This window comes from Cydia pomonella, chromosome 17, assembly GCF_033807575.1.
Source record: "Cydia pomonella isolate Wapato2018A chromosome 17, ilCydPomo1, whole genome shotgun sequence".
NCBI lineage: Eukaryota > Metazoa > Arthropoda > Insecta > Lepidoptera > Tortricidae > Cydia > Cydia pomonella.
In genome coordinates this window covers 14,919,578-14,991,666 of record NC_084719.1, presented here as the reverse complement: position 1 = coordinate 14,991,666, position 72,089 = coordinate 14,919,578, and the positions used below count along the sequence as shown (strand labels likewise).

Genomic DNA, 72,089 nt, shown 5'->3' with positions numbered 1-72,089 from the left:
CTGAGGTCAAATTTGTAGAAAACGCACGCCATTTTTGATTTCGGCATTTAAGCTCAGATTGAGATGAAAATCGATATCTGAGGATCCCAGAGGACTTTTATTTTGATTCTGAGGTCAAATTTGTAGAAAACGCACGCCATTTTTGATTTCGGCATTAAAGCTCAGATTGAGATGAAAATCGATATCTGAGGATCCCAGGGGACCTTTATTATGATTCTGAGGTCAAATTTGTAGAAAACGCACGGCTTTTTTTATTTCGGGATTTGAGCTCAGATTGAGATGAACATCGATATCTGAGGATCCCAGAGGACCTTTATTATGATTCCGAGGTCAAATTTTTAGAAAACGCACGCCATTTTAAATTTCGTTATTTAAGCTCAGATTGAGATAAAAATCGATATCTGAGGATCCCCGAGGACCTTTATTATGATTCTGAGGTCAAATTTGTAGAAAACGCACGCCATTTTTGATTTGGGCATTTAAGCTCAGATTCAGATGAAAATCGATATCTGAGGATCCCAGAGGACCTTTATTATGATTCTGAGGTCAAATTTGTAGAAAACGCACGCCATTTTTGATTTGGGCATTTAAGCTCAGATTCAGATGAAAATCGATATCTGAGGATCCCAGAAGACCTTTATTATGATTCTGAGGTCAAATTTGTAGAAAACGCACGCCATTTTTGATTTCGGCATTTAAGCTCAGATTGAGATGAAAATCGATATCTGAGGATCCCAGAGGACCTTTATTATGATTCTGAGGTCAAATTTGTAGAAAACGCACGCCATTTTTGATTTGGGCATTTAAGCTCAGATTCAGATGAAAATCGATATCTGAGGATCCCAGGGGACCTTTATTATGAATCTGAGGTCAAATTTTTAGAAAACGCACGCCATTTTATATTTCGGCATTTAAGGTCCAATTAAGATGAAAAACGATATCTGAGGATCCCAGGGGATCTTTATTATGATTCTGAGGTCAAATTTTTAGACAACGCACGCCTTTTTTGATTTCGGCATTTAAGCTCAGATTCAGATGTAAATCGATATCTGAGGATCCCAGAGGACCTTTATTATGATTCTGAGGTAAAATTTTTAGAAAACGCACGCCATTTTAAATTTCGGCATTTAAGCTCAGATTGAGATGAAAATCGATATCTGAGGATCCTAGAGGACCTTTATTATGATTCTGAGGTCAAATTTTTAGAAAACGCACGCCATTTTATATTTCGGCATTTAAGGTCCAATTAAGATGAAAAACGATATCTGAGGATCCCAGGGGATCTTTATTATGATTCTGATGTCAAATTTTTAGAAAACGCACACCTTTTTTGAATTCGGCATTTAAGCTCAGATTCAGATGTAAATCGATATCTGAGGATCCCAGAGGACCTTTATTATGATTCTGAGGTCAAATTTTTAGAAAACGCACGCCATTTTAAATTTCGGCATTTAAGCTCAGATTGAGATGAAAATCGATATCTGAGGATCCTAGATAACCTTTATTATGATTCCGAGGTCAAATTTTTAGAAAACGCACGCCATTTTAAATTTCGTTATTTAAGCTCAGATTGAGATAAAAATCGATATCTGAGGATCCCAGAGGACCTTTATTATGATTCTGAGGTCAAATTTGTAGAAAACGCACGCCATTTTTGATTTCGGCATTAAAGCTCAGATTGAGATGAAAATCGATATCTGAGGATCCCAGAGGACCTTTATTATGATTCTGAGGTCAAAGTTTTAGAAAACGCACGCCATTTTTTATTTCGGCATTTATGCTCAGATTCAGATGTAAATCGATATCTGTGGATCCCAGAGGACCTTTATTGTGAATCTGAGGTCAAATTTTTAGAAAACGCACGTCATTTTTGGTTTCGGCATTTAACCGTAATATCCTGACAGATGATTTTAAAACCAATTATTCTTGATTTTTCCACATAATTAGATTTTTCCTACAGGGTGCACTTTTTTTTTAAATCGATGTATTTTTTTATTGTAATACGGTTATACTTGTTACTTTGACTACAAAAAATTAATTTGAGTTTGATCGAACCAGTAAAACAGTGAAAATATATATATCGATTTAATAAAAAAGTGCACCCCGTAGGAAAATTCTAATTATATGGAAAAATCAAGAATAATTGGTTTTAAAATCATCTGTCAGGATATTGGAGAAAACTCGCTTTTTCTGATACGCGCCATACAAAGATTTTGAAAAAAAAAAATATAATTAATTATTTTTCCAACCAAATTAGCTAAGATTAATTTTTGGACATAATAAAACCCAACAAAAGCTATTCCAATAAAAAAAGGTCAAAATTAATACTTCGGTTTCTATTTCTATGAAGGCCGATTTTCAGCCCACCGTGCGGCCGCCATCTTAGATTCCAAAATGGTCATCATTTTCGAAATCTGCACTCCCTAAAACCTATGAAACGATATCCATGGCGACTTTTATGACATAGTGCACCGCCGCCATCTTGGATTCCAAAATGGTCATCAATTTCGAAATCTGCACTCCCTAAAACCTATAAAACGATATCCATGACTTTTATGACATAGTGCACGGCTGCCATCTTGGATTCCAAAATGGTCATCATTTTCGAAATCTGCACTCCCTAAAACCTATAAAACGATATCCATGATGACTTATATGACAGAATGCACGGCCGCCATCTTGGATTCCAAAATGGTCATCATTTTCGAAATCTGCACTCCCTAAAACCTATGAAACGATATCCATGATGACTTTTATGACAGAATGCACGGCCGCCATCTTGGATTCCAAAATGGTCATCATTTTCGAAATCTGCACTCCCTAAAACCTATAAAACGATATCCATGACGACTTTTTTGACAGAATGCACGGCTGCCATCTTGGATTCCAAAATGGTCATCATTTTCGAAATCTGCACACCCTAAAACCTATAAAACGATATCCATGACGACTTTTATGACAGAATGCACGGCCGCCATCTTGGATTCCAAAATAGTCATCCTTTTCGAAATCTGCACTCCCTAAAACCTATAAAACGATATCCATGACGACTTTTATGACAGAGTGCACGGCCGCCATCTTGGATTCCAAAATGGTCATCATTTTCGAAATCTGCACTCCCTAAAACCTATAAAACGATATCCATGACGACTTTTTTGACAGAGTGCACGGTCGCCATCTTGGATTCCAAAATGGTCATCATTTTCGAAATCTGCACTCCCTAAAACCTATAAAACGATATCCATGACGACTTTTTTGACAGAATGCACGGCCGCCATCTTGGATTCCAAAATGGTCATCATTTTCGAAATCTGCACTCCCTAAAACCTATAAAACGATATCCATGACGACTTTTTTGACAGAATGCACGGCTGCCATCTTGGATTCCAAAATGGTCATCATTTTCGAAATCTGCACCCCCTAAAACCTATGAAACGATATCCATGATGACTTTTATGACAGAATGCACGGCCGCCATCTTGGATTCCAAAATGGTCATCATTTTCGAAATCTGCACTCCCTAAAACCTATAAAACGATATCCATGACGACTTTTTTGACAGAATGCACGGCTGCCATCTTGGATTCCAAAATGGTCATCATTTTCGAAATCTGCACTCCCTAAAACCTATAAAACGATATCCATGACGACTTTTATGACAGAATGCACGGCCGCCATCTTGGATTCCAAAATGGTCATCATTTTCGAAATCTGCACTCCCTAAAACCTATAAAACGATATCCATGACGACTTTTATGACATAGTGTACCACCGCCATCTTGGATTCCAAAATGGTCATCATTTTCGAAATCTGCACTCCCTTAAACCTATAAAACGATATCCATGACGACTTTTTTGACAGAGTGCACGGCCGCCATCTTGGATTCCAAAATGGTCATCATTTTCGAAATCTGCACTCCCTAAAACCTATAAAACGATATCCATGACGACTTTTATGACAGAATGCACGGCCGCCATCTTGGATTCCAAAATGGTCATCATTTTCGAAATCTGCACCCCCTAAAACCTATGAAACGATATCCATGATGACTTTTATGACAGAATGCACGGCCGCCATCTTGGATTCCAAAATGGTCATCATTTTCGAAATCTGCACCCCCTAAAACCTATGAAACGATATCCATGATGACTTTTATGACAGAATGCACGGCCGCCATCTTGGATTCCAAAATGGTCATCATTTTCGAAATGTGCACTCCCTAAAACCTATAAAACGATATCCATGATGACTTTTATGACAGAATGCACGGCCGCCATCTTGGATTCCAAAATGGTCATCATTTTCGAAATCTGCACTCCCTAAAACTTACAAAACGATATCCATGACGACTTTTATGACGAGTGCACGGCCGCCATCTTGGATTCCAAAGTAGAAGTCTACTTGAAACGGTACCGTACGGTACCCTTTCAACTGTAGCGGTACCGTTTGAAAAATGTACCTATTACATTTTATTTATTCGGGTACCGTTACAGTTGTATAGCTTTTCAATTGATACCCGTAGTTTAGGTATCGGTCTTGTGCGATTTTATTCGGGTACCGTTAGCTTTGGATACCTATTCAATTGATACCCTTTGTTTAGGTATCGGTCGTTTGCGATTTTATTCGGGTACCGTTACAGTTGTATAGCTTTTCAATTGATACCCTTAGTATAGGTATCGGTCTTTTGCGATTTTATTCGGGTACCCTTAGCTTTGGATACCTATTCAATTGATACCTTTATTTTAGGTTACCGGTCTTTTGCGGTTTTTCAGTCCCTGGCCATAATTTAGTTTTTCTCAGAAACGCGTAACTTTTCAGGATTGCCATAAAATAAACCTAACATAACCTAACCTATCTATAGGATAACCTAAGGAAATTCCTAAAGAGGGATTAAGTGTGATTGTAAAGAATGAATTATTTATTGTTATGTTATTAATGATGAAATTGATAATTCAATGTATATATATACCGTATTTTTTGACATTTAGATTTTATTCTAGAAAGGTTCTAGACTAGTATTTTTATACAATTTTGATGTTTGACGATCTTTTTGTGAAATTATTATTATTAAGTTTACCATATCTATAATAGTTCAATGTTTTTTTAGAACAATAATAACTGCATCAATAAATTGCTCTGATATTTAGATTAAGATGATATTTGTAAAATTTGACGATTTAAAAGTGCTTGTTGCTAGGCCTATTTGAATAAAGAATATTTTGACTTTGACTTTGACTTTGACTAACGGTTTCAGAGTTATGACTAATGATAATATGACTATCATTACATTACGACTTTCAATAATTATGCCAAACAAAGGGATCCGGATTTAATCTTTATTAATTAAAATTGTCCCCATCAAAAAGTTACAAAATAGGACATAGGTGTGATTGTTTCACTTACATACGATGGTGAACGATTAATTAACATTTTCAGGTTTAGTCCTGCCACGTCCTCCTCACGTCTCATAAATTATTCGGTACTTACGCCTTATAATCGAACGAGCGAAGCGAAGCGAAGTTCTTACATTCAACTTGGATCACACGCCTGGCTAGGGGCACCTCCCGGCATTTCGATGTTTAAGATGAACAATCAGAGGATAATTTGATGGACTTAGTACATTTCTTCAAATTTAAATAAAATTGGGTAAATTTGTAGTTGAGGGCATTAAATTTTAGTCATTAAATTATGAGGAGGCTCGATCAAGGGGTTATAGAGCTAGAAGAGCCTAAAAGGCCAAAAATCTATTTGGTAGGGGTCTTGCTATTCTAGGTATTTAACAAGAAAGATTACGGCTTACCACAGAGATAGAGTTTATTTTAATATCTATGGTGACTTAAACCTAACAGTTAAGGGCTCCACAGACCTTGAAATAAATCGCCCGCGGTTTCCGATCCTTTGCCGATGCCGACTAAGTAGGTGCATTCAATTGATCTACTTGTATCTTTTTGACGAACCGCGAGTTCTCGATTCGGGGCGAACTACAAGTATAATTTCTATGTAGGTAATACGACTGTGACATTACGTACTAAACGTGTTCCATTTTGATTTTGGAACCATAATTAGGTTATTCCAGAGGCATGTATTTATTCATAGGCTACAGCCAGCTTAGTACAGGAGCGCCCCGACAGTCTTGCCTGCAAGATGATCTACGCGACTTTTTTTACGTATATTAATTAGAGAGGGACACGGCGGGTCAGATACTGACGCAGCGCTCCTGTGCTAAGCCCATTGTTCTATTAAATGGTATGTAGACTGCGAATTGATGACGTGGCTCACGGCCGGCATTACTTATCTAGGTATTTTATACCTAATTATGATGAATGAGCCAGTCTTCGTAAAATATTAAATAGTTAATTACGCGGGATTTAAGGGATGTATTCCGCGCGTCATGTAGATGAAAGTAAAACTTAGAGCATAATAAGGGACAGCGTCGAAACTGACAAAAGCTTTGAACTCCCAAAGCCAATAGCAGAACAGCGCCACCGGGCTCCGCTTGTTCCAAGTTGAAAGGGAAACTTTGTTTGATACTTTGTAGCCATTTCTTAAACTCAGGGCACTTCCTGTATCCGGAAACAATCGGTTATAAATTGAATTCTAACAAAAATATAACCGCTTAAATTGTTCTGGGAAAAACGATCTGTTTAAGTACAGTTGCGTAAAGGTGCTGGCTAATTAAGATCACGCGGATGGAAGGTAGAGGCAAGGAACAGAAACTCCTTAAGCAGAATTGTTGCACAACTGTCCAGCTGTCAGCTATAAATAATAGTTACAAATCTCTCCAGAGTAGCTAAGAACCTAGGCGTTATTGACGGAGTGAAGTGGGCTGTCTATGATTAGATTTTTTTCTCAAGTATTCTAGGTATTGTAGCGCCACCTTTTTATGGTTTTTGACACTTTTTGATATATGGAGATTTTGTTCCTTGTATCTACCTTCCATAATCACGCGTTTATATCATCTGTCATCCTGGTTGTCACGTTCTAACCGGTATATATGTAAGTGAAAGTGATGTGTGACACAAATATACAAGTGCAAGCATCATAGCTGAATATTTAGTGGTCAAACTGCCCATCAAATCCATAAGGCTAACCTAATGTGAAGTAAAATAATCTATTAAACATAAGTAAAGATAAAATATTGACTATTGTTCGAATAGCAATGATCCTTCAACGATAAAATTAGTCAATCATTAAGAATATAATATATTATAGTGAAAATATAAACAGCTCTAATTATACTACACAAAAATTGCTACTTTTACGTTGGTTACCTGCTTACTAGGTTAATAGGATTGTATTAGGATAATAAACCTACTTACGGTATCAATTCGGTACAACAATTGTACCATTTGTACCCTTCACACGTATAATGGACTCCACTGGTATTCCTATCCAAAACCGTCATTTTCTTGCCAATGGCTATCGATACCGATAGACTAGCGGTCGTGAGCATATGTTCATACATCCACATCCTCCAAATATTTATTAAATCTCCTCTCAAAGTTTTCTACAAAGTTCAGATACTTGATACTTTTACAGCACAAGTTTTTCTTATCCCCTCCAACTTTAACGTCAACTCCCTGTAATCTCTGCAAACTGTAATCAATTTCGCACCTCCCTGTCGCCGGTGAGACACAGTTTTAAACTTAGTTGGTCGTTGTCCAAGCTTATGAGTTGACGTCGCGAAGTCACCAAGTTGCAGCGTGTTGCGACACGGAGTCGGCGAGCCCCGGTTAGTGCAGTATGGGGTACAAAATTTGAAGAATCTTAACTATTAAATACCTGTAGAAGATAGTGTGATTAATTTACAGTTCACAAATGACGTTAGGGAAAGTTATATACCCAATAGCAATTTACTTCCCGTTTCCTCAGGTCCTGAATCTACGGACTCCTAACATGAAATATATGTGACAAGTAAATTCTGATGGTTTGGCAAATCCAGGCACGCTTTTATATCGATCATTTGCTTATGACGGACTCTTCAGTACTTCTGATTCGTGGCCAGATGGGAGCCAGATAGCTTATAAAAGGCTATCGTGGTCGGCCACGTTAAACGTTATCTTATCCTATTTGATAATTTGAGGGGCCTTGAGGATACACTTCGATCCATAGGGATCTTTTGTGCAATTACCCCCTTAAGAATGATTCGGCAACTACTCAAGATCAAGACCATCGACCAATTCCATTCGACCATCTCTATGTGCCGGTTGATGGTGCACATGGGTAGAATTTTTAATTCCTTGGATTCCAGATAGCCTGCTCCAAAGTCCTGCATTCTTTGTCTGGCGTGGGCGTGAAATTCACACATTAAATGTCTTACTGTCTCATGCTTTTCGCCACACATTCGAAAATCGGTGTTGTCAGTGCCCTATCTTGGCTAAACAGCTTTGATCCCGTAATGGCCAGTTAACACCCCTTTGTTATAATTTGGAGTTGTCAACCGGAGTCTACTCTTTGCATAAAGAGGTTTGACTGTGTTAAACCCGTCAGACTGTCCCATTCTTTTTGATGTTTGGTCTTAGTATGGTCTTTGATAGCCGTTATAATGGTTCCCTGTGACAGCCCCACGAATGGTGCGGACCTACAAGGTTGGTTACAGGTTCGGCTCTGGCAAATTCATCTACATTTTCATTGCCTACGAAGCCTTCGCGCCCTGGGAACCGTACCAGTTTCATTTTCTTTTGCTTTCCAAGATTGTTCAGACCTTGGACACCACTGTATACCAGTCTAGAGTCCACTCTGCTCGCCTTGAGCGCTTTGAGTTCAGCCTGAGTATATATGTAGCTGGCTATATATGTAGATATTCTTCCCTTGGGTCTACTTAACTATATTCTCATGTACACAGGCAATTATAGCGTATGTCTGGGCTTGGAAGACAGTGGTATAATTGCCATGCTTATATTATAGCTAAAATCATTTGCATAAATGCCTACCCCCGTACCAGATACTGACTTGGACTCGTCTGTGTATCATATAATGTCGTTGCCATCAGAAATTGATGCTTCAAGACCTTCAAGTTCAATCAGCATTTGTTGGAACTTTAACTTTAAAATTCTTGCAGAAACCTGTTAGACCGCTGAAGTAAAAATGCCTGTTTAAGATCTAGAGCTATATCGGCATATATCCGGAAGGAAGAATAGGAAGAAATACCTAAGAAAACTCAGACCGAACGTATACTGATCAACGGCGTAGATACCAGTGAACGTAGAATCGGCTCGGTTCGACGGCAGAATAGAGGAAATACCCTCGCTTACAAATCAGACCGAACGCCACCATACCTCCGCTGAGCACTCTTTACGTCACATAATTATTTAAAAAATCGGCTTTGGATAACTTACTAGATAGTTATAGACGGTTTTAGGAGTAACTGAATACTCCTTAAACCGTCTATACGTTTTACCTGCCGTGCCTATTAACTTAATTTCCTAATTGACTCAAATCGCAGACCGGGTTGTATCTACTTGGTAAACTTTATTATATCTTAACTAGTGCCTCTATTACTGAGACGAGCTTGTGCCCAAAACTTCAGCGTCGGCAGCGAAACCTTGTCACGTCATGGGGCCAAACATGTTAACCAATTTTTAACTGGTTCTGGACCGATGATGTTCGCTATATTTTCATTGAAAGTACTTCGTAAGTTTTGTTTTAAGATTTTTTCATATTTTTGGACCCAAGGTTGAAAAGTTAGCGGGGGGGGGGGGGGGGGTTAACACCCTAAACTTTTAGTTTTTATTTTACCATTCTATCGCCATGCATGATTTTTGTATCCATGCCGTATTGCAGCTTTCTAGCGCTAACGATCACGGAGCAAAGCCGGCGACGGACGGACAGACGGACAAGGTGAAGCGAAAATATAAGGGCTTCTTATTGACGACGGAACCCTAAAAACGCTGCCAGTCTTTTGGGCACCATAACACAAACATGTCAGTGACCCATCTACACGATCGTTAAATCTGATGTACCTGTGATATATATTGTTACCTAATGTATAGTATAGAATAAGCAATTAGCAAAAATTACATGTAATTTTTTTTTTAATTTATCAATAAATGATCTATCTATCATGATGGGGACCTGGAGAACATTTTTTATTTACAAGGTTATTTTAAGTTTTTATAATAGACGTATAACAGGTAGATTCGTTTTTTTATATACTACGTCGGTGGCAAACAAGCATACGGCCCGCCTGATGATAAGCAGTCTCCGTAGCCTATGGACGCCTGCAACTCCAGAGGAAGAAAAGAGAAGACGAGGGAGAGAGTAAATTTAAATGATTACCTAGTTGGTTTATTTAATTTTTATTCAAGCTTTATGTACCTACTGTGTATTGTCGTTTTATGGTGTTCGAATAAAATAAGCCTCATTCAAAAATAAATTAACATTAATATTGTTACTCGATGGGTAAGTGTGGCTGCGGGTTAAGTCTTCATATCGGACTCTACTTACACTATGGTTAGTGTTTAGTGCGATTTCATACATTTAACGCTTTTTTCTGTTTGGGACTGTACTTTGAGCTTTGAGGCCGGACCACATTGGTCTGTAAGCCGGGCTATGAGTGCTTTGATTAATCAAAATAGATGGAATTTTAAGTTCGTCATGATTCCACAGTCTATGTGAATTTTAATTCCTCGTGGTTCGATGATCGAACTAATTGTAGTTTTAGAACTTCTCGTGGTTCGGTTCGGTCGAAAAAAGTGGAATATAAATTTCCTTATAGTCCGAGTGGTCGGAGAGCGAAAAAAATTAAAATTCCTTGTCCTCCGACATGTCGGACAAGACTGTCGGACCACGTGGTCGAAGGGGAATTTACACGTGTGCGCATGCACGGATAAACTCATTTCAAATTCCAAGTCTCTCACACTTGATTCGGTTGAACAAGTAAAGTGTATCGCTCTAGCATGTACGAGTTCGTACGACAAGTTAAACTATACACTAATGTCTTAGTCATGCTGAATCAAATCGAGACAGGTTCATATTCACACTAATACGATGAGTAATATGACCTAATAGTTAGGTGAATCCTGACACATTGATTGTACTGTTTAGAAGAAAAAGAAACTTTTATTGGAAACCTACTTTACGTTCAAAACTTTATTTTAACCTCATGTTGACATCACAGTGTATTTTACTTGCGTAATAACATATAATATACACATATACTATATATAAAATAAAAAAAGACTATATATATGAAGCTAATAAATAAATACATTAAGAATCTTTCATTCTGCTAGCAAAGAAAGCACGTAATGATTTTTTGAAAGCGAACTTATTTTGCGCATTTTTGATGTTTAATTAAAAGTCCATTCCAAAGACGCGCCGCGCCACCTTCACGTCGTCATCGTTATTTTTATTGCTTGTTAAATAACTTGACGTGTAAATGTGCTCTTGTTTGCTAAATGCACTTTTGAGTTTTTGAAGCAGCCTTATATGTTCACGTTACCATCAGTCACTACATCAAGTCGAAATAAGCTCACCAGAAGTAACAGCTAAAATTAATTCTGATAGCTCTTCAAAGTTTTAAATCAGATTGTAAACTGACGTTAACTATATAAGATATATCATAAGTTCCTGTGTTGCCGGCACTTGTTTCCTCCGACCGCGATGTCGATGTTGGCTACGTTTACATCATAAGTTTCCTCTCATAAGATCCCGCATTATTGTTTTTAAACAGTGACAAACAAAGTGTACGAATCGTTTAATAGTCACCTTATCATATACACACTAGGTGTCACAAGCGCTTTGCGTACATTTTGTATAAGAGGATCTACTTACTGTTTTGAAAGGAATAAATGCATTCTTATTTCTATTACTAATCGCCGATATAAATAAATTTATACATTTTTATCGACGGGAAAAAGTGATATGAACGCGAAAATCAATGTCTGCATATTATTTACAATTATGTATTTACATCTTACTGTTAAACACACGCGTACACAGTGTTTTGACTTTCCCCAGTACGATGCAGATTTAACCTCAACACAGATGTTTGAATAACTATCACTGGACTTGAGAGATATCAATGTATTTTATTTACAAGACACCTACCTACTTTAATTCTAGCTACTTTATAGCATTTTATGAACTCAAGCGCGAGTTCTTTTATCCTCTATCTAGAGGGAGTTAGTCGATGGGAAAGCCCACACACTTTAGATTTTATGTACGATAATAAATTGAACTCGTAGCTAATGTTAATTAAATTTCCTTAAGGCCTGTTCTAGATTAGACGGAATTTTAACTTTGTTGGGGTTTACGGGTGTTCTTAAATCCTGCGTTATGGCAGTCGCATACAATATTGTATGTTTGATATTAAGTTTTTATGAGATTTTGGACTTGAAATGTAAACTTTACGATTTTAATTTAAAATTAAGCATCTACTACTTTGACTTGAGAAAATATTAGCACAAAATTACGCGGTAAGTAATCATATACAAGTTGTAACAAAAATAGCGGGGATCCCTTTAAGGGCATTTTCAGTCTCGCGTTCTGATTAGGAAAAAGTAGAAGAAAAATATATATGAAGCGAAAAAAATATTTTTTTCTATGGGGCAAGTCTTCCAAGTCGGCCAACCGTCCATATATGTTTCTTCTACTTTTTCCTAATCGGAACACGATACTAAATATGCCGTTAAACGGATCCCCAATATTTTTGTTACACCTTGTAGGTATGAAATCGCAACTTTGTTGATAGATAGCGATGCCATCACTGAACTGTCAAATTTTGCAAGATCATATATGGTTTTTATATCGCATCCACGTCACTTTCTGTCTCGTTCTCGACTCGAATTAGTCCCCCGACGTGCAACCACAGAACAGTTGCTGAACAGAAGGCCCTTTACAACTTAAAACGATATAGAAAGCTAAAAGCGTATAATAAATAATAGTACTACCGTATAGAAACGACACTACCTATATATAAGCGAAGTTTGACTGCGATTTAGGTACAAATCATGCTCTCTCTTTCTAATCTATGGCGCTATCCCTTTCGGCTCTTTAGGGTTGTCAAAATTCAAGTCATTATGTTATCTGTGGTTATGTACACAAAGGGACGTCAAGTTGTGCCAACCCTAATAATTGGTCGGGGCGATACTGAGCTGAGCTGAACTGAGCCGAGAATGCCCGAACGCTCTAGTGTCTCCCTACTGTTATAAGTCACTTGTTAGTGCAAAAAAGATTTAGCTAAACATAATAATCCCATTTGTCTTCTATTACTCGTATGTTTGAAACTATATTACGGTTTTTTTAATACCACGTCGGTGGCAAACAAGCATACGGCCCGCCTGATGGTAAGCAGTCACCGTAGCCTATGGACGCCCGCAACTCCAGAGGTGTTACATGCGCGTTGCCGACCCTAATTCTTACGTCGGTTCTTACGTCTGTTAGTAACTTTTGCATGCATAACTGCGGGGGAAGCTTTTATTTAACTAGCCAATTTTGATTTAACTACGTATGAAAGTTGTATTTAAAATTTGCAGATCATTTTCCGATTCCTTTACCTACCTAATACCTCCTTCCTTCCTTCCTTTTTAGGTGCATAAAAATGTAAAAAATGAGCGCTGTCTCGCCAACAAACCGCATAAGCAGTTTGGCGAGTAACTTTAAAATTGATTATGCCTTTGAAAAATAAATGAAAAAAAAAAAAATTACTTGTTGATATTCATATGAGCTGTGGCTTACTTATGAAAGACCGACCGGTGGCGATGGGGATGGGGACCATAGGAACTCTATGTTGAAACAATGCAACCTCATTAAGTTTTTTGGTCTGTTAGAATCCTTTCGACGAGTAAGGGTCTCCCCAAACCAGTCGACGCGGAGTCGGCTTTCGCCGAGTGTTTTACACCACACTATTCGCATTTAGCCGATCGACCGTCTCCGCGGTTGGACACCTGCGTTTAGCAGTCTCATCCTCCTTGCGGCCGTAGAGACGCCCGATCGCCTGCGACTTGCTATCGCAACAGTTGTAAAGCGACGGTCGGCTCTCCCGTGCTCCGTCTTGCTGTCGAGACGTCAGACAGCACACGTACAGCCGTTGAGTCCGACGAACAGATGTAGGACAGCGGGTGATCGGCAATCGTAAATCTCATTTTTGGAGACTGGTTGTTAGTAACAACCTGAGTTTGAAATTGAACATACCTGTAAGATTATTTTCCTTGGTAATTGTTACATATTATATAATAACCTGTGATGATGGATATTTTACGTAGACGGGCATGGAAAAAAAGGCTTACCAGCATTTTTACCGTCATCGGCTCTGTTCGGCCGTCGTCAGCTATGTTCGGCCGTCGAAGACGCTGAACGGCTTCCGCCAGCTCTGACCGGTCCTTATCGTAGGTACTCGGCCGTGATCGGAGCCGTTCAACTCTTTCCGGCACCGTACGGCGGTATAAGGAGATTTATGAATGCGAACGTGTGCGGTAGGCTGCAAACAGCGTCGTACGAATGCGAACAGCTTTACGGCAAAACGCCGTTTTCCCGTCGAAAGACGTCGTTTTGCGTGGGCCGAGCCGATTTACGACTTATTCGCTCTTATTGCGTTGACATAAAGCTTTTTCCGTACGCGATTTGCCGAAACGGCGTCGACTAGTTTGGGGAGACCCTAACAGATTAATGTTGAAAGAAAAGTACAGTCGGTTATAAAAACTTACGAGTATGGAGACGTGTACAGTGATTACAGTCAGGTCACGAAAGTGACATTTTTGACAAAACCTTTTCTAAAACGAATTCACTGTATCCAATAGTATCTCCAAGATATAAAACTAGTTATTTTCGCGAAAGCAACATTTTCTAATGTACAGTCTAGACGATATAAAGTATCCTCGCTCAAGAACATAAACCGGACAGCGGACCCTACGTCCAAAATTTAATGAAACAAAGCCTCTTCTACCCTCCGGTAAATTATAGACGAATAAAATATTGGTGACAAGAAAGAAAAAGTAACGGCCCCTAAAGGGGCCGAGGGACGTCGCACCAGATTTTATTACGCGAGACACAAAGGACAACCCGCCATGGCCCTCTTGAGGGACAGAAATACAAAAAAATGCAGTGACATGAAAAATGCCCTTCCTGATAGGTGATATGAAAAGGCAAAGGACGTCCTTTTCTGCAGATTTGAGGTTTGATTGTGCAAATATTAGTGTGTACAGATATTATATTATTCAATTCAGTCTTGCAATTTCGGCTTACCTAACAAATTTTGGTGAAATAGGGCGTATATATATTTTAGAAACTGGATTAGATATACGTATTATTGTAACGCCACTCGCCAACTGATGGCGCTAGTAGCACAGTAACACTATTGTATAAGTGATAGTTAAGGTGATGTTCAGATGTCAACTGTAGCTGAATTACCGCTGCGGTCTCATTGTTGCTGCCACTGTTTGTCAAGTTCTTTAATGAGTGACGGAATAAACGTCATAATCGTGGCAGTCATGTGGCGACGAACGTGACACATTCGCCGCTGATCACAGATAAATGTCTCTGTCCGTCTTCTACCAACCAATATCTCACTGAGTACATCGCTTTAAACTAGTACAATCAAACAAATATACTCGTACGTGTACGTACAGTAGTCCCGATGCGTGCTGTTCCTCTCTCTCCGAGTTGATTGGACCGACTATCTTTTCTACATTGGTGGTTAATTAAATTCCACCAAAGTACATATGACAACGTTGACGGTTTTTCAGTATAGTCCGGTCGGCTGCACGCACTGCTCACTATGCACTATTTTTGGACCTGCACATGTACTTATACTACACAAGCCTACGTATCTTTCAAATAAACACATTATGTAGACAGAGTTTTCAGGGTACGTGATCTTGATTGTGACCCTGAAGTGAAGTAGCGGTAGCCGATAAATTGTGCTAGCCCTCGAGTGGAGTACCCTTCGAGAGATTGTGATATATTTCTTTTTGATCTCCCTCACTTTATAATAATCTCATCTTGATTTTATATTGATCGAATGCACCTCGCATATATTCGTATTTTTCAGTTGTTTACCGTAAGCAAAGGCTTAGAACGCACTGCGATAATTTTTTTGCGGTTTCAGAATCGCAAAAAGTGTGACGTGCGGCATGCGTCATAAGCGCATGCAGTTGCAAGGATGTAACCGCAACAAATTAATCGCAGTACGTTCTAAGCCTCAAACTGAAATATATGTCATATACTCACGAAACAAAGTAAACAAGGCATTAAAATAACACAAATCAAATTATTTTTGTAAAATGTTGTTTATAAGGGAGATAGGGCGGCGAGCTAGGGAGAGGGGGTGTGATGCCCTCGTGGGTTCTTTCCTGGCGCAAAGGCTATCCATCGCAATTCAACGCGGTAACGCAGCGAGTGTGATGGGCACCTTTGCGCCGGGAACAACTCGCGGGGGCCTCTTTGAGTAGTTTGTTAGTTTAGTTTAGCTTAAGCTTAATTTGTAATGAATGACATAATTATCTATTGACGTAATACGAGTGTATTGTTGACTATTGTAATCCTTGAATAAGTTTGAATAAATGTTTTGTAAAATAATTTGATTTGTTTCCTATTTTTATGTGCGCAAAGCAGCTTATGTCTGCGAAAAATTTAGGCATTGCGTTAAAGTTCCTATTTGTCTAAGTAGCCTAGGTCTAGAGTGGATACTGTATATAGCTAATAGGTCGGGGAAATAGTTATTTGTACAACAAGAAAGCAAAGTTTGATATTTCTTCGAGTGCTTGTTTTGAGTCCCGTGCAAGCGAAAGATTCTATAATAATTTTGAATCTTGAGCGTAGTAAGGGACTCAAAAGCGCACGAGATGTAAATAACTTTGATCTCGTTTAGTACACAAAATTTTTCACGTTAGTCAGCCATCAAAAAATACAACCTGAAAACATGTAATCCAGACGGACGGATCACTATTTCACTCATGTTTTCTGAAGGTATTCTAACAATTAACTTTATAATATACCGCAATAAAACAAAACGAAAGAAATTTCAATAAAATAATACGAAAATAATGAATTAACGAACATCAATTGACAGTTCAATCGACAACTTTATTTTGGTAAAAAAAAACTTTGTAAGATCCGGTCCGAATTGCGGATACTACTAGTTGTCAACTATAGTAGAGATCGTTAAAAGTAGTTAAGTAGAATTATTTACTGCGTAATAATTGCGTAAATTTGTACAAGTTCATTGTTTTCATTGTATAATAAAATACGTAAAATATGGTGTTGTTATTAAATTCTAAACTTTTATTTCATTAATTAATTATTACGAATGAAGACTCGTAGGGTGTTTTGGAACGATGCGGTCGGACTTATTTCGGGGGTCTATTATAAACTGTCAATATACCGTTGAATTACGTATGCACTTTTTTGTCTCTTTCTTTTTGCTAATGACGTGAAAGGGATAAAGACAATAGAATCCAAATATTTCCAACTTGTATTAGGCCCCGCACGTTGAAATGACATTCGAATCTAAAGGTCACTTCAATGTTATTTTGTCTCACTCGGTGAGCAAAATGCGATTTTGCTCACTGTTTTTAAGCAGAAAATTACCCTTGTTAGAGCTGCTGACGTGAAAACGCTTTTTCCTATTTTATACAGAAAATCAAAGCATTTTTAATAAATATATTGTTCGATGACTTGTTGCTATTTTTAAACGACTTCAAGATTTCAAAAGGAGGAGGTTATTAATTAGGTTGTGTTTTTTTAATGCTTCATAACTCGTCCATTTCTGAACCAATTTTGAATATTATTTTTTTGATTGAATTTGTATATATACTGATTGGTCCCGTTTTAGTCAAAACTCAGTTCTGATGATGAGATCCATGAGGAATCGAGGGAACTCTTCAAATGTGAAAGGTATACATATAGTGATTTTTATGTATTTTCATCAACAAATCAAGCATTTACATTTAAAAAAAGTGCAACAGAAGTGGCGTTTGAAGTTTAAAAATATGTTGTATTAAACAGAGCTGTCTACTAATAGAGTAGGTAACCAAATTAAAATTTAATTTAGTAAAATGTTTCTCGCGGATTAGCAAAGTAATATTTCTTGTTTGAATTAGTAAAATGCACCGCTTCTTCGTGTAAGATTCGAATCTGGTATCTTTTACAACACTTTGAAACTTTATGGAATTTGAAATTTGAATTTAATATGACACTCAATGACACTAGGTTAATTTTTGGCAGTGTGTATATCGCTCGTAGTTGTATACCGATGCTCATTTTAACCCCCATTTCAACTTATAGTGATCAAATAATGCTGTATGTATGGTACATACTATATCTGTATTCGAAGAATCCAAATCTGTATAGCCATTTTTGCTTTGAATACTTCTACAAATTCATACATAAATACTTTCACATTTATTATAATTTTCAGTGGGATACGGTGAAGTCAGAGTTCAAGCAACCTTCAAGACGTCTAACGGCTTACACAAATTTAATATCAGACTGTTCATCACGGTCCATTCGTATTCAAATTAATACCGAAGCGGAGCTGGAGATGTGGATAAATTGTACATGATAAGTGTTACTACCTATGTGGCAAAGTTGAAATGAAATATTTAAAGAAGTTTCAAATTTGATGACGTATTTCTTAGGGTTCCGTATCTCAAATGGAAAAAATGGAACTCTTATAGGATCACTTTGTTATCCATCCGTCCGAGCATAATATCTATACTCGCCGGTAACATACGATACAATAAAAGAAATTCAGTCCAAAGGGATTATAATGCACTGAACTAACCTGCAGCTATTGCGGTATTGGTTCTTCTTTCAGTCAACACCTTCTTCTTTCGGTCCCACGCCGGCCGGCGGTAGGGTTAACAGTCTCTTCGGTCACGTCGCGCTTAAAACTTAGTTTTGGAGGTTTAATCCATAATAAAAGATTTCAATCGATAGCAGTCCATCCGCACACCTTGTGCGTTTTGTTAGTTCTCTCTTTCGCCACTAAGGCGCTGCTGACGGATGTCCTCGCATGTCGTCCGATCATTTTCGGGCGATCCTATTGGCTAAAATTGTATCGCTTAAAGTGTTTCTTGACCTTGCATCGATAAACAGTATATGATTAATTCTTTAAAAACTATACGTTAGGAACGGGACAGTTTGAAAATATCGATACTGACAAAGTGCCAAAAATATGTATACACTACCATAATATACGGGCAATAAGGTCGTGTATACATACTTTTGGCACTTATACCGTATCGATATTTTCAGACGTGACTGTACCTATAGATAGTAAATAGTTTACCGGAAAAATGAATATGGATCAGCTGCTAGCAAATAGGTATATTATTGTCATAAAGAATCCTTTATTGTAAGCCTCCTTTGGAATTAACAGTGTCCGTAAACACCTTTCCTTAAACTCATATTTGTCTAAAAAATCGACAGACTTCAAAAACCCCTCAAGTCACATCTCCCATGACTCCCATTTTATCATTTAAGTATTTCCACAAGTGCGCCCGCGAGCAAAAACCAGTTAATAATAAAAATATATGAACGACAAATCTACTTATCTAGAATTGAAATCATTCGCTGCGCCGGGGCCTCAAGATCCTCCCGATCCAATGGGAGGCAGGGGCAGGATCCGATTTTAAATAAATTGAGTTTTATAAGATTTCGCCTCAGCTATATTCTGAGTGAGACCTTGCCATATTAAGTCCGAGTTAGTGGCAATTGCTAGCTTATCGGGCTTTTGAATCGTACTTTAGGGTTCCGTGCTCGGTGAGGACCCAACTGAACCCTATGATTAGGCCTCTGTTTGTCATCGGGCTGTTTATTTTTTACAGATTGAGTACTTTTAGTATCATTATAACAACTTAATATTAAGTTAGGCCATCCTGACTAAGGAGTGTCGTTGAAGGCACCGACAGTGTTTTTTTCGGTTTTTATTGAACTATATTTTCCGCTAAGTACCTAGGTATGTTAGGTTAGTAAGGTTGCCAGAGCCGAACGAGAGTACGGAGTGTTAGGGTTGGCAACACGCATGTAACTCCTCTGGAGTTGCAGGCGTACATAGGCTATGGAGACTGCTTACCATCAGGCGGGCCGTATGATTGTTTAATTACAAGAGACGTAAATTTTGCGGTGTTTTTGTTTTTGTAGCTTAGAAAAAATTACGGATCCCTTTAATGGAAAATTTTACGGAGCCACACACACTTGGCCGGTTATTTCATTCTCACACATTGTTCTTCGATAATAATAATGATTTATCTACGTGACATTACGTTTCGTTTTGGAAGGTGAGTAGGTATACGAGTATAATGTTAAATTCACGATGGATGTTTGAAACGTACCCCACATGCTGGGTAGATTGATTGTTTCCAACTTTCCATTTATCACTGACATGACAGCCCTTCATTGGCTTATTTGAAAATGTATTTACCGATATTAGGGTCTATGTATTTCTTTGTTCAAAGACGAATTGCTTTTAGGTTTGTGCGTTCAAAGGGTTTGTGTATCAAATCTGGATTTTCAGACGCAACCAACTATCGCAGTCTTAAGTATAAATTCAGCCATTTGTGAATAAAACTATCCAAGTAGGCAGTCAGTGTGTAGTGTGTGAGCTTTTTAAAACGAGGTATAGTTCATGAAATTTAAAAATAAAATTTCAACAGCGCATTCTGTTAATAGTTACTTAATACATATTTTGTATATGTACAGTCAAGTGTAAAAATATGGGTGTACACATCTTACTCAAAAATATGTCCCATAGCATCTTATTCCAGTGTAATAAGAGCGTAGTACCATATTTATGAGACGATTCGTTCGATACATATTTTTGCACTTGACTGTATATGACATAAAGAGGAAAACAGAGTGTATATGTTTCTTTTATGAAGTTACACTTCTACTACGTGAACTTTTCTGCTTACGATTTTTTTATATTGACCTTGAAGGAGTTAACTATACGTTTGATAGTTAAATGAGTGTGAAATACTAACCTTAAAATGTTAGAAGTATTATGTTTGCCGGAAATCTACAATTTACCTGCGTAATCTGTCGTCAACATGCAATTAACGAACTCAAAACGTTCGCAGAACGTCAGCGATCACAAATCGGACGATGTAAAACATACGTGCAAAGCTGACACAGGCACAGATCACCTCATATATGTAGACTCTGTATGCAAATAAATAGGTTAAAACCATGTTATTAATTTTCTACGCATATGACTCGCAGTCGGCGGCGCACTGTGGGTGAAATCCAGCTTTCATTGACATAGAGACTAAAGTTGTTATTTTCCTTTTTTTATGATATAGGTTTAGCTCAGTATTTTTATGGTAACTTTTGAATTTGGGACAATTTAGTATAATCACCAAGTTATGTGTTTTTTAGAAAAAAATGTATGGAACAGGAACAAAAAATCAATTTGTTTCAAAAACCGCAAATAAACCGTAATATCCTCGCAGATGGCTCTACTACGAATTATTTGTGATTTATTGGCATACTACATGTTTCCGCCACGGTTGCGTTTTTCTTTAAATTGGTTTCTATGAAAAAGTGGTAAGAACCGAAATTGTCATTGTTTAAAGATTTTTTTTATTGACATTGGTCTTAACCATAATTTTTATGCTAAACTATGAATTTCAAACAATTTGGTTTGTAAAAAGTCGAGTTCTGATATTTTTTTTAATTGTTTGTTTAAAATTTGTGCAAGGGTTATTTTTAACGTCACAATTTCATAGGAGTTTGACGAGTAAAAAACACTTGCACAATCTGTGCTATCAAAATAGCTGCCGATTTAGCTTAGTCTGACTCTATGTATACTTCTGTTTTGTCTGTTATGTGTCTTATGTGTAATTTACACACGTAATGTTTACATTCGGATGGCAACTGCAGGAGCGAAGCTGTCACCGCCGTTGTCGCCGTTAGAATGTTCAATCCATCATTTATTAAATCGAAGAGCTTGACACTTATAGTTGTTAGATTTGTAGCTGGCCCCCAAACGGCTTATCCATTGTCCATTGTTAAGTAAAACGGCGCATGCCACTACCTGCAAAAAAACGGGCCCGGTCACTTTAACCGGTTATGTAATTACAACTCCTATGGTAATTGAAATAAAATTCAAAATGAACAAATGGAAAAATAATTTGCGAGTTCGTGTGTGGTACCTATACGGTTACTGAGTGCCAGCGAGTCGAACGCTACCAAACCAGCCTAAAATGTGTCCTCGATATGCGTAACAAAGGCGCGTTATCGGAGAGCACACCTACACTGGTTTTTTGAGTGTTAGACTAACCCGCGCTCAGGTGCCAATTAGAATTATACGACCCTTTTTTTGCAGGCACGCGCCGTTTTAGTTAAGAATAGACAATGGATAAGCCGTTGAGGGCCAGCTACAAATCTAACGACTATACACCCTACGGTTGACCGCTGCAACACTTAATCAATCAATCAAACATTTATTCAGTAAATAAATAGGCCACAGCGGCACTTTTACATAACAAAATACAATTACAAATATGGAATCAATGAAATATTAGATACTTTATTAGAGATGTATACAGTCACTAAATGTCGAATAGCACAAAAAAAATATGACAAATAAAAATACAAACAACAAATGCTAAAATTTAGTAATGTAAAGGCTCTAAGTGTCAGAGATAAAATATAATTTAAAAAAAGATCATTAATTTACCCTTACAGATGTAAAGGGTCACCAGTGCCCCTAGTGTAAATTTAGTCGATAGCGAAACGTGACGTACGCGTTTGCGTTAAGTCTCATTTTGTATGGGTTTTTGAACAGCGCGCCAAGCGGGACGTTTTGGAAAGTCAAAAATCTCATACAAAATGACACTTAACGCAAACGCGTACGTAACGTTTCGCTGTCGAAAATATTTACATTAGGGGTACTGGACTTGACTTCTTATATAAATAATTAAAAGATAAAAAAAAATCGGGCAAACAGACTAGAACTGAATAAATTGTCTCACGTTAATGCCACTTAAAAGTAAAGTTAAGTACATTCTTATAACATACATATAGCCCGTGTACACTTAAACAGACCGGTCTCCACAAACAGCACCCGTTCACGAGTATGACGCGTACCTCAGCCATCGCCTCCCTCAATCTTCATTCGGGAAAGTGACACTAATTGCTGCAGTCGTCATTGCTGCAGGCGTCATCCGAATGTAACCCCAAACGTGGACGTATCTCAAATATGTAAGCAGTTAGTATTATGTATACTTGTTTAGTATTATGGTAACGCAAATATGTGTTGCTTGCAAATATTTTTATGTGCTATCGAGTAGGTAAGCGATCTCTGAAAGTTGACAGCTTTGAAATTCAGCGCCGTTCCGCTTGCAATGCATATTGCGTGTAAATCAATGCTCTTGTTTCCGAGCTCTTATGTAAATTAATTCACGCTTCAACTGTGTAAATCGAGGGTGAAATGCTACATTACCACCTTATTGCTAACATTATAAAGGCGATTTTTCTAGTCACGCGTCGATCCAACCTTCACGTAATTAAATATATAGCTCCATAAATCTTCATGCTAGAGCAAACAAAATTCAAACAAAGCCTTCATGTTAAAAACAACACGTTGTAAATAATGGAATGACAGCTTTAAGCCTTACACTGTAGAGTTAAAAATGGCCAAGTTGGTGTCGGAACACGGTTCCGTCATAGGTAGTATACGAAATAATAATTATTCTTAGATGATATTGAAACTTAAAGAAATAAAATAATTAAAGCCTTCATTATTTACAACGGTTAATGAGTAAGAAGTATACTATTACACAATACACATGGATAGATCTCGGTCTCTACAGTCATGTTAAAATTACACGGTTTTTTTTTATTCCGTTAACTTTGGGGTATGGCTAAGTACATATAAGGAAGCTGAGTGGTAGTTAATTTGCTATTTTTTTTGTTAGAAATAATTAAATACTTCATATAGCGTTCTTGTAATGCGGGCATGCTATTTAATTACAATTGAAAACTTTAACATATATCAATGTCATTTCAAACACCAATCGTCTGACATAGTACTTGCGATTAGTAGCAAATGCATAAATTCATACTAAACACTAATCAATACATAATCAAGCCCTAAAACAAGTGTTCACATTCATATGGGCCTTATTAGATAAAAATAAATGTCTGATTATCTCCGAAATGGAAATGGTAATACCAGTGTCGTTCAGAAAGTAACTTAATTTAAGCTCAGGATTGAACCCTTTTAAAGGAGTTAAAAAAACCACCGTGTATAAGAGTTTTTGTCATTTTAGCTACAGAGCCCTAAAAAAACTATGTACTCACTTATACAATTAGCAATTATTTAATTAGCAATTTGCAACTATAACTTATCAATTATAGTAGAGGATGAAAATACGTGTAACTTGTTTCTAACATTTTCTTTTATAGCTTTGCAAAAATAAACATGTCTCTATTAGGGTTTACTTTGTTTTGGATTTTTCGATATTAATAACTTTAATAACTAACGTAATAGTACATTGCGATACAAGTGCGAATAATAGGAAATTCGCAACGAGTGGGGATAAATTAAAACCCGACCGAAGGGAATGTTTTAAATCGACACGAGTTGCGAATTACCTATTCGCACATGTATCATGCAACGTTTTAAAGTTCATATGACCCTTTAAACTTTGATATTGTTATATAACGTGCTAATTATCGCACTAGTGTTATTGTTAGTTACCTAGTTAATTAGTCGCACCATATGTGCTGTAAATTACTATTTATTGTTTAGTAAAAAGTCATTTTGTAAGCAGATTCTTTGTCCGCTCTTAAACTAATAGTATTAAGTAGTGGCAGAAAATCTATATACATTTTACATCAGTACCTACTTAATCCAAGTGAGGCTAATAAGCCAGCAAATACGGACACAAAGTGCCGGGGCAATTACATTAATTGATTTCGGTTCAGTGCACCTGTGGCCTGGACAATACATTAGTCGGCCCGGTAATACAAGATTACGCATGACGCGGTCACACTGATTTAGGTAGGAGCAACACGGGTAGAGAAAATGCAGGCATCATTGGTGGACAGTCTGCATATACCTACTCGTATATTCAGATTGCAGACAGTGACGACCAAAGGCCGATATAGCCGAGGAGGAGGAGGAGATTACGTTTAATGTTTCTTTTAATGTTTTATATTTATGATAAAGGTAGTGGTGAGTCTACTTTCACATAGCAAATAAAAAATTTGTACATAATATTTAAAATAACTTTGATTTATATATACGCATTGGCGGGAATGATGGAATCAAAGAGACATTAATTATGGGTATGAAGTAATCATAAAATAGGAAAGTTTAGTTTTATCGAATATGATGAATTGAGGTTTATTCTTTCGATACTTTGTTTCGAAATTCAAAATGTCGTGGCAAGTTGATTTTTTAATAATTCGCGGAAATTCAGACAATATAAGGTTGCCAGTCAGAATTATCTTGCGTATGTAAGCTATTTGCATGAATTTTGGGTGAAATGTTAGGGTTTGAGAATAGTTGGTTTGTCACAGTACTTAAAAGTAACCATAAAATGTAAGCATATCATTTGTATTCGCTTTGTTAACATATGTGGTTGCGATAGTGCGTAACCTTAGTTTAATATTATGTCACTACCTGTAAGGTCCTATAATTGGCTTCCTGTATCTACTATATTTTTCTATGTTAATGTCACAGTTGTTGGATCTAAAAAAAAAGTATTTTATACAATCGTGATATAATAGAGAACTTTTCAGTCGAGTACCGTGTTTAGTATAAAACCTAAATAATTAATGAACATTGGTATCTCAGTAGACAAAACATAGTACAAAAGACATAAACGCGCGAAGTAATCCCCGCGGCGGAACATGATTCGTCAATTTTTTTTTTATAGTTGACTACTGCGAATCTTATAGTTGAGTTTCAGTTTCAGCCCATACATAAAAAGTACGCAATTAGAGTTTGGTATACGAAATCTAAATTCAACCATTACAGTCGACAAAGATAAAAAAATATGTTTATTTTACTCCGTAGAGTGGTTACGTAAACCTTGTAGAAATTATTTTCTTTTCACAAACGTTTATTTGCTACGTTTCTTATTCAAGCATTTTGATAAGCATCGGTGTACCAGTTGCGTGTCCATTTACAACCATTACTCGCATAAAGTTAGTTTCAATTGTTTTACCTACTCTTGAAAACAATAATCCCGACTGGAGCGAATTATATTTCTCTTTTGTTTTCTAGTTTGCTTCCAAATAAAATTTTAAGTAATAATTTTGCTATCGCGCTTCGATCAGATGATCAAATGACAATAATGTAATTGAAATTCCTGATCAACTATGTGAACCGTTAATCTATGAATCACATAATTAAAAAAGTTAATACAGAAACGTTAAAAAGTTTATAAATCAATTGACCCAAACATACGCTTATCGTTTTATGATCGCCGTAATAATCCCACCATTTATAAAGTCTATACAAGCTGTAGACCCCGTATACTCCCATGGCTCCACGATTTTGAATATTTTTTTTAACTGAATCTTAAAATAAATCGAAATAAATTAAAGAATGAGAGAATCGTAATGGTGCACAACAAAGAATAGTTACTTACTTAATACATTCATTAAAACTTGCTTACCAAAAGTCATGATAATCGGTTGACAAATGCCACCTGTATATAAGAACATCTGAACAGGGAGACAGACATATGAAACCATTTTTACCCAAGCTAAACCAAAGACCTTCGCTCTTGCTTGCTAAATTAACTATAGGAGCTATAAGAGTGTTACGATGGAGGAGGATGGAGGTGACAATCGCAATCGCTACGACAACGAAACGCTTTGTGTCTCTCTATCGCTCTTCCCCATTAGTGCGACAGTGACAGTTGCGTTTCGATTTACCTGTTTGCTAGTCGCATAGTCCAGTTTGAACAATAAATAACGTTTGAAACATCCTTGAAACAACCAACCTTGAATTTCGGCGCTCTAAAACATGTTCCTAAAGAAGATATAACAGTTTAAACTATAACAAGCGTTATTAATGTGCTGTCAGCACAGCGGGTAGTTAACTCGACTTAATTAAACAATCCGCGGCCCTTAAGCCTCATTGTTGTGGCGCCCGTAGTATCCCCGAATAAGTACGCAACGAGATATAAGCATAAGCCTTTATACTTACACATACAGATGCCAAGGCGAGCAAGCGTATGTCTTATTCTTCTTTGACGATCGGTCTGGCCTAGTGGGTAGTGACCCTGCCCATGAAGCCGATTGTCCTGGGTTCGAATCCTGGTAAGGGCATTTATTGGTGTGATAAATACAGATAGAGTCATGGGTGTTTTCTATGTATATAAGTAGAAGTATATTTGGTGTCATCCTAAAAATCGAACTATAAAAAGGGCCCCCGAGGCATAGGGCCAAAGATGCTGGCAGAATTTCCTCGCTGAATCGCAATGCTTAGCCATTGAGCGAGGTCTTCTGTCCCCAGTGACATCAACCAACCGTCAACCAGACATCAATCAGCAAACAAATTCTGAGCGCGAATACCGAAGGTCTCGACACCAAAGGCGACAAAGTTGTAATTGGCGTCGACACATTTTTTTCGATGTTTTCCCTTTATATTCTTACCATTAGGTAAAATATGAATAGGCCGACGCCCTACCCCTACATTACATTAGTAGGGGTAGGGCGTCGGCCTATTCATATTTTTCGTACATAGGGTGAAACGGCGCCAAAAACTGGCAAAAATCGTCTTACTATATAAATGAATGGTGCCCTTTCGAGTACGACTACTCGTTTGGTCGTGTGAGCGATGTGCCTGTATGTCCGCGTCCTTACTTGTTTGACTATTATTAAATTTCCGCGATAACGATCCCGGTCGTAGTCAGCCCATTAAAGAAGAATTGTAGGTAGTTGTGCAAATTTATTCCAGGTATCAGGTGTTTACTGCGGGAACTCTAAACATTGTTTTTAATTAAATTCTTAGTAGGCAGGTTTTAATAGCGCTATAATAAGTTAATTTGTTTCCTCTGCTATTAATATGTACAGTTTTGTTTTCATGGTGGTAATAAAAAGTGCTATAAAAGTGATTTGAAACTACCGGCTTCCGTGTCCTCCAGTGCTTATTAAGTTAAAAGATTCAGTTCAATTTTTTACTATGCATATAGCTGCCACGTCACGCGATACGAATGTTGGATAGTGCGTGACCATTAATTTTCATGATTGTCTTGGTTTATTTATATCTAGTAGAATGAATATCATTGACATTTTCTCTGATATCAATGTCAGTAACATGTTTTCCTCTTATGAATCGATTAATCAAGCAAGGAAATAAATACCTTTTTAGGCCAAAATTAATGATAATTACGGGACAATACATATATATTCGGTCGACTTCGTTAATTTTTGATACATGAGAGGAAAAAATACTAATAGTAACAGAATCACGATAATGTATAATATGATAATATTTAAAGAGCATACGCAAATAAAAAAGCTAAATAGGATGTACTAACTTTTATTACCTAGTGTAACTTTTCATGACTAACTGTAGCGACGCGATTAAAAAAGCAAGTCCTCAAGTTATGAATATGTGTCTTTAATCTTATATCCGTTTTCCTTATAGTGGTCGGCTTAAGAGGGAACATAGCACGTGATCGTCCATAAAAAAAGAAAAAATGTTTTTCCACTTCTAAATATTTTCTATTCTCCATGATTTTTTAGTATGTTATTAACACGATGAAAAACTAGGTTTATAGGTTTTCCATTTTTACAAAACAAACAAAAAAATCTTTTTTTCAAATAAGCGAAACCTATAAACCTAGAATATATTATACTGAAGCGTCCGATACCAAAATCCAAGTGATTTGTTAAGATTTAGTTAGTAGAAACCGTTTTCTTCCGAAATAGAATTTCATAGAAAAAGTACGTTCGGATCGCAAAGCTATTAAGTATACCTTCTTAAACATATGCCTTTGTTTCTGTACCATCAGTCATAAAAGTGTATGGTGACTTCAATGAATTTATTTATAACGGAGAAGTTATTAATTGCAATTTCGCAGCTGTACCTTTTTACCGTTTACTTGTCAAGTTGCCATTCACTTTCATCTCTTCACTTTTCATAATTCTTACACATTCCAACCATCTCCTTTACGAGCAAGCATCCTGGGAAATATATTCCAGTTGCAACGTCTATAGCTTCAAGATGATATCTGATAGCCTTTACTCGAAAAGTTACGGTGCCTTTGCGTTGCGCTTAAACCACCTCATTATAAGAGCCTAGCAAAGTATTCAGCCCCTTTTTACAAACAATACCATCGGCTTCGTCTCCTATGACACTATCAACCCTCCGACTCAAAGTTAACAAGTAAGAAAGTTGTAACAAGCGGACATCAAAGCGTTAGATAAAAGTAGGAGACGTCGTTATCTTTCAGTTCTTTTATAACCAGTCACTGGTAACTTTATCCGACGATCTGTGTTGCTATTATGGCCATCTTAGACTCGGTTTTGATTTCACTAACAAAATGTAAAGAGAAACGCAAGAAATATTAGAGGTTTCTACCCGACGTGCGAAGATGGGAGCGTAATCTTTTTCGTGTAAGTTCCATTTGATAAATTGCAAAGATGTCCACTGTCTTTCTCCTGCTTGATGAGAGGTAAATTAGTGAATAGACCTTGCGAACGTTTTGAACAAAAAAAAATCTTAATAAATTATTACCGAATCTGCCGGGCTTGCACATGATTGGCGCTACAGTACCTATCTCGCGGCGAGATAGACTATCCATCCCTTTTTAGTTAACCTAGATAGAAAAAGACGGGTAGTCTATCTCGCCGCGAGATACTGTCGAGCCAATCATGTGCTAGGCCTACTGCTCACCAAATACGGGGTGTTTATTTAGTCACCTACAATAATTTACGGGGTGAATATATAGGCCATACTGAGCAACTTTTACTATGGGACCAACCCCGAAATCGCGAAAAAATTGCCTGTTTCATACATTTGAACTGTCTGACCTTGACATTTTCTATGGAAAAGTAATTTTTTTTCGCGATATCGTGGTTGGTCCGATAGTAAAAGTTGCTCAGTATGACCTATATATTCAGTCCGTAAATTTCTGCAGGTGTCAAAATACACACCTGTATAATGAGAATTGAGATGCCGAAAACATTCGGGCATTAAACATTTTTTGCACACGATGAAATAGAGACCTTCGCTTTCACTCGGTCTATAAAATATATAATAAAATACTCCGCAATCCTAAATTTGGATATTAATAGCTTTAAGTAATTAAATATTTTAGGTAACTTATGAAATCAAAGAAAAGCGTGCAAATGCAAATTACGCAATTTATCAGATCCAGTGATAAAACAATCAAAATTCGTTGTCAGAACACAAAATACTTCGGATTCCCGTTGGATCTGATTGAATTATAAAATGATTTCAACCTAAATGGCATTTACGATCCCGACAAGCAAATCCCCAATCTCAAAACGTCGACATAAATTTAATTAAATACAATTTGTTGACACCCCGGCCTGGGACACGTCGATCAGCGCGCGGATATGTAAATTATGTAATAGCTTACGGTTATCGGCATTAGGTTACGGGCTGGTTAAAAATTGGAAGGTTAATTTAATGTTACTGTAAAGGGTGGATTAGCCGCTATTATGCTGAGGTGTGTCTAGGCCGATTTGTGGTATTTTCAATTAGAATTTTTGTTAAGCTAATTTTATCTTAATTAGGTATCTAACCAAATGGTTGTCTATGGAATGGTAAGGTTGGATGGTTGACTAGATAGTCATGTTGCTGGTTTAAGTTTCTAACTAGTAACTTGACTAGACTGTCAGGTGATTAGTTGATTACTAATGTTTGCTTGACAGCCGAGGTGCTCAAAAATATCTGAACACGCACTCTAACGCCTTAACAATAGAGGCGTGTTCAGATATTTGTGACTGTGCACTTATTACAGGTTACAGATATATTCTAACTGAAAAAAAAACAATGTGAAAGTTCAACTAATCTTACTTTTTAAACAAAGTATGTTCATACAATCAACCGGTACTGTGGTGAAATCTAAATTCGATAACGAAACAATCGTTAGAGACACATAATCCTTGACGAGCACCCCTTATGCGTGCCACATACCGCTCACAGCTTGTCACATAGACATTAGAAACTCTCATATACATGCTCGAACCCTGAGGGAGATGTGAACTTTGACAAGCCAGCTCTGAAGTCATCTCTGATTACTACGTGACAAGTCAGACATAAATTCGCTTCAAACAATTGCAAGCAAATTTGGGCATGAGTTCGCGCGTGAGGTGCGTTGGGGTAACTTCTACAGGATTTGGGTAATTTTAGAGTACTATATAGGACTGACTTGAAAGTACAAAATAATTATAATATTGCAAAATTTCTTTTATTCAATTTGTTGATCAACATTTTGGGAATTAGCTGTTTAAAACTGATAAAGTACTTATTAAGAAAATACACTTGTTTTGAAAAAGGACCGTGAGATTTTGTGGCCGGAAGAATATAAAAAGTCCCTATATTAATATATTAAAAAATAATTATTACGATTCATTGTAATTTCAAAATGTATTATAAGAAGGCACAAAAAAATCTAACAACGATCTATAGTAGCAAATGTCGATAATTCGTAAAAGTACGGAGTGCTTGTTGTTTAGTTAGAATTTGCGATTACCTAATTTATCCCAATGCACCATAATTTCAGGAATAAGATCGCGTGCGTAGTTAGAAATTTCTTACGCCTATAACGAGGATTCCTTTGTCTTTACATTGACGATAATGTTATTATAAAAGTTTCGTCGTATATTGCTCAAGGCATTTCCCCATTACCCGCAATAGTGTAAGTTTTCGCATAATCTGGAGATTTTCACGTAATTGCGAACTATTGTGGCGGCATTGTTTGGTGTCTCATGACGATTAGATTTCATTCAAGACGACGTTTAGACCTTACCATTTTAAACGTGTAGATGTACTTATCACAATGAAAAAATGAACTACGGTCACCTCTCTAACGATTCGAATTCACATCTCAACGAGGGATTCGCTGTGAGTGACGGATGGGACGGTCAGCTGGCGGAATTGGTATTTACGCAGCGGCTTACGTGAGCGATGACTCGCGAATGCGACGCGGCGCGGCGCGGCGGCCCAACGGCATTCGGATATCGCCCACGTAGGACACTTCCATAGGTATCAAAGGATTGAATTCACCCGCGCCGCTTCGCGTTCCCGAGTTATTCGCTCACGTAAGACACTGCCTTAGCTGTTGGACAGGCAGTCGTCGGTTCCAAATATGTAGGTTCCAATCCTACGTTAGCCAGAGTTAATCACAGTTCATTTTTCATTGTCATAAATCTGTATATACAATTTATAGAGTGTAATGTGGTAAGTCCCATGGTAAAAAAAAATATATTTAGGGAAAATCTTACACAGATTGAACTAGTCCCAAAATACTAAGCAAAGCTTGTAATATAGGCACATATTTACTTTATACATAGGTTTATTAATTGTGCGTCGTACTTACAACTTAATTTTATGACGTATCTTAAAGTTCGAATCGGGCCGTTAGAATAATAAATAAAAAGGAGGAATCGAAAAGAAAGTAGTATCATGTCAATATGGCGAGCATAACCAAATGAATATAATAAGTAATAAATGTAAAATACGGCGAAAAGTTAGGGTGTGTCAAGATTGTGGCAAATTAAAATTTTATTCTGCTTACCCCTCCGGAAAGCCTTACGTAGTATGCAAGACAGTATCACAAAGTAAATAGCGTCGGCGCGCGCCGGAGCAGAGAGTCCGCTCAGTACAAAGTGCCATTTTCGCCGCACGCACACAGACGTGACATTTACGCACACAGACGTTACATTTACAGGCATTCTCGGGCACTCTCGGGCAGAGCTTAGTCGAGCTGTGCGCGCGTTCCACACTTGACGTCCCCGCCGCTACGTAGGTACCTACTGTCATGTACGTCAAAATGCAGTCTCTAAGGAATGTAAACATGATAAGATGTATGTATAAACGAATCGATGTATGTATATCAGCAGCGTTATCATGGTCGCATTTTTATCATCTGTCACTATGCCTGTCACTTTCGCACTTACATACTTGTTAGAACGTGACAGACATGGTGACAAATGATAAAGAGCCGACCATATTAGCCCTACTGTAAACTTATATTACCTACTCCTTTTTAAAAATCGAAGCAACCCTAGTAAGTCGGGCAAGTTTAGGTATGTATTTTCATGAACGGGGAGAACGGACCTTCTGTATTTGTATTATTTTGTGTCAGTATGCTTATCATTATTTTACGAATTAAGTATGCTTTTTCTATAATATTATCTTGCTATTTACTATGATATTACATCAATAAATGCTGATTATAGAATATCACATTTAATAATGTTTAACAAGTGTTACAATCATAGAATAAGCCCGTACAAGCATCAGCTAACACCAGTTTAAGATAAAACTCTAAGAAAGCAGTATGATAATAAATCGTAAAGTTTCTCTTCCTAGTTGGCGAGTCTTTTCACAGCGGGTTATGTAGCCTGGATATGACAAAAATATAACGTGCCACGGTATGAATAGTTATTTGTTGTACAAGGGGGCAAAGTTGTTGTTTAACCAATCGTGCTAATATTGATACCCGAGCAAGCAATCTTGAGCGTTGCGAGGGTTTCAAGGCACGAGGGTTAAACAAATTTTGCCTCCGGGTGAAACACAAAAATTTTCACCACACCAACGCGAGGCAAATACTAACTATGAAATACAAAAAAAAAAATTAAATCAAATCCAATCCAAATGAACGTAATAAAAAAAGAAATTATCATTTAAAAGTCAATTCCACCAGCTAACATAAGAAAACAACTAAACATTTGCAACTGATTACTTTGCCCCACATATGGATAAAATGCAGATTTTTCATTAGTTTTTGAACAATCAAGAGGGCCTTTACCTCTTGGTGTGTGAAAAATTAATTACTTTTATGTAGCAAATTAGTGAAGAACGCGTGTATAGTTAGCGTATGAATCCAAGAGGATGCGTGTTTTCTTTGAAAATCAGTTAACTTCTAAACCAGTTAAAGTCAAACAACATCAATACCGGTAATAGAAAAATAACAATATATTTTATTGTAGTGAACAGTTATTTTTACTGCCATACCGTATGGTATGAAATTGATTCAATCGTGATCGACATAGCACGTAATATTCATACCAGTAAGTATCTATAAATAGGTATCTATTTTCGTTGCAGATTTTATTGATTATTGCACTGTGGTTCCTTGGCTTTGCACAGCCAATCATTGCACATCGACTATAAAGACGTGCCTATGGGTACCTTTAAATGAAAACGTATAAAATCGTTACAATTTAGTACAATAAAATGTATATGTATGTATGTATTATATACTTTATTGTACATAGAAATAAAAACATGAAAAACACAGTTACAGAGTAAATTAAATACAACAAAAGTGAACTTATTCCTGTATGGGATCTCTTCGGGAGTGGTTAAAATTGGTGTGTCATGTATAAATTGTGCTGGGCAAAACAGTATAATATAGATATGGTATACTTACCAGTAAAATTAGCTACATCTAAACGATTTGTTTATTATTAAAGTAATAAGGGAAATGAAAACGGGAATGTCAGAATAAATCTACCTCCTTTATATTAGTTTTTATTGTTTTCAAAGTAACCGAAAGTGCAAAAATATATTTATATATTTTTTTCTTTTCTGTTTATTTGGTTAATCTTAATTGCATAATCGCTGAGTGATAATATAGGAAAAAGCTCTAAGCAATTTAAAACTTAGACTAACTTAGTAAACCGGAGTGGCCTTTATCTCTCTGTGTCGGTAACCTCGCCCAATGGTCCATACTTATTGTATGGACTGACGTTTATCTGACATGGCTATTTGTACGTTACGTTACATACAAATAGCCATACATTTGACGTGTCCCTCCCCCGCAAAATCAGCAGACGTTTTTGTACCGAAAATTACAGACAAGGCGTCTCCAATTGTTAAATTCTCTAAGAGTAAACCAGACTTCTTTATTAGCAACACTATACTCAAAGTGAACCCCTATGCAATTAAGTTTTATAGTATATTTGTTGAGATTTTTAACATGAAAATTTATATGACTGTAAGTACATAATGTATTTATATTAAGACAGTCACATACTATTGTCTGTATCTTTAGGTAGTTAAGTAAATGTGAACAATATGCTTTTTATACATATTCGGGTACTTGAAACATTTATCAGTTAACCAACCAAATTAGAAAACTGCCTAGATATGTTCCTCATCAATCTGGCTTTAACCTATTTCATTTAATCGTGTAATGTTTTTTTAAATTTCGTTTTAGGTTATTAACTAGGGCGAAGTAATAGCATATATTATAAAAGTAAATTACTATTGATGAATCCAATCATCCCAACATATTCCTATTAAAATAGATTATAGTAGCTTCGCTGTTACGTTAAGTAAGTAATCATTCGTAGTAACACTTCTGTAAGCTTTGCCACATTGAGTTAAAGTAATTGACTTGAAGAATTTTCTTGCCTATAAAATACCAAATTGTGGTTTGTTTACATTCTTTTAAATGCCTAAAGATACAGACTATAGATTTTGGCACACCGTTCAAACTATCCGATGTTATTCTAATACTAAACGTACCTAGGTATACTTCTTTAACAAACATTGTAATTCAAAACTACACCGGTAAAAATAGTTGATTTGACAATTTGAGAGTGGGTTGAAAAACGGTACGAATTACGAGACTCAACTAATTAATCTGCAGCATCCAGATACACCGCTTCACAAACACTCTAAACCGTGAACAGTTCGCGAGATTTAAACGTCCATTTCTAACTAACATTAACCCAATCCCCGCAAATTCGTCTTTCGTAACCTGCGTCGTTGTTCACACTGGGCGGGTTAGGCGGTGGGTCTATCGAACTAGTACAAGGGGCATCACACAGAAATTTGAAGTAGGTAGGTCTATCGGCTCTAATGAAAGATCTGATGTCTATGGTTGGATGTGGACCAATTGGGTCATGCAAATATAGATACAATTGACAGATTTTAAATAACTGTCTATGTTTAAGGTAGTCTGTAAATACTTTCTGGCAACTTATCTAAATGTATCAGAGCCTGCTATATCTAAACCCTGAGTTCAGTCATGTTTGTGATGGTGCAAAGGCTGCTTTTCCACCAGAGCTAAGCTCTATGTTTAACTGCAGATTGTTTCGCATAATAGCTCTTTAAAAAGTAACAACTACTTATTTCGCACTCGGAAGAAATTAGGATAGAAACACAAATAATAGAATACTGACCGTCTATCTGGCCTCTACTATTAACGGCCACACACACACACACACACACACACACACACACACACACACACACACACACACACACACACACACACACACACAGAGACAGACACACGCACGCACGCACGCACGCACGCACGCACGCACGCACGCACGCACGCACGCACGCACGCACGCACGCACGCACGCACGCACGCACGCACGCACGCACGAACGCACGCACGCACGCACGCACGCACGCACGCACGCACGCACGCACGCACGCACGCACGCACGCACGCACGCACGCACGCACGCACGCACGCACGCACGCACGCACGCACGCACACACGCACACACACACACACACACACACACATACGACACCTGTACACGTACAGCCGTACGAGCAAATGCATGCAGGTGTGGTAATTTCTCTATATAAACGTACTCGACTGTTTCCTCTTTGGTATTTGACTCTAGAGCAATGATTTTTTTAAACCATTAATATTATCAACATCTTTTATTTTATTTATTTTCGCTAATTTCAGCATTGCCTAAAACGGCATAATTAACTAGGCCGCAAAGAGAAGCGTGATATTCGAAACTAACATAAATTAGCCAAAAAAAGCAAAATAGTTCGACACAGATAATTTATTATCATGTAGATTTCAAAAATTTTCTTTACGATTCGTACGAAACCTCTATTTTAGAGAATTATGTTACGCAGGATTTTTCGCCTAAGCTGCAGTTGTCCTTATCTCACTAAGTTTAGGAGCCGCTCTCGTTGGCGCGACGGATATAGGTATTTAAGAGGGGCTCAGCTCCCCTTTCCTCTTAAAGTTCATAATGCATATCAAGTTTGAATATGTTGTGGCTGATTTATATCGTTAAGGTTAAATACAAGACAACACTTTTGTCGTGTATCCCAAGGTCACAATTCACTGGTTCTCTCGCTACTCGACTAATTGGTCCTCTAAAGCTATACATATTTATACACGGCCTGACCATTTCCAGAACATTTATCTCTCTTGCCCTGCCTTGTCCTACCTTATGACTTAGCAGCGGCATAAATTAAGCAGGCGAACGTAATGGGGCAATATTCGAGACAAGACTGTTTTATTACCATACTTCGGTAGTAAGTTTAACGTACATTTTAACTTATGGCAGGACACGTGTATGTATACTAAATTGAGAGGGCGTTTTGTTTGGTTAACTTGTGATGTTAGTCATTGTTGGTGACTGTATGGCTATTGGTTTCTTGAAAGGCTAAAATGAGGCAGGTGTCTTGATTCGAAAGTATCAGTACCCACTAATGTAAATAGAAAAATTCTTCAATGAAGAAACTTTATGGTGTTTCTACGATAATTATAATATCTTTGTTCGTTGATATCTATTGTTTTGAATTATTAAAATCGTTATAATTCACTTCAAACGTTGGTGGACTAGCGATAAGAGCGTGCGATTTGCAATGCGGAGCGACTTGCAATGGTTTAATCTCCGGCTCGTAACAATGAGTTTTTCGGAACCTATGTACGAAATATCATTTGATATTTACCAGTTGCTTTTCGGTGAAGGAAAACATTGTGAGGAAACCGGACTCATCCCAATAAAGCCTAGTTTACCCTCTGGGTTAGAAGGTCAGATGGCAGTCGCTTTCGTAATAACTAGTGCCTTCGCCAACTCTCGGGATTAGTTGCCAAACGGGGTCGGGCTCGGGAGTAGTTGTCAAGTTGCGAGGAAGCCTGGGGTCCCCCAGGCTTCCTTGAGCTGTGGCAAAATGCCGGGACAACGCGAGGAAGAAGAAGTTATCATTTACTTCCCTTTATGCATATTATGTATGGTCGTACTACTATTATTATGTGGCTCTGCTGGAGTAGACTACTTAATGATGGCCGTTCAAAATACAGTCATTTAGCGACTATTTTTAGTTTATTTTCATAACCGTACTTACGTTTTCATTAAGTATAATTAGTTTTTACAAATGGTATCGTCTATTCCATCGTTATTACACGCATTGTCTTAACGGAAACTATTAAACTAATGGAAGTTCATTTTTTCAATTTACTGTTAATAATATAGTCGATCGATATAGCCTTAATTCGGTGTAACAGAGGTGCTGTGGGATAAGTGTTTACAGGCATATTTGTTTGACTTACAGATTTTTAATGTAACATATGTTCATATACGTCGTCAACGTATTTCAATAATTAAATTAAAAACAAAGGAAACTCCTCCATTCTCTTGCTCCTAAAAAAATTTGATTGAACCAGTTGTCGGCCGGGGCAAAATTTCATACAGTTATTAATCTTAATTTGAATTGATTTGGTTGTGAACAATTGTTACATTATTGTTAGCTTGGTAACCTAATCATAACAATCAGCATGGTAATAGCTTCATAGTATCACAGCCATACTACGAGTAAGGAAGAGACTGAGGTGGCTTGGGCATGTGTATCGAATGAAACGAACTAGTTTATTACGTCAAATCCTGCTAGGGGAGGTTGTAGACGCAAAAAGACCAGTCGCTCGAAGCCAATGCTGCGCTTCAAACATTGCGTCAAGCGTAATTTCGTTGCTTTTAATACTCGTATCTCATGTAACCAATGTCAAACACTGGCCGAAAATCAACCCATGTGGCGTCGTGTTATTCATGATGGTCAATCCAAGCACGACGACGCCTGGTTTACCTCTTTAAAAGAGAAACACATGAGGTACCACGAGCAGGCCTCCAAACCCTGCCCACCTGGGGGAGCATACACCTGCCGCATGTGTGGTGTGGACGTGGGATCCTCTCTCGCATAGGGCCACGAACGCAAGTGTCGTTACCAGGATGCTGCTTATAACATCTCACACAGATGGAGTAATAGTATTTAAATCTGACTGCCATCTGAATATCCAACCCAGGGATTAGTGGGATTACTTTTCTCTCGGGGTTTTCTGCAAGGTTTAGAAAAAAAAGTTTCTTTGGATGGAATTTAAGGAAAAAAAAGACAAAGTTGCAGTAATCCTGAACGTAGGTTGTAAATTGTCCCACGTTGGGGTCGAAATAAATCAAGTTGTTTGTAATCTCAGATATAGAACCGATTCTCGCAGCCATTGATCCGGAAGGAGGGGTTGGTGTTTGTTAAAGATTCATTCATATAATTTAGATTTACTTCAGAGGAAAATGGGCATTTGATTTTGTGCCTAAAAGACAATGGGTCTAGAGCTAGAGTTTCATTTTTTATTAAGTTGATACGCGACAACAACCAACTGAGTGTTGCGAGTGAATTTACAAAACGATTTTTTTTTCTATTTTTTACGTTTTCGATATAAATAAGTCCTAGCACTACTTTATTTTGTGATTATGGCGTAAGGTCAATGTCACGAACCCATCGCTCGCTGGTTTCACCATTGCAATCAGTCAACGCACGGCAGCTTGTGGCAAGCTGTTACCGAGTAACGTACCCTATGCCCCCAAGTGCTCCAGGGGGGGCTGTCACCTGAAAGGTGGGTAAGACAGGTTTTTCTGCCTTTGGTTTGCCTTAGCCGGCCGTCCAGAGTGAAATCGCGAGAGCTGCATTTCCGCGAGTGTAGTTGTGGAAACGTAAGTAGCGAGATGGCTTTATGTTTAAAGTCCAGTAATATCTCTCATCCTTAGCCCTCACATCGGTGTTGCCCTTGAGTCATACTAGATGTCACTTTTTGTGGGGACCCATCTTGTGGGGCGAGTTACCGTTTTATTAGGCAGGCGTCCAGTTTTTTTATCCCATAGCCCAGTATTTAGTCCATTGCTTTCACCCATTAACCTAGTTCATTTTAGATTCCATCAACTCTCAATAGTCCTCACACGGGCCTTATACCCTAGCGGGTGCTGCCTCTGCGTGCGTCCCATGACACAGGCATGGGCAGCATCTATTTAATCGGTGTACCCCGTACATCTCTCTACGAATGTCTAGAACACCATTGTTTGTGATGGGTAAAGAAATTTAATAATCCTAATAATACGTAGATATTATTATTATTATATTACAATTAGCACAAAACATAATTAGGTAATTGTACTTTATAAATTCGCTGTTTGTATATCCTATAAGTCAATTTAAAAATAAAGTAAATGTTTTCCGCCCAAACATTGTCTATGGAAAAATAGTTTAAAAAAATATATGTGATAGGCCACCTCATTGTTTTATATTTGTCTATTGCAAAACTTATCTAGTGACCTACGTATTCAATTAGTTATTTGTAATGTAAAGTACCACCCACCACACACAGCCACATTGCACGCAGAGAAGATGGCTGATGGGGTCGAAAAGTGGTCGAGTGGAGACCATGGACTAGTAAGCGCAGCGTAGGACGACCATCCACAAGATGGACAGACGACCTTATTAAGGTCGCCGGAAAACGCTGGATGTGGGTCGCTTCCAACCGGTACATGTGGAGGTCCAAGGGGGAGGCCTATGTTCAGCAGTGGACGTCTTATGGCTGAGATGATGATGATGATGAATGTAAACCTAATATAATAGATAGACAGAATGTAATCGATGTTGAGGCGCAACTTTTGTAATAAAATCCATCATCAATTATATTTGCAAACACAGTACTTGACACTAACAATGTTTTTTTCCTCGCGCAGACGTTTTAGACTCTTAAAGAAGCCATGTTTGTCACCGTTTTATAGATTTATTTAAGAACAAAAAAAAAAAAGGCAAACTTGGCATTTCTCAGCTGACAAAAAGCACGTTGTAAAAATACTAAAACAAGTGATGGGCAAGTAATTTATATCAGAAACATTTTCTTTACTTGCGACTCACACATATAAGTGTTTGCAGCAGTAAATAACAACGCACTCGCTCTATGAACTGAGCTGTCTTTTCGCCTTCAGAACATTGAAAGGTCGCCATCATTGAATTTCCGTTGTGTACATATGTGCTCCACGCTATTGGCCCGACGGCGCACGTTGCCACGACAACATAAAGCTTACGCCTGCGCCGTGTCAAGTTCTTGCACCGTGCAACTTCTACGCATATATCGGCGCACATCCCGTCACAGCTCGCAGTCACTGACAGTGTCAAATTTTTATTTTTACATCTGTTAACTTACATTGTTTTTGTATAGGTAGTTTATGTTTTTAAGTTACTTATTTAAGTGTGGATGCAATCTTCAACCCAACCTGGCGACAGCACTTCGTCTAACCACACATGCAGCAAATGTACTAGAAGTTTTAAATCCGTAAAAGGGCTTAATATACATTTCACGAAATCACATAGAAACTGCCTCACTCAAAATATCACTCCTAATAGCCCTGTCACATCAGCCCCCATACCTTTGGTCACTAACAATCCAGCTGTTCCATTTCATCTTCATCTCAGCAACTGAAAACATAGCATCCCAGTAGTTAAAAGAGTCCCGCGTGGCGCTAGAATCACTGTAGCAACCCATCTTTCCAAACTCATTGAATCATGCATAGAAAATAATAGCATCGATGACTGGCACAATCTCTTCCTATTCTCATACCGCACGCTTCATGTCAATGAAGTTGACTCTAATACCTCACTTTCACAAAAAATTAAAAACAACTGCTATAATCAAACTTTTCCGCCCTCCACAGCAAACACACATAAGAACACGGGACTATTTAATCGTCGAAAGCATATTGAAAACAAAATCAGCGACGGGGATTTAAAAGGTGCAGCCCGTCTCCTTTTTTCAAGCGAGTCGCTGTCGCCAGACAATCTAGACACCCTTCAGGCCTTACAGACTAAACACCCTCCAGCTCCTTCAACCCCATATTTTCTCGACCCACCAACGGCTAGCCAGGTATGTCTCCAAATCAATAGTAAAGAAACCCTCGATGCCATTGCTTCTTTTAAAACTGGATCCGCAGCGGGCCTAGACGGAATCTCACCCCAACATCTGAAAGACCTCATTTCATATTCTTCAGGCGATGCAGGTGAACAGCTTCTAAATTCCATAACAAAATTAATTAATAAAATGTATACAGGAAACATTAACCCTGACATAGTCCCCATTCTTTTCGGCGCCAACCTAATAGCTCTAAACAAAAAAGACGGAGGGGTGAGACCAATAGCCGTTGGTACAACACTTCGGCGTCTGGCATCTAAATTAGCAGTTCGGCATATAATATCTAAATTAAAACCTCATTTTGAACCGATACAACTAGGTTTTGGCACCAAAGGGGGGTGCGAAGCAGCCGTACACTCCCTACGCACGTACCTCTCTAACACGACGTCCGAAGTGTTGATCAAAATCGATGTTAAAAATGCCTTCAACTCCGTAAATAGAGACACCCTGCTGACAGAAACAAAACATAACCTACCCGAAATTTACTACTATCTCCTTCTATCCTACGCAGATCCTACAAAATTATTATATCGCGAAAACGTGCTTTCTTCAGAAGTTGGCTGTCAACAGGGTGACCCGCTCGGGCCAGCCATATTCTCTTTGGCAATTAACCCTATTATCAAAAAACTAAATTCTAAATTTAACGTGTGGTACCTAGATGATGGAACCCTAGGAGGTGACGTAGATACTGTTTTATCCGATCTGTATACAATCAAGACAGAGTTTAGGAACATAGGTCTTGAATTAAATTTTAGCAAATGTGAACTGTACTTTCCAAATTCCATCCCTAATCACAATAACATTGAACAAAAATTCAACACCCTAACTCCGAACATAAAAATAGTTAATCGCGAATCACTTTGCCTCCTAGGTTCTCCTATTTTCGAAGACTCTTTTCCAAATTATATACAAAATTTAATTTCCAAATTCAAAAACTACTCAAACCGTCTCCTCGAAATAAGCCCGCATTACGCAATTTCAATACTTAAATTCTGCCTTTTTGTCCCTAAATTGACATACGTCATTCGGTGTAGCCCTATTTGGAAATTTGAAAATATTATTTTACCTTTAGATGACCTTATCAAGTCAACTTTGGAATCCATTCTTAACATTCAGCTCTGCGATCATTCCTGGACCCAAGCATCCCTACCCATCCGTCATGGTGGGCTAGGGATCAGAAAAATTTCTAGTGTATCCCTACCAGCTTTTTTGTCTTCAGTCCACAGCTCCGCAAATCTCATAGGAAAAATCGTACGGGGTCTTCCCTCAAACTATGAGATTGCGGGCTTGGATGAAGCCAAGAAAGCTTGGTCAAGTGCTTGCCCGAGTAAGGATTTCCCAACTCTTCCAAATTACCAAAGGAGCTGGGACGACATCATGTGCCAAATTTCAGTTACTTCCCTCCTAAGCCGTAGTACAGGTCGCGAACGGGCCAGGCTACTGGCTTCGGCGTCGAGGGAATCTGGTGACTGGCTCCGGGCGTATCCTTCACCAAACACTGGAACCTTCCTCACGCCGGACACCCTTCGCATCGCGACCTGTCTTCGGCTTGGAGTTCGCATCTGTGCTCCACACAGGTGCCCCTGCGGTAGTGAGGTCGACGAATTAGGACACCACGGGTTATCCTGTCAAAAAAGTGCTGGCCGCTTTTCCAGGCACGCCGCACTGAATGACATAATCCGCCGGTCTCTTGCATCCGTCAACGTGCCAGCTCTACTGGAGCCAACTGGCGTAGCCAGAGACGACGGCAAGAGACCGGACGGTATGTCCCTGATGCCCTGGAGTTTGGGAAGGGTGCTGGTGTGGGACGCAACCTGTGTAGACACACTAGCCCCTTCCCACCTCACCGGAACCAGTAACAGTGCGGGTGCCGCGGCTAAAGGGGCCGAAAAGCTTAAAATACAAAAGTACAGGGGTCTCGGCCCCGAATACATTTTTATGCCATTTGGGGTCGAGACGCTTGGCCCGTGGGGTCCTAATGCTCTACAACTTTTTAAAGAACTATCTAAACGGCTGGTCGACTTCACAGGTGACCGAAGAGCTGGCAGCTTTCTCGCACAACGTATTAGCATCGCTATACAGCGGGGAAATGCTGCCAGCATCCTCGGCACCATGTCAAAGGGGCCAAATTTTTTAGACATATTTTAATTTTATTTAGTATTAGTTTTTAGTTTTAATTTAGTTTTATTTAATAGATAAGTTAGTTTATTTTTACCGTTTTATTAAATCATCATATTAATTAAAGGATTATTAATAAACAATACATGAATTGCGTGTTTTAATTGGGTAATAGGTGTGTTCCAAATTAAACAAGTTACAATACATTTTTCTTAATAAAATACCTTTAGAAGACGTGCCAAGCGATAAACTTGCAGGCTATTTATTGGTTACTTATGTAATCTCATTGCGTGCCAAACTCTGTAGAAATTCTAGGAAATGTGAATAAATATTTTCGGGCGATTGTCACATATTCGAGGTGCTATGCTTATCCAAAGCTTGAATTCAAATCCTGTTACAAGCTCGTTTCGGAATTTAGCCTAATAATTGCTACATTATGCATAAATGCTACCCAAGGGTTAATTTAGCTCATATCATAAGCTAGAAGGGCTGCAAAACACCCCGAGCGATAATTCATACGCTCCATCCACTCTGGCGGTGGCGGTGGCGGTCCGCAGTATGCGAAGGGCTGATCCACGGCTGATCGCTGTACCTATTTGCATAATAGCCAATCAGACAGTTCGAAGATTCGCCGCCTTGTTGATGGTGTTTTGTAAGGCATCGCGTTTACTGGGAAACTAAGTTTGGAACACAAATAAGTTTTTTGCATTAATTTCATTTATGGTACAATCTTTTATAGCTGACTGTACTACTCTTTCCACAGGCAACTAATACTCATCATGACAATCGCAATCGGAATGTATGGCATTTAGACCTTACTAATGCAGCGGCAGCTCAGATGGTGCGGGAACGTCCTTTGAATGGATGACCACCGCTTGCCTAAAGCTGTTCTCTACTCTGAGTTGGCGGTGGGTAAGCGGAAGCACGGAGGTCAGCATCTGCGCTACAAGGACGTGCTCAAACGGCATCTGAGCGCTTGCGCCATCGACCCTAAGCGTTGGAAGGAGCTTGCTGGAAGGAGGTCTTCTTGGCGTTCTACCATCCATAACAGTGTCAAAACATTTGAAGATAACCGCCTCACTAGCCTAGACATAAGACGCCAGTTACGGAAAGAGAGACCTAAGCCCTCTTACGTGTACACGTTCAACGCAGCTGGCCAGCTTTATTGTCATGCGTGCAATAGAGTATTTAACAGCAAGTTCGGCCTGGCCAGCCACATTAGGGCTTATGCCAGACAACGTCCATAATGTTTATTTAGGGTCGTCGTCATCGAAAACGATGAGGAGGACTATATATTTCAAGCAATCGTTTATTGTATATAATCTTAGACGACGAGATCGCGTTGTTTGATATCGTCATTTTGATGGACGCAATACATTTTAAGCAATCAAATGAAGATATTGATGATACTAAGTCATAATCAAAATCTTTCCGGCGGTGGTGTAGATATTATGCATTGTTAGTGGATATTAAACTGTTAATGCATGATGTTTTCAGGGTACCTATTGTTAAAGGAAACTAGACACTGAAGAAGAGAAATGCACAAGTGGGACAGTAAATATGACTCTGGCTCGTCTTACCTCAGCCAGTGCTGCTATACATCATGCCGCTAGTTATATGCGCAGTGTGCGTTACCGCTAAAAGCCGCGTGGCAAACCCCGTCGATAAATCCAGCTACTTTGTGCTAACTTTGTTACAAGGTGAGACAAGTTTGCGGCGCCCCGCTACCGCCATTTTTAACCCACGAAATGGATGGCTGTTATACGTTTTGACTCCTAGGGTACTATTCCAATCCTCTGCGAAGCAAACGTGAGTCCATTGTGTGTTAAACCTGTGTAAGAACGCTACCTGATCTCACACAGTTGTCATTATTGTAGAATTCATATTATATTGGTCTGGCCGATACATTGCAAGTCCCCACACTCGTGTGGAATGGAATTAATCAGCTTCGTAACAAGTATGGAGCCGAAAGTTGAGTTTTGAGTTCGGAATTTGTAGCATTTGTTGAATTTAAATAACACGGTAACTTTAAATTCAGTTGCGAGGTAATTTCAATGACGGAAGGAATGGCAGATTTTACTTTCTGATGTCTAGCGGTAAAATAAATATTCTGATAAGGCCGTCATACGCTTTTGTGTAAGTACAGCCAGCATCAATAGCAGCGGATGAAACAACGTGCCAAAAGTGTCTGCCACCCTAAAATACTTTTCTATATAGAAATATGTTTCTACAGTTGGCGATCGAAAGTATCTGTCACAGTCATGTATCCTTTTAAAGGTGATAGAGAATGGTAGATACTTTTGACGCGTAGTCTAATCCGCGACTTTTGACGCTGATTGAACGCAAAACCGGCTACCGAAAAGCCTTCAATTTAAAGCACTCTTGAAGCTCAAGCACTCTTAATTATGGTCTAAATTATGGTTAAGTCTTACATGTTCTGCGTATATTTGAACAGATCAATAAAACAATATATCACCTATGGAAGCTGATACATATTGATGAAAGCTTTTTAATAATTGTAACTGACCGAATTACTGAAAGAAAATACGACTAGTGTCACTATCAAATGTTTTATGTACAGTCACGTCTGAAAACATCGACACGATCGAAGTGACAAAAATATATATACACGACTTTATGGCCCATATATTAGGGTAGTGTATACATATTTTTGGCATTTTGTCCCTATCGATATTTTCAGACGTGACCGTACATACCTATATTATCAGTAACAGTGTATTTTTATAAAAGTATTATCGCCAAAAAACTCATTTATTTTTATTTTTGACCCTTAAGAATGACAGACCATTTTCGAATACAAACGTAAGTCAACAACGTGAATGATAAATAGAAAAAATGCATGTATACTAGTATAGATATGTAATAGCCGCTGGGGTTTACACAGGCGTTTTTACATTTCAATATCGATACAAACGGGAATATTGACATAAACAAGAGAGCTTGCCGATCGGCCGGTAAATCGGACGGAGTGAGTACGTTTCTATGCAGAATGTACCTATTTTTTATTATGATTTTCAGTTTTCAGTGGTGTTTGCTCAGTTAAACCATGCGTAGGTCGTATACTCGTAGCAACAGCGCTTTACATATTGTGTAGTAAATCAAAGTTTCATTTCGAACCATAACTTGTACGAAATGTTAAAGACGCTATCCGCAGTTACTTCTAATTTTTACCACCTTATGCGCAGGGATCGCTTTACTCACCCCCACCATGCACTTCGCACGTAGCCAATACAGTCAAATAATTTCATTTCAGTACCATTTCGTACCTTGTAACAGTGATAATCAATATGAAAGTCGCTAGGGAACTCATGCTATTCTGTACTGAAATTAAATTCCTTGACTGTATGTGGCAAACGATGCTAGTGTGGCGTGGTGATAATGTGTTACCTTCAATTTTAAATGGCCGAATTCAATGTTTCGACACGAAGCAGTACGGCAGAGCGCCCAGCCTACTCACATTTCAATACAGATCTTGCATTCAAAGTTTAAGCATTCCTCTAAGTTGGGTCCTATCTCATTAAAGGGAATCCTAAAATTTTCGCAATATCCATGTAAAACTCCATCAACAAACGATTAACATGAATTCGGGTCTCACTGAAGCAACATTGGGAGAAAGAAGGCCGCCTGAATCGTAAAGTAGGTTTGCTCAAGAGGTATTAAAAGTCCACTTGAACGAGATCAACTTTGGTATATTTTATTACAGTTTTCACCTTTTCGCTGTGTCCAAGTTTCGCAGTTCAGACGATTTGAATTGTAAAACACGTTCGTTCACAATTTAAATTTGAAACGAGATTCAACATCGATGTAGTACCTGTAGGTTTTGCGAGAGTTGTTAACCGGTGGACTCGTTTAATTACTATCTTCTTAACATTTTGATATACCTAAACGGACTAAATGAATGTTTTCTTGACCCAGATAAGGTTTCGCTACAGGTTCCAATTGCTTAGAATTTATTTTAATACTGTTTATGGCTGTTGACAGATTTAGCTTTCAGATGAAGGTTGCAGTTTTTAGACATTTAATACGTAAGTACTTCTATCCTGTATGACTTACATTGTAAGAATAGATTGTTTTTAAAATTCCTCGTTTAGAACTCTTTTTGGTGTATTAACAAATGTAAGTATAATTAAAAAATTTAAATATGCAGCTATCATTTTTACCATGGTTATTCATTATATACTTATTGTTATGCTTTCAAGTCACTGAATTAATTATTTTTATTTATTTATTATACATAAAATTTTATTGTTACGTAAAATATGTATTGTTCTATCTAAATAACGGGAGAATAAATTTCAATTTAAAAATCTATGCAATTTAAATATATAAGTGCTTTTGTTTCATATATGTGTCAGATCCAAAAATCCGTTCGTATATTGAAAACAAGTTTTATTTTAAAATAATTACTTCATTTTAAGCGATCGAGCAGAGGATTGCGTATATATGTTTTACGAATTCGATTTGGTACAAAAAGGTTTGTGCATATTTTATCCAATCAAACTTTTGCATAATAAAAGTGGAATAACTTTCAATATACGCAAACTGTATTTTTCGGCCGTTGAGTCGGAGGCACTAGAAAACTGGGTTTCGTTTATTTACATATATAGTGTATTCAGTTCTTCCTATACATCCATCACATTAATTTTGAGAAGGGAGTTAAGCGATTGGACGACATTTTCACTGTTGTAAATAATAATTAAAGAGTTATTATATTAATAATAACTTAGAAACGATGAAAAGATGCTTTTTTCTTATGTCCCTATAGTATTAAGAAACATCTGATTTATTTAGTCAGTATGTATATATAGTGGAGTCGTTTTCTGGGTAAATAATTGAAATTCCTCTTTGTAATGTGACTCACTAGAAATTAATGCCACTAGGCTCTACGCAAATTTGTCCTACTAGTCCCCAGCTGGCGAGGTTTTAATCTTTTTCTCTATTTTAATGTCCAATCATGCTAAGCGCGTCTGTCATAAATTTTGAGATGTATTTGTCCATCACTCAGCGTCTTCGGCTGGAGAAAAGTTTGAGCACTTGTCTTCTCGAGTCCTTGCGTTCTCGCTGATTTTCATGTTTTTCTCATAATTTCACTGAGTAATTTTCTTAAGTGAAAGTCGAGTGGCAGACAAGATAGGATTTTTTACAGTCTAGTGGTTTTGTATTCACGATATTAATAAGGTTTTACAATATCAAATATTGCTACAGCGGTATTCAGAATTAGACGGAGTAAATTAACTGCAATTCGACATCTCTTTCTTGAAAGCATAAAAGAATAAGTAGAATTTTATTTCATATATTACTTTTTTTAAACTACGTCGGTGGCAAGCAAGCGGCCCGCCTGTTAGTAAGCAGTTACCGTAGCCTATGCGCGTGCAACTCCAGAGGTGTCACATGCGCGTTGCTGACCCTAACACCACGCACCCTCGTTGAGCTCTGGCAACCTTACTCACCGGCAGGAACACAACAGTATGAGTAGGGCCTAGTGTTATTTGGTCTAGTGGAGGTTATTCTCAAGTACAAAGCCTGCACCTAACAAACGTCTCTTTTTTAACCAGTGGTTGACTGGTAGATAATGCCTTAAGTCATTAAGTCCACCATTTGTACTTAATATTGTATGTGCAATATTGGATTATGTTCTAGATCTGGATGACATCCGCTGTGCTCAGCTGTGCCCTACCGCACTGAGCGAGATGACATTCACAATGCCCATTCCTCTCTTACTCTAAAGTACAGGATTTTTACCATAACGTCGTGATCTCATCAAATAAGTACACCCCCGAAAAAGACAGTTTCATTGTTTTGTTTGTATCATTCTGGATACAACAGTTGACTAGTTTGTTATGTGTTTATATATTCAATTCAACATGTACATAACATAACGTTAAGGTGGGATTCCACACAAGCATTTTTATACTGAATATGCTTGTGCCACACAGTGCCGCAAACTGGTGGAATCCAGCCTTTTTATTATTTACGTTTGTTTAGTGTGTATTTTTATTTTCTATTTAATAAAATTAAACAGTTTCTGCTATTAAAATGTTAAAAGAAAAATTCAGTACTGGTATTTAAGTGAAATTGGTTGAATTTCAAATACTTATTTAAAAGTAGGTACCTAACTTTTTTTTAACTAGTCTTCAGTTTTATGTAGATATAAGATCATTAGAAAGAAACTTTTTTAGAACATTATTTTTTTTTCAAACATTTTCTGTAATCCCCATGATATAATATATTCAAAAGTGTATTATTTTACTCATTCTTAGTTTATTATTCATATGTTGATTGTTATTGTGTACAATAATTGTTTTTGTTTAACCGCTCGTGCTAATATTGATGCCCTAGCAAGCGAAAGATTCCAAAATTGAACTACAAGCGTAGCGAGTGGTTTGAGAAGTGGAATCTTGAGCGTTGTGAGGGTTTCAAGGCACGACGGTTAAACCAACTTTGCCTCCGAGTGAAACTCAAAATTTTTCACCACACCACCGCGAGGAAAACACTAACTATGAAATACCAAAAATGTCAAACCAAATCAAATCCAAATGAACGTAATAATAAAACAATATCATTCAAAATCGTCATTCTAAATACTACCAGCTAACATAAGGAAACAACTCGACATTTACATCTGATTACTTTCCCCCACATTTGGATAAAATGCAACTTTCTCATTCGTTTTTGAAGAAAAAGAGGGCCTTTATCAGTTTATGTTGGGAACATATATTTGTGGTATGTCGACAGTGATAATTCTTACTAAGAACCATTAACTAAGGTAGCTTCTTATCGTTTTTAGGGTTCCGTAGCCAAATGGCAAAAAACGGAACCCTTATAGATTCGTCATGTCCGTCTGTCTGTCCGATTATGTCACAGCCACTTTTTTCCGAAACTATAAGAGCTATACTGTTCAAACTTGGTAAGTAGATGTATTCTATGAACCGCATTAAGATGTTTACACAAAAATAGAAAAAAACTTCCCCATACTTAGAACTGAAGACTACCTATAAATGGTACGGAACCCTTCATGGACGAGTCCGACTCGCACTTGGCCGCTTTTTTAAAGTAAGAACATCCTAATATTTTTTGGTGATTTGCGCATTATATACAAAATGTAACCAAAGAGGTATTTTCTCCATGAAATTTCGAGTCCATCCTTAACCAGCACAAACTATAATATAAACAGAGCCACAACCCCTATCCTCCCCGACAGCTATTATTCTTTTTAATAGCGTAATGCGTCTAACTCGGAGTAAGCTTAAACTTGGTTTAGACGAGTTAGCTGCAACGTTTTACAGCGCAATACTAAAACAACAGATTCTATCACGGGAAGCGTTATTTTAAGTACAGTGTGTACTTTAAAGTATCGCTTGTTTTCTTTTGAAGAAGACTGTTGTTGCTTCAAAATTAACGGAGCAAATATTCCACGTTATTTAATATACGAGTAAGTGTTTCAGCAAAATTATATATTGCGTAAACAAAACGTATATAGGTAAAATATTTACCGATAAGAATACAAACAAAAATACTCAAAATAAGTAGGTAATAAATGATGAAAATAAAATATTCATGAAGGAAAAATATACAGATTTGGAAATGTTTTTTGTTAATTAAAAAAAGTTACGAAGATAGAGGTCTGATTATATTTTCCCTGTAAAATTTATAGTAATGTTAATATTGTGTAAAAGTATAATTTTTCTTCCGTAAACTTCGGAGATAAGGGGGGGGGGGGTATTTTTTTCACGTTTTCCTCCGTAAATCAATTGTTTACACTACGAAAAAAAATTTTTTTTTGGAATGTACAATTTAAGCTCTTTCAAATGATACCTCACTTGACCTAGTCACTAGACTTTGAAATTTTGCCTCCTCTTCATATTGGGCATGTTCCATAGTTATTAAAAATTAAAAATAATAATTTCATTGTGTCAAGGTTACCGTTGTTCATAACTATTCCAAATTTCAAATCGATAGCTTAAGTGGTTCTCGAGATATTTAGCGTTGTGACCGACGAACGGACGGACAGAGTCGCACCATTCCTTCCTTTTGTACCTTTTTGGTACGGAACCCTAAAAAGACGGCATCGGAAAATACTAACTGAATTGGATACTGTAAATTGTGTTTGGCTAAAAAATACAAGAAACACGTATCTACGCTATAAAAATGAGTTCGCTTTCTTTCAACAATTGTCTTCACGCCAATATAAGTATTAATTTCTTTTAAAGCACTTAAAGTTAGGCAAATGTTTTCTTATTTCCTCGCAGTAGTCGTGAAAAGCACTATGTAATGCCTCGGCCGGAAAGGCTAAAGATGGACTCGTATTATTTGAGAGCCTCCTCTAACGTGTCGGCCCTCAAACTCATTCGTCCATCATTGAGCGTTTTTCCTTTCCTACAGTGTACTAAAGTTTCGTAATATCATTAGTTATTTTCGTAATAAATTAACTAGACCGCTGAGTTAACCATTAAAGCATTTGTAAACAAAATCCTCAAAGCGGATTGACGCTCTAAATAGGATGCTTTTCATTTTTTAATATAATATCAACTTCAAAGAAAGCATGTTTAGTTTATAATTATAATTGACATTTTTTTGTTAAATATCCGGGTTTTTATGTGTAGGTATATTATAAGATGTACGTTGAGTTTAGAAAGCAATAAATCAAGAATTTTTCACTGTCGGGTATACATTTATCGCATATGTAACAAAATAGTATCTCGTATTGGAAGGCTTTTTAAATAAAAAACACATTCCGCGTCTCCCCAGCGATCTGTATTCGCGTTATAAGCTATATTGACATTTGCTCATGGGCCCCGTTTCGTATGATTGGCTTTTACAAGAATTGGAAAATAACGAGTACGTCCGCCATGATGCCGATTGATGGCGCTGCGAGTTTTTAGGACTGTCGTAAATGAAAGTTCGTGAAGCCTACGTGAAAGGTTGATTAAACCTACGGACAGGGAGCGGATTTCGAACTACATGTTGCTATCAAAATGAGATTAATATTATAAAGTTCGAATGTCGCTTTAGGGAGTTTAGGGGTTAAATTATCGCGCGCACACACACACGCTTCAATTATAATGTACTCGTAATGCGGCGCTGTATTTTAATTTTATACTGTGTTTTTTTTTAAACTGTATTTTAATTTTACTGTATTTCTGTACTGTATTTTTAACTGTATTTTATTTTTACTGTATTTCTGTATCTTTTTTTAAAATTTGTATTTTAAAATTATGTAATGGGTCTGTTGCCTGAATAAAGAAACATTCATTCATTTAATAGTATTTTATGTGACTTCTACATAATAAAAGGCGGAGTGGCGGCGGCGAATCGGTTTATGAAACGAACAAAGTGAGTTTTCACAAAAGAATTACACGAGTGTGTTACGAGAGTGTACGAGAACTCGCATGCGAGTTTCATTACATTGCGGTATTTGATCGGCCGGCCGAATTGGTAACCTCAATCGACCGCAATGTAACTTAAATCGCATGCAAATTTGCATGCCGTCTAAATCAGCCCTAAGAATGTACAGTTACATAATTAGGCATCAGATGAGGAGTCAAATTTATACACTTAATTATGGTGACATTCGGATGGCAACAGCACTTTCAACCTACATTTTTGATGATATTATTCGCTCTGATATACGTACGGTATTGTAATCAATAAAATACGCATCGTTGTAACCACAATTACCCATTATTGTTTAGGTAATTCGACCTATGTTGACTTATATTTCCCTTTTTTTGTTTCCTAAATAGTTTTATAACATTATCATCAAGGGTGTTCAAAATATTCGCAATGAAAGTACTTACCAACACTATTGCATGCATGCATGCATGCATGATTTCTTCAGCCGGTTTATAGGCCCACGGTAAGCCAAGAAAACTTGTGTTGTACTTAGTGTGGGTACTCAGACAACGATATATATATAATATACAAATGCTTAAACACATAGACACACACAACATCCATCCATTACTCAGGAACAAATATCTGTGCACCCTACCGCCCTTACCATATTATTCGAGCCCAGGACCATCAGCATCACAGGCAGGGTCATTACCCAATAGGCCAGACCGGTCGTCACACATAGAATACATACGTAAGACATATGTACGTCGGACATATAATGAACTGATAAAAAATACGGCAGCAATGACTGAGCCCACAATAATATCTCTGACTAAATTTAAAAAATACAATTTGCATACAATTGTGGTGGTCGTTGCATACTTATCAGTTTTTTTACGCACAATCATCCTTTGATGCCAAAATAAGCCCCAAATATTCGCATGTTAACAACATGTTTACCTCACGCCAGTACGGAATAGGAAAAAAACATAATTGAATTTGTATGGGATCGTCCCGCCGCGCACGGCGCGCGTTGATTGGCCGATATTCAGATTACCAACTAACGAAATATGGCGGCTACATGATGTCGTTTCACGGTGCGGCTAATATTTTTGCGTTGCCCTTAGGCTAGAGGGACGTAATATGCCGAGAAATAGGGGGAATTGATTTTAGGCCCCTGAAATAAAATTAGTGGGCGCATGCATGGAATCAGATATGTCATTTACATACTGCGATAAAGTTTTCCCTTTATTTTACAAATTACACGTTTCGCTTACTTCGCTTACTTACTTCCTAATATCGTTATTTATGGAATGACAAGTTAATTATCAGAATGGAAATTGTACAACAAATCCATTTAAAACTAAAATTTTAGATACTTATCATAGAAAGAGAAAAAAACCGTACTTAGATAGTACAGTGCTCTAGAGCAAAAACGTATCATTTTCTGCAGACTTTTTAGAACAACAACGACCCACTTTTAGAGCAACAAGTGGCGATAAATTTAAACAGTACATATAGCCTTTTACATAATTGACTTAGGCGTGTAAAGTACTAATTACCGCTCTAGAGAGGTAAAGTAGCACCGTATGTATTGCAAAAATTCAGCCCATTTAGGATTTAAGGATTGCATCGCCTACGTGTAATAAGTGTAATAACACCTTTTACCAGTAAGTGTGATGAAAATAATATTTTATCATCTTTAAGCCATCGGCAGCAATACAGTTCGATAATGCAGTAAAAAATACTAACTGCGGTATTAATACACAATAAATCATAATCAATTGGTTGATCGCGAGTTACCGAGCTGCGTTTATGGAAATTCACTAATTTCTACACAAAATGTAGGTGCTATGTGTTTTTAGTCTGCTATTTTCTTACTAAATTGAAATGTTATACTTTAATTAAACGCTTTGTGTTTTTACAAATTTATATGTTTTACTATTCCAACATGAACAACAAAATACACGATATTTTTATTTATACGGGATTTTGTGATAATTTAAAAACGTTGACCTAAACTCAAATTTGGAAAGGTATTTAGTGATTAAAATATGTTAAAAACGAGCCTCTATAATAATTAAACTTTTGTAACTATTTTAAATTACTCATAAAAAGCAATAAAGGCTTGAATTTCATGTAAACAGAAACCGTTGATCCGCTCAAGGGTTTGGGTCTAAATACGATACAGTGTGCCATTTTATAACGTTGTAACTGCCCATTTTTTGAGCAAGGAATTATCATCCATCGTGTCCAGGCCTATGGTTCAAATTAGAATACATTAACTTGAGACGAATGTGTGGAGTGTGGAATCTATTCATTCTTTATCAACCATTGTCTATGTAAACACAACTTGTGTTCAGGGTTGTTGTTCGCTTACCGACCACTGGAGACTCGGTAGGTTTAGGTAATGAAACAGATCACATACTGAATGGGGCATTTAACAGTGACATCACCCGAATCAACGCTGCAGAAGCCCTGCCCGCGTAGCCAACATGCCAATCGTTAACGCTCCGTGGCGAACGAAACGCAACTGTCACTGTCGCACTAATATGGAAGAGTGATAGAGAGAGATGGCTACGCTACGCTACGGAGCGTTAACGATTGGCATGTTGGCTACGCGGGCTGTACCGTAACAGAAACGCTGCTGCAGCTTGGCTGGTGCAGCATTGCAATGGGCACTGCCATTGGCATTTCATTAGATACATTAATGTAAGTAAGTAAGTAAATATTCTTTACAGTACATATGGTGCTACTTTTCCGCACTAGTGCGCAAATTAGCATATTACGTTACTGTGTCAAACATTTAAAGGTCCATTTGTACTGTAAAACGTTGTACGATACATGTGCGAATAGATAATTCGCATCTCGTGTCGATTTAAAACACTCCCTTCGGTCGTGTTTTAATTTATCACCACTCGTTTCGAATTTCCTATTTTTCGCACTTGTATCGTAATGTACTATTATTGCACCAACAATTATACATTTTACATACATGTAAAACTACAAATAAATTTTAAAGGAAAATAGAACCGAGTAACAACAGGCGGTGTTATCGGCGGTTAAATTGTGTTACCATCGCAACTGCAATACTGTAGTGATTAGGGCGTTCAATCTGTTACTTGTTTTTTCAAATATATAATAGTATAAATAGTTTAGTTAATTAAAGCATAACCGCCTCGTCGTCGAACGGCGTACTCCTGGGTCACAACGGAAGAACAGCGCTGGCTTTGCCAGCTACATGCTGAGTTGTGACCCTTTTATGGCATTTTGCGCTAAATGTTAATTCATTGTATTGTCAACATGTTTATGTCATCCGTGTCTGTTTTGTCATAAATAAATGAATTTTCTTCTTTCTTCAAATAAATTGACACTGGCATCGTTCGTTTACGGATGCAGCAACACTCCGGATCCAATGCTACTTTTGGTACAATGTGGTGACCGAGAAACTTCTTTTTTTTTAATTCACACACAAACAATCAATAGACATGCATAAAAGAGAAATGGCCTCATCTCAGCTTGTTGCTGGCGACTTCCAGCGCTGATCTTCCGATGAGACTATCGAGACCACGGAAGGTATTATACGGAAGGTTTTATATTACGTAGTCTATGTGAGGACATCCACGGTTTAAGCGAACCATTATAATACGCTCTCTGAGCAAGCATAGTTGTTACGGAGCTAAAGGTTTTGTATAGATTTGATTCTCGTCCAAACCGCGCAGAGTAAAATATTAAAATCAACCCATGAGCTATTTATGACCCTTTGGGTTGGGTATTGTTTTGTTTGTCATATATCAATTAAAGTTTTATGTTTTAGTGAAAGCACAAGTCATTCACAGGAACTATGGGTTGGGTAACCGATATTCAGGCAGCAGGGGAATTTTCATTGTATGAGAGGGGCTAGGGACAAGAAGTCACAAAGCAAAAGTGTAGTGTTCACATTAGACCGAAACGGTGCTTGACTGACCGTTTAAATTAGCTTCTTTTTTCGAACTGTTAAACGATTAGCCATTAAGGACTTTATATGAAATGAAGCACATATTTTATGTCGCACTAACAGAAAACATCTCATATCAATGGTTATTTCCAATTGATTAAATATTGTATTAAAAATACTGCGGTTCAGGTTTTTCTCATAAGTTTTTAGTTATTAATTTTATGTATAATGTGAAATAATTTATTTTAAATATCTACAGTCATCATTCCTATTATCTATTGAGATTATCCACTAAAGTCAATCTACATTGACATCGTCTGAAGGCAATCCTGTTAATATGCAGTCTTTAGTGTTCGCGCCCGTCCTTCGTAAAGTAACTATCATACAAAGATGTTAACCAAATATCACGCGAGATGGCGCTGTACTGGGAGCGGCGATTTCTACATCGCGCTAATAATTTTTTTATTGGGATTGTATATAAGGGTTTGAGATTATTTTTTAACATACTGGCTTTATGTATGACTGCTATTGAACAAGCTGAAGGATGTTAGTGTGATAAGAACAAAAAATGCAATCTAAATAAAATATTTTAAGTAGGTACAGTCAGCAAAATTTTTAGCTAAGCATCGCTGCATATAAATATGTAGGTATGCCAAAAATTATATCATCAATTTTGTTAATTTTGTATGGCACATAGTTGAATTATAAACAACACAATATAACCAGAAGTGACGTATGTACAAACAATTTCTCGGAATATGGCTTCTTATTCGTAAGGCTCCTATGAACATTATTAATGTTAATTAATAATTTTAACTGAAATAATATAGTATCGATTCCTTTAACTCTACACTCTGTCGCCATGAAAATGTGACCGATCAATAGTGATGAGTACACGTGTAGGTATATATTTGTTTCAGTTTTTGTTGTATTATATAAATGATGTACTTGTGAGTATCTTTTATTGTACCTATATTGCTCTCACGGAGTGAACATTAATTTCCATAAAAAATCTTACATGTCAAAATATAGCTGCCAAATGGGCTTATCAGTAGGTACATAGGTAGGGTTCTTTATAAACTGAAAATACAAGATTATTAATCTTAATCTTAATATATATATAAAATGCTAATGTGCGTAAGTAAAGACACGGTTTTCTCTATCACCACTATTTCCAATCAACTTCCTGTTGGGGTGGTAAATACCCCTTGGTCTCCCGGTGGGAGTAAGGGAGTTTGGTCGCGGTGGGTGGAAGTGGGTGGTTGTGGGTGGCTAAAATGTGAAAAAATATATATCTGTCCTTTTCTAACTCATGGGAACTTTTGGAAAGTTCTAAAAATTTCTGGAATTTCTGGAATAATCTAGAAAACTCCAGAATGTGTACAACTGTAACAATCGATCTAGAATGTTCCAGAAAGTTCTAGAAATTTCTGGAATGATCTAGAAAGTTCCAAAATTGTGAGCGACTGCTAAAATCGACCTAGAATGTTCCAGAAAGTTCTAAAAATTTCTAGAATGATCTAGAAAGTTCCCAAATTGTGTGTGACTGTAACAATCGATCTAGAATGTTCCAGAGAGTTCTAAAAATTTCTAGAATGATCTAAAAAGTTCCAAAATTGTGTGTGACTGCTAAAATCGATCTAGAATGTTCCAGAAAGTTCTAAAAATTTCTAGAATGATCTAGAAAGTTCCCAAATTGTGTGTGACTGCTAAAATCGATCTAGAATGTTCCAAAAAGTTCTAAAAATTTCTAGAATGATCTAAAAAGTTCCAAAATTATGTGTGACTGCTAAAATCGATCTAGAATGTTCCAGAAAGTTCTAAAAATTTCTAGAATGATCTAAAAAGTTCCAAAATTGTGTGTGACTGCTAAAATCGATCTAGAATGTTCCAGAAAGTTCTAAAAATTTCTGGAATGATCTAAAAAGTTCCAAAATTGTGTGTGACTGCTAGAATCGATCTAGAATGTTCCAGAAAGTTCTAAAAACTTCTGGAATGATCTAGAAAGTTCTAGAAATGTTTGGAAAGATCTAGAAAGATTCAAAATTGTTTGAAAGTGTAAAAATCGATATGGAATGCTCTAGATAGTTCTAGAAATGACTAGAATAATCTAGAAGCTTCTAGAAAGTTCCGAAATGTGTGCAACTATTGAAATTAATCCTGACGATCCAGATCGTAATTAAGTACCTCGGAATGTTCTAGAGTTTTCTCATACTAGAAATTTCGATTTCCAACGGTATATAAACCGAAAATCAGTGACTTTTTGTCAGTTGAACCGTGTTTACAGTCGCGAAAAGATCAATTGAAGCCAAGAGTGAACAGTGATTACATAAATTGAAGTGATTTGAACAAATGAAAAAGTAAAAACTATTTGACTATTCTAGAGTGTTCTGATACTAGAAATTTCGATTTCCAACGGTATATAAACCGAAAATCAGTGACTTTTTGTCAGTTGAACCGTGTTTACAGTCGCGAAAAGATTAATTGAAGCCAAGAGTGAACAGTGATTACATAAATTGAAGTGATTTGAACAAATGAAAAAGTAAAAACTATTTGACTATTCTAGAGTGTTCTGATACTAGAAATTTCGATTTCCAACGGTATATAAACCGAAAATCAGTGACTTTTTGTCAGTTGAACCGTGTTTACAGTCGCGAAAAGATCAATTGAAGCCAAGAGTGAACAGTGATTACATAAATTGAAGTGATTTGAACAAATGAAAAAGTAAAAACTATTTGACTATTCTAGAGTGTTCTGATACTAGAAATTTCGATTTCCAACGGTATATAAACCGAAAATCAGTGACTTTTTGTCAGTTGAACCGTGTTTACAGTCGCGAAAAGATTAATTGAAGCCAAGAGTGAACAGTGATTACATAAATTGAAGTGATTTGAACAAATGAAAAAGTAAAAACTATTTGACTATTCTAGAGTGTTCTGATACTAGAAATTTCGATTTCCAACGGTATATAAACCGAAAATCAGTGACTTTTTGTCAGTTGAACCGTGTTTACAGTCGCGAAAAGATCAATTGAAGCCAAGAGTGAACAGTGATTACATAAATTGAAGTGATTTGAACAAATGAAAAAGTAAAAACTATTTGACTATTCTAGAGTGTTCTGATACTAGAAATTTCGATTTTCAACGGTATATAAACCGAAAGTGAGTAACTTTTCGTTAGTTTTATCATTGTAACAACCAAGATATTCGTTTTGATTAATTTTATTACTTTTTTTATATTTACAATGCCAAGGCGAAAAAAAGTATTTACAAAACCCAAAGTGGTTTCAAAAAGAAGAAAAATAGCACGTCAAAATGAAACAGAAGAACAAAAAGAAAAACGTGTTTTAAACATTCGTAAAGGAGTAAAAAGAATTAGAGAAAATTTAACCGAAGAGGAAAGAGCTCGTATTAATGAAGAAACCAGATGTCGAGTAAGATCACTCAGAAATCGTCAATCTGCTGATCAACGTGAACTGGAAAATACCAAAAAAAAAGAAAGAATGGCTACTTTACGCCAACGACGAGCTGCTTCATGTAAAGTTGGAAGTTTAGAACTTCAGGCTTTCCATTATGATTGCAAAAAACAATACAGTGAACATCCAAATATTGTCATCGGAAAAATGGATACGATATGCGAGTATTGTCATGCCCGGAAATTTAAAGGCGAAACTGCTGGTATATGCTGCTCGAGTGGTAAAGTCAATTTACCAGCACTAGATGTACCACCACCTCAATTACTCGCATATATGACTGGAGAAACACCAGATTCCAATCATTTTCTACAAAATATACGTCGATACAACTGTTGTTTTCAAATGACTTCATTTGGAGCTTCATTAATATGTCAGGAAGAAAATTTCAGCCCGGTTTTTAAGGTTCAAGGCCAAATTTATCACCGATTAGGCTCTCTTTTGCCGATGTCTAATGAATCTCCAAAATTTCTTCAAATATACTTTGTTGGTAACGATGAACTTGAAACAGACCAACGTTGCTCTAACTTTCAGGGACTGCAACGAGATATTATTCAAAAATTACAACGTCTACTTCATAATCATAATCAACTAATCAATGTGTTCAAGACTTCTCTAGACCAAATGGCTGCAGATAATTATAAGATCGTCATTCGAGCAGATAAAAGACCAGCCGGTCAACACGAACGAAGGTTTAATGCACCTCAAACGAACGAAGTTGCCGTAGTCATTGTTGATAACGAATGTAGTCGTCGTGATATTATTATTCAACGTCGAAGTAATAAATTGCAACGTATTGCTGAAACACATCGTAGTTATGATGCGCTACAATATCCGCTAATTTTTTGGCAAGGTGAGGATGGTTATCATTTCAATATTCAACAAATCAATCCAGCTACAGGTGTCGAAACTAACAAAAAAGTATCAGCTATGCAATTCTATGCTTATCGAATTATGACTAGAAATGGTGAATATAACCATATTTTAAACTGTCGGCAGCTATTTCAGCAGTTTATTGTAGACATGTATGCTAAAATTGAAACGGAAAGATTAGATTTTATTCGCCATAATCAACGAAAGTTGCGTTCGGATGAATACATCCATTTGAAAGATGCAATGATAAATGATGGAAACGTCGATAACATGGGAAAATTGGTCATCTTGCCATCGACATTCACTGGAAGTCCACGTCACATGCATGAATATGCTCAAGATGCAATAACTTATGTTAGGAAACACGGCAGACCAGATTTATTTATAACATTCACATGTAATTCTTCATGGATGGAAATCAAAGAAGAATTACAATATGGTCAGACGGCCAGCGATCGACATGATATTGTTGCCCGAGTTTTCCGTCAAAAACAAATTAAATTTATAGACGCCATTGTGAAAAATCAAATATTTGGTGTTGTTATCTGCTGGATGTTTTCAATTGAATGGCAGAAACGAGGATTGCCACATTCACACAACTTAATTTGGCTCCAAAATAAAATTCAACCGAATCAAATAGATGATATCATCAAAGCTGAATTTCCAAACCCGGAAGAAGATTCTGATCTTTATAGTATAATCGTAAAAAACATGGTTCATGGCCCGTGTGGTGAGCTAAATAGAAATTCTCCGTGTATGAAAGATGGAAAATGTACGAAACGTTATCCAAAGCCATTTTTGAACGAAACAGTTACAGGCGAAGACGGATATCCTAAATATAGACGTCGATCACCAGAACAAGGCGGAATTACAGCTAAAATTAAAATACGAGGTAATGCAGAAATTCAAGTTAATAATCAATGGGTAGTACCATATAATCCACTTTTATCTAAAATGTTCAATGCCCATATCAATGTTGAATACTGCAGTTCTGTTAAATCTATAAAATATGTATGCAAATATATTAACAAAGGCAGTGATATGGCTGTTTTTACGTTAACCAATGAAAACCAGCATGATGAAATAGTACAGTATCAAATGGGTCGTTACATTAATACCAACGAAGAAATTTGGCGAATTTTAAGTTTTCCAATACACGATCGAGATCCACCGGTTCAACATTTATCCGTCCACCTAGAAAATGGACAACGTGTGTTTTTTACAACAGAAACAGCACAAAAAGTTGCGACGGAACCACCAACTCGAACAACTTTAACAGCATTTTTTGAATTATGCCAGAAAGACCAATTTGCTAAGACTTTACTTTACTCAGAAGTACACAGCTATTATACATGGGATACAACAAGTAAACAATTTAATCCTCGAAAACGTGGAATGCAAGTAGAAGGACATGATGGAGTGTTCAAGAGTAACACAATAGGACGAGTCTACACAGTGCATCCAAAAAACGCTGAATGTTTCTATCTACGCTTATTACTTCACACTATTCGTGGTCCAACGTGTTTTGAAGACCTAAAAACTGTCAATGGTTACATTTGTGAGACATATCGTGAAGCATGTCAAAGATTGGGTCTACTAGAAAACGATAATCATTGGGAGTTAGCTATGAATGAAGCAGCCCAAACGGCAACAGCAAGTCAAATTCGTGAGCTATTTGCAATCATATTAACTACATGTAATCCTTCTAATCCAAATCGACTATGGCTTAAATATCGAGAATATATGAGCGATGACATCTTGGCTGATTTACGACAGCAAAATCCGGACTTAGAAATTAATTTTAATGAAGAAATTTTTAACAAAGCTTTGATATTGATAGAAGATAAATGTTTAGCAATTTCTAACCAAACGTTAATACAACTAGGTGTTCAATCTCCTAAACGAAATCATTTGGATGTTATGAACAGTGAATTTTTAAGAGAAACAAATTATAATATCGACGAATTGAGGCTTTACATCCAACACAACAAACCCTTATTAATTGAGAGTCAAAAACAAGCTTACGACATAATAATGGATTATTATAAAAATCAGCGAAGTGGTATAATATTTTTAGACGCACCTGGTGGCACCGGGAAAACATTTTTAATAAATTTAATTCTAGCTGAAATCCGTGCAAATAAAGAAATCGTTCTCGCCCTAGCATCATCTGGAATAGCGGCAACACTTATGGATGGTGGACGAACGGCACATTCTGGTTTAAAATTACCATTAGATAAAATAAATAAATAAATAAATAAATATTATAGGACATTATTACACAAATTGACTAAGTCCCACGGTAAGCTCAATAAGGCTTGTGTTGAGGGTACTTAGACAATGATATATATAATATATAAATATTTATAAATACTTAAATACATAGAAAACATCCATGACTCAGGAACAAATATCCATGCTCAACACACGAATAAATGCCCTTACCAGGATTTGAACCCGGGACCATCAGCTTCGTAGGCAGGGTCACTACCCACTAGGCCAAACTGGTCGTCAAAACCATTAGATGTAGCTAACTACGAATTCCCGGTATGTGACATCACAAAATCATCGGCACGTGGACAAATATTAAAACAGTGCAAAGCCATTATATGGGATGAAAGCACAATGGCTCATAGAAAATCCCTAGAAGCACTAAACAGAACACTTCAAGATTTACGCGACAACACGAATATAATGGGAGGTGTATTGTTAATACTATCAGGCGATTTCCGTCAAACGCTACCTGTCATTCCGAAATCAACGCCGGCAGATGAAATTAACGCTTGCCTGAAGAAGTCGTTCATATGGGAACAGGTAAAAATAATTAAATTAACAACAAATATGAGAGCACAGATTTCAGGAGATGAAAAGGCCCAAGAATTTGCTGAAAAACTTTTACAAATAGGAGAGGGCACTTATCCAATAGACGAAAATACTGGCCAAATCACACTAACTAATGAGTTATGTAATGCTGTTGAAACACCGGAACAACTTATAAATGAAGTGTATCCAAGTATTGCTGAAAATTATACTAATTCAGAATGGTTACGGGAGCGCATTATTCTAGCCACGAAAAACGACATTGTCAATAGCATCAACAACATCATCCAGGAAATGATTCCGGGAGAAGAGAAAATCTACAACTCAATCGATACAATGACTGATGAACAAGAAAGCGTAAATTTTCCTTCTGAATTTTTGAATTCACTAAATGTTCCAGGAATGCCATTGCACTGCCTTAAATTGAAAGTTGGTTCACCAATTATTCTATTACGAAATCTGAACTCGCCAAAATTGTGTAATGGTACGAGACTCTGTATTAAACAGCTACAAAATAACATCATCGAAGCCAGTATAATGACTGGTAAAGAAAAAGGACAAATAGTATTTATACCACGAATACCTTTAATATCAAATGGATTGCCCTTTACGTTTAAACGTTTACAATTCCCGGTGAAGTTGGCTTACAGTATGACCATCAACAAAGCACAGGTCCAAACATTCAAATACTGTGGCGTTGACTTAAAGGAACCATGCTTTGCACATGGTCAATTATACGTTGCATGCTCACGAGCAGGATCACCTCGAAATTTGTTCATCTACAGCCCGGGCAATAAAACAATAAATGTAGTCTATAAGCAAGTATTATAGAAAAATTAAACAAAATGTAAATGTATTGTTACGGACAGCATGGACCCCTGCCGAGACGAATGCTCGGACGGTACAGACCCGGGCCGGAAAGAATTGCCTAACGCGTAAAACTAAATAAAATAGCTATAGGGTGCCTAGCTATAGGATAGGAATAAGTTGACACAAACACACTTTGTATGATTGACTTGTCGGTCGATTGACTAGAAACAGGATAAAATTGTGGTCGCTATGAAAATAGCGTTTTGTGTCAGCTTGTTACGTGACGTCATCACCGCGGGTGAGCGGCCGGTGCGATCGCTGCGGAAGCCGGAAGCGTACTGAGCGGCGCGGACCTCGGTGCGCGGTATTTATATGTTCGGGTCGAGGCGACCCAATTTCACCTGATTTCTCCCAAGTTAGGCTTTCCCCAGGGATGGTAGTGACCTGTATAGATAGAACATAGGATTAGCTATCCGTAGACACAAACATTGTAAGCATTGGGCCTAGAATTATCGAGATATTAAGACTTAAAGTTATTTTTGTATGGAGTTGAACTATCGATGAAGATAATTCTTATATTCATGAATATTTTCAGCTGAAACTGGTATAATAGGGTAGATCTTCGTAAATGCTTTCTAAAAAGGTACGGTTCATCACTGAAAACCTCAGGGTTCCCGAGATAAACCCGAAAAGGTGGTTAAATACGGGGAAAGTTCTACGCCCAATGCGAGAAAGAGATAGCACAAGAAAGAGAAGTCCACGTAACGAGGCCGTTCTCGAATTATCTGGAGTTACTTTCGAGACCTCGTATTCGCCCTATATAAGCAGGCGAGATACGGCCTGCGGACAGTGAGTTAGTACGGTCAGTTCAGTTCAGTTCAAGCGATCGGAAAACAAAAAGGAAAAGTGAGGAAAAAGTGAAAGTGCCCTAAAGTTGTGATCAGTATTAGTGGTAATAGTGGTTTTAGTGCTAGTTACGTGGACCGCTTAGTTATTTTACCTTAGTAAGTACTAGAATAACGTTATAGTGAAAGTGCCTATAGTGTTAGTGTTTTAGTGCTTAAGTTTGGTGCCTAAGGTCTAGACTAAGTGTGTGCTAGTGCTAAATAAATAAGAATCTAATTAAGTGGTGTTTGTTTGACGCTCCAACTACGTCCCACCGTGGGAGGAATTGGATTTCCGAACCAGCAGGCTCCGTAAATAAATATTAAACTGAGTTATCGCTGAGAGCTGACTCCAGGGTGTCCTCTGGCGGTTACAGTTTTGGTCCTTCGAACCGGATCCTGAAATTCAGTGGGACCTAGTAACTTTCAGTGAGTACAGTGAGTGTCTAATTAGATTCTTATTGGACTAATACTGAACAGTGGGAACTGTGTTGTGTGAATATTGTGTGTGACTGACGAACCGTGCAGTGAACTGTATTGTGAAGTGTTAATAATGTCGGGAAGTAACTCGAAAATGGGAGTTACAACAAGATCGCAGTCGGACCGCACCAGGAACGAGCGGGAACGTACGACCTCCACGGATACCACGGGTCGCGTATCAGAGGTCGCGGAGCGGGCAACGGACACGTCGGGAGGACCTAGCCAGCGCGCCGGGAGGCCGTTAACGACGGCTACCGGAAGGGAGTCGACGGCTAGCCCTCCATCTAGGGGGGAACACCGCGAGGACGTCGAGGGCACCGGGTCAAAGGCCATCGACGAGGAAGCAGAGGCGGGTTCCAAATCTTCGCCGCCGGTACTAGGGAAGGCTAAGGCCGAGGTACCACTGACAAAGGCCGTGAAGATAACTGTCCACAAGGGGCCTCCGCGTTCACCGTCTGTGATCGAGCGGTTTAATCAACGGCGGATTGAGCGAGGCCGCGCCGAGCGCGAACAGTTGAGCGCGCAGTCAAGGAGAATGTCGCCCATTTCCGAGGGGGAGAGTAGGGCGGCGGAGGAGAGGCAAGAACCTCCGCGCACCACACCCCTACCTCCAGCACCCTCGCCTAAGAAAAACGCACGGAATGAAGGGTCGTCGGTCAAATCTGCATCATCAAGGGGTTCACACATCAGCAGTCTATGTTCAAGCAAAATAAAAGAGCTTCAATATATAAAAGAAAAAAAGAAACTGGAACTGAAGCTCAGGGAGCTCGCTCTGGAACGCGAGATGCTTGACATAGAATATAAGCACCGTCTTAACGTCGTGGTTAACGAATATGGGTCACTTTCGGACACCTCCGTGGCATCATCACGCGGGAGTAGCCCCAAGCTACGAGTACGAGCCGAACCCGAGAGCCGAGTCAGCGAGTGGCTTAATGACATTGGAAAGATCGTCGAGACGCCGCATCGCCCCCACGACGACCCGCCTCGCGTTCGCGTAGAGACGCTACCCGTGCCGACACGGGCCGAGCGCGCCCGATCGCCGCCGCGCGGGCCGCGAACTGAGTACCGATCGCCGCCGCGCCAGCCACGGAAAGGGGATAGATCGCCGCCGCGCAGACCGCGCAATGAATATCGGGCGCCGTCACCGGTAGAGCCGCCGCGACGATCACAATACGAGTACCGTGCGCCGTCGCCCTTAGAGCCAGAAAAGGGGCCGTCGCGACCACGCAACGAGTACATGGAGTCACGAACTGAACCACAAAGGGATTACTTCGCGTCAACGCCGTTTACTCCTCATACCAAACTAAGGTCGTCGGTAGAGCCGCCGCCGAGTGACGCGGCTACTGCATTTAATAGGCTCGCCGACCAACTAAGGGACGCCGTACGCACAACGCCGCCAAAACAATGCTACGAGCTGCCACCTTTCTCGGGCAACCCGAACGAGTGGTTATTATTTTATAATGCCTACAGCGAGTCCACTCGACGCTACAATTTTAGTGCATTCGAAAACATGGCAAGGCTTCGAAATTGTTTACGTGGGGATGCACGCCAATGCGTGCAACATCTATTATCAACGTCGACACAGCCAGATTTAATAATGAAATTGTTGAAAAAGAACTTTGGAAGGATTGACCTTTTAGTCGATAAAGCGCTAGAAGAGCTTAAACGTCTGCCGCCTGTGGGTCCTAGCGCCATAGATTTAAATAACTTTGCTACAAAAGTCGTCAATATAATAAGCACCTTGTGTGAACTGGATAGTAAAAATTACAGTAACAATCCTTTGTTGGTAAGAGAAATAACCGATCGTCTGAGTCCCCACTTACGAAGCAGATGGTGTGCATATGCCCGAGAAAATATAAAGAATGGTAAATGTGAGCTTATGCTCATGGCGGATTTTCTCATCGAGGAAAGCGACGCCGAGTTAGAGTTCTCACACGCTCGGCTACCTACAAGCAATATGAAGAGGAGGGAAACGGCAGCGAAGGAAACTGCCCGCCCATCAACGACGAGCCAACAAGTCCAGGGAAGTAGACGTCCACAGCGGGCGCAGTACCACGCCGAGCAGGCATACACGACGGGTAACGCCGAGGCGCGGCGTGTACCCTGCCTATGTTGCGGCGGTGGCCACAGAACCCCGGAGTGCAAGCGGATCTTGGCCATGGACATAGGAGCTAGATGGGACTGGGCCAGGAGTAACACAATATGCTTCAGATGCCTAAACAGCAAGCATAGAAAGACTAAGTGCCATGACAAACCTTGTGGAATCGACGGATGCACTTTTAGGCATCATAAGTTGCTGCACGAGGGAAAGGCGCAGGAAGTGACGCGTGAACGCCGGCCGCCACCAGTGTCCCGCGCGGCCGCACCCTCTTTGCAGCCCACCGCCAGCCTAGGGTCCGGACATACGCCGGCGGTTATAGCACAAGAGCCGGACACTGTTACGAACACTACGGAGTATGTGAATAACACAACCACGGTGTTCCTCAAAATGGTTCCCGTCACCGTAGAGGGTCCTAAGGGGAAGGTGGACACCTACGCTATGTTGGACGACGGGTGCACTATAAGCCTGATTCAGACAGACGTAGCGGACACCGTAGGAGCTACGGGACCTGCCACGCCGCTATGTCTCGCAGGCGTAAGCAATATGGAAGCGGAGCCTGAAATAAGCAGACAGGTGAAGGTGCGCGTACGCGGAAAGGGCTTGGAAACCGCATACGATCTCGTCTTCACGACGGTACGACGTATAGGCCTACGCACGCAACGGATGAGTAAGAAAATCATGGAGCTGGAACACTTCAAAAATATACCGACTGCGTGCTATGAAGAGGCTATACCTAAACTGCTTATCGGCATCGACCAATGGCCTGTGCTACTACCACAGGAAGCAATCGTCAGGGGTCTGGACGAGCCAGCGGCAGTGCTAACTGGGCTTGGCTGGGTGATCTTCGGGGGAAAACCACGGCTGGTTATTCCCAAGGAGGGCGAGGAACACCTGATGCTGCACTGCCGCGAGAGGGATGAGAACCTAGACTCCATGCTACGAGATTATTTCAACATAGATTCGCTGGGAATAAAAAACGTTACAAAGGTGGATCCGCAAGTCCAAAGGGCCATGGATATTTTGGACAGAACAATAAAGAAAATCAACGACAATGGACCACGCTATGAAGTAGGTCAGCTATGGCGGGACGACGAACCACGAATGCCACCGACCATACAAACTGCAATGTGTCGGTTAAGGAGTATCGAGAGAAAGATGGATCGGGATCCGGCATTCGCTGAGAGTTACAAGGAACAAATTGATAATTTATTAAAGAAAAAGTACGCCGAGCCACTGCAGGAGCCGCCAGATAGCAAGATAGCGTGGGTATTGCCGCATTTTGCGGTAACTAATCCGAACAAACCGGGCAAGATAAGGCTAGTCTTCGACGCTGCGTGTCGCGTTCAAGGGAAATGCCTAAACGATTTTCTTTTGGAAGGACCGGATCTATTACAGTCAATTATAGGGATTCTCTTTCGGTTCCGCGAAGGGCAATTTGCAGTTGTGGCGGATCTACAGGAAATGTTCCTCCAAGTAAAAATAAGGGCCGAGGATCAACCGTCACAAATGTTCATTTGGAGAGGGGACCGCCGGACAGGGAATCCGCAATTTTACAAAATGACGAGCATGCTTTTTGGTGCAGCAAGCTCACCATTCCTGGCCCATAGCGTCAGAAATAGAAACGCTATGGACAACGCTGATGAGTTCCCGGATGCTGTGGAAGACATCACACGTAATCATTACATGGACGATTACGTAGCCAGCTACCCGGATGAGAAGGAACTCTTACATCGTGCTACGCAAGTCGCGTCGTCTCACGCCAAGGGAGGGTTCCAGTTACGAGGGTGGACTTCAAACAGTGTGAAGCTACTCCAGCAGATCCCGACGGAGTTACACGCAAGTACACCGGCACAGCTCGGCAAGGGCAAGGAAAATAAGATCCTCGGGATGTACTGGAACCCTGAAACCGACCAGTTGGGTTTCAACACAACAATGATAAGGGTACCGGCCGAAGTGAAGGAAATGATACAGACGCCTACGAAGAGGCAAATGTTATCGGCCGTGATGTCAGTATATGACCCGCTGGGGCTGTTAAGCCACTATACTATAACAGCAAAAGTTCAGCTGCAAAATCTGTGGGCCAAGAAGCTGGACTGGGACTCTCCACTGCCAGAAGAGGATAAGCGTGACTTCGAGGCCTGGCTGCGAGCTCTGGATAGCGTCGCGAAGCTCAGGATACCAAGATGCTATCTTTCAACGGGGGCAGTGGCGAGAAGGGAACTACACGTGTTCGTGGACGCCAGCACCAAAGCATACGTATGCGTGGCGTACTGGCGAGTAGCCTCAAATGGTGGGGAGGCCCAAGTGAGCCTAATCGCGGCAAAAAGTAAGGTTGGGCCAACGAGGCAACTCAGCATACCACGCATGGAACTTCAGTCGGCGCTCATCGGGTCAAGGCTACAGCAGACCATCCGGGAGGAGCACCGTCTGACACCAGATCAGGTCATCATGTGGACAGACTCAAGGACGGTGCTACACTGGGTCCGCAACGACGCAAAACGATACAGCGCCTATGTAGCCAACCGCTTAGGTGAAATAGCGGAACTGACAATACCAAAACAATGGCGCTGGGTTCCCACAAAAGAAAATCCGGCGGATGAAGCTACCCGCCCGGATAAAGATCGACAAGTGACCTTCGAAAGCCGATGGTACCAAGGACCAGACTTTCTTAAGCGCCCTGAGGAAGAATGGCCACAGGAAAACGTCAAGACAAATATTGAAGAAGACCTTCCCGAGTATGAGGAGGTTGCCTGTGCTGCTCAGGAGGAGCCAAAAGTCAACAAGGAGCCGATTCCAGACATCGAGCGATTCTCGGACTATAATCGTTTGGTGAACGCAACGGCACGAGTCTTCCAATTTCTCGATTGTCTCAGGAACCGACAACGACAACCACTGCAGGTCATACATAGGAAGAAGGCGGAGCATCTACTTTTCCAATATGCTCAACGCACAAGCTTCCCTGAGGAGTATCGGAATCTGTCTAAGGGCGAACCAGTCGGCCACAAAAGTCGACTGCATGAATTGGACCCAGTATTAGGCCCAGACGGACTGATACGTATGCGAGGACGGCTCAACGCAGCGCCAGTACTAGGGTTAGAGAAGCAGCCAATCATA

At 38.5% G+C, this 72,089-nt stretch overlaps 1 long non-coding RNA gene across 1 annotated transcript; it reads left to right on the top strand.

Annotated features, from left to right (window-relative positions):
* Positions 1–40,979: 40,979 nt before the first annotated feature.
* On the top strand, positions 40,980–41,909 carry LOC133526994 (uncharacterized). The gene is made up of 2 exons (XR_009800801.1): positions 40,980–41,470; positions 41,870–41,909. It is a non-coding gene; the product is annotated as an uncharacterized LOC133526994 (long non-coding RNA).
* The last annotated feature ends 30,180 nt before the right edge of the window (positions 41,910–72,089 follow it).